Source organism: Henckelia pumila, chromosome 3, assembly GCF_033568475.1.
Source record: "Henckelia pumila isolate YLH828 chromosome 3, ASM3356847v2, whole genome shotgun sequence".
Classification (NCBI taxonomy): domain Eukaryota; kingdom Viridiplantae; phylum Streptophyta; class Magnoliopsida; order Lamiales; family Gesneriaceae; genus Henckelia; species Henckelia pumila.
Window position 1 is genome coordinate 38,917,895 of NC_133122.1, and position 72,089 is coordinate 38,989,983.

General features: G+C 37.9%; 5 protein-coding genes across 10 annotated transcripts; 2 read left to right on the plus strand and 3 right to left on the minus strand.

Moving 5' to 3' along the window:
• The first annotated feature begins 14,278 nt into the window (after positions 1-14,278).
• Positions 14,279-17,982, plus strand: LOC140890526 (carboxyl-terminal-processing peptidase 3, chloroplastic). Of its 2 annotated transcripts, none has more exons than XM_073298375.1 (11): positions 14,279-14,733; positions 14,913-14,997; positions 15,273-15,403; positions 15,514-15,679; positions 15,965-16,053; positions 16,136-16,168; positions 16,278-16,397; positions 16,586-16,672; positions 16,767-16,916; positions 17,057-17,164; positions 17,534-17,982. In XM_073298375.1, exons 1-11 carry the CDS (start codon positions 14,395-14,397, stop codon positions 17,780-17,782), a joined length of 1,557 nt encoding a protein of 518 aa, XP_073154476.1. In that variant the 5' UTR covers positions 14,279-14,394; the 3' UTR covers positions 17,783-17,982. The 2 variants fall into 2 exon arrangements, with proteins under 2 accessions (XP_073154476.1, XP_073154477.1); XM_073298376.1 differs by having other exon boundaries at positions 14,916-14,997.
• Positions 17,983-19,453: 1,471 nt separating this feature from the next.
• LOC140886732 (zinc finger A20 and AN1 domain-containing stress-associated protein 8-like) lies at positions 19,454-22,459 on the plus strand. Of its 4 annotated transcripts, none has more exons than XR_012151639.1 (2): positions 19,454-19,585; positions 20,469-20,536. XR_012151639.1 is itself a non-coding variant. In XM_073293493.1 (2 exons), the coding sequence occupies exon 2, from the start codon at positions 21,670-21,672 to the stop codon at positions 22,189-22,191; it is 522 nt and encodes a 173-aa protein (XP_073149594.1). In that variant the 5' UTR covers positions 19,468-19,585; positions 21,659-21,669; the 3' UTR covers positions 22,192-22,459. The 4 variants fall into 4 exon arrangements, 3 of the variants coding, with proteins under 3 accessions (XP_073149594.1, XP_073149593.1, XP_073149595.1); XM_073293493.1 differs by lacking the exon at positions 20,469-20,536 and adding an exon at positions 21,659-22,459 and having other exon boundaries at positions 19,468-19,585; XM_073293492.1 differs by lacking the exons at positions 19,454-19,585; positions 20,469-20,536 and adding exons at positions 19,593-20,088; positions 21,659-22,459.
• A 122-nt stretch (positions 22,460-22,581) lies between these two features.
• LOC140886731 (putative disease resistance protein At4g19050) lies at positions 22,582-31,880 on the minus strand. Of its 2 annotated transcripts, none has more exons than XM_073293490.1 (10): positions 31,823-31,880; positions 31,212-31,527; positions 30,924-31,043; positions 30,669-30,797; positions 30,412-30,510; positions 30,156-30,287; positions 29,804-30,061; positions 27,364-27,618; positions 22,911-26,848; positions 22,582-22,710 (listed from the first exon to the last, which is right to left on the minus strand). In XM_073293490.1, exons 2-9 carry the CDS (start codon positions 31,523-31,525, stop codon positions 22,960-22,962), a joined length of 5,196 nt encoding a protein of 1,731 aa, XP_073149591.1. In that variant the 5' UTR covers positions 31,526-31,527; positions 31,823-31,880; the 3' UTR covers positions 22,582-22,710; positions 22,911-22,959. The 2 variants fall into 2 exon arrangements, with proteins under 2 accessions (XP_073149591.1, XP_073149592.1); XM_073293491.1 differs by having other exon boundaries at positions 31,212-31,530; positions 31,823-31,878.
• Positions 31,881-33,226: 1,346 nt separating this feature from the next.
• Positions 33,227-36,230, minus strand: LOC140891785 (uncharacterized). The gene is made up of 3 exons (XM_073300429.1): positions 35,603-36,230; positions 34,311-34,642; positions 33,227-33,820 (listed from the first exon to the last, which is right to left on the minus strand). The coding sequence occupies exons 1-3, from the start codon at positions 36,199-36,201 to the stop codon at positions 33,333-33,335; spliced, it is 1,419 nt and encodes a 472-aa protein (XP_073156530.1). The 5' UTR covers positions 36,202-36,230; the 3' UTR covers positions 33,227-33,332.
• A 2,098-nt stretch (positions 36,231-38,328) lies between these two features.
• On the minus strand, positions 38,329-39,003 carry LOC140888513 (uncharacterized). The gene has a single exon (XM_073296203.1). It carries the CDS (start codon positions 39,001-39,003, stop codon positions 38,329-38,331), a length of 675 nt encoding a protein of 224 aa, XP_073152304.1.
• Between the last annotated feature and the right edge of the window lie 33,086 nt (positions 39,004-72,089).

Here is a 72,089-nt window from a genome sequence, read left to right on the forward strand (position 1 = left end):
CCATATATAAAATCTTATTTTACATACAAAATCATATTTTATCTTTTTATCAAATAAAATCATATTTTACATATAAAATCCAATTTTATACATAAAATCATATTTTACTCAATATTTCCATAAGATCATATCTTATCATCAATTGTAAAAAAAAATTAATTTCATAAAATCTGATTTAACGGATAAAATCTATAAATTTTCCAAAAATTCAAATTTATCCAAAAATCAATTTTAAAATTTTCGGACTCGAACAATTCGATCCGATGCCTCGTGGACCAATCAAAAACAATTTTCGATCGGACCAAAAATAGAATTTTAACATATTAAAATTTTAATTTAAAATTAAAAATTAAATTTTCCCGGGCCGCCCGGGACGATCCCGGGTGGCCCGCGCCCCAAAAGGGGCTCGGGCCGGGCAGCCTGTCGCTGCCCCTTGGGCAGCGACCAGCGCTGCCCGTGTTTTTGCCCGTCAAAAATTTTAATTTTTTTTTATTTTGTTTCAAAAACCGAGGCTTAAAATTTTTTTGTACAATTGATTAATTTAATCGCTTGATCTGAGCAACCTGGCTCTGATACCACTGTTGGAGAACGGTGATCAGATCAATTGGAATTGATACCCGGTGCAGCGGAAGTTTAAAAATTTTATATGGAACAATTCCATATCATGGGTATCAAAATTTTACGATTAAATTGTGCGTGTAAAAATTAAATAACAATTAAATTTTTACCTCCAATCTCGAAACGAGATTATGGACACCAACAGATTACTCTGCTCTTGTTGTATATCCCAGGAACTGATGGACGAACAATTCTTCAATCAGGTCCACGAACAGAAGTTTAATCCTTCTGATAGATTGCACTAGAAAATCTATCAGAAGTTTCTACGAAGAGAATTAACGAATTTGATCCGTTAAACCAGACTGCAAATTCAAAATTCACAGACTGGAATTTTTGGAGCAGAGAGAGGAGAAAGGGGGGCGGCCACTTTTTAAAAAACACAGCTAGGGTTTTCGAAAATTGTGACCTCTGTTGTGTAATTTCTGTACTGCAATAACTTATTTATAATGTGGGCTGCTAACAGCTTAGGGCTCATTAGTCATAAGTTCAAGCCTGACAAGCAAAGCCCGCATGTTCAGAAATTAATATAAAATTCATCGTGACTCAGATTGATAAACCAATTTCACCAATGTGCACAGAAACCATTTCTGCATCTTTTAAAGTCAAGATAAATTTTCTGAATCCGAATTCAGTGGTTTCCAAAAATGCTCATCCCTATGTCATTTTAGGAAATTTTACTCCTCTACTCTGATATAAGAAGTCCCACTTCTTTATTCACTAAATTTAACTCTTTAAATTTAATTATCTCAACGGGGATTAAAAATCCATTACTTGTGTGACCCTCAATGGTTCAGGGATACAGCTAGCTGTGGGCTCACAACTCCTTGTGACTCGAAACAACAATTTCCGACTTGCCCATCGAATCATGGTAAGAGCGCCTAGCAACATCGCCCCATGATTCCCTAGGAATCACCGATAGTGCCTGCAAGAACCAATAGATTTTGGTTAGCGTACAGTACGGTCTCTTCATCCAAATATCCCGATCGAATCAACAACCATTGGTAAATCGAGAGTCGTTCGAGATTCGATAACTATGCAATACATCTTGAAGATCAAATAGTGAAATCGCATGTGCTACTAAGAAACCATTTCTTAAAACACATCATGTACTCTGGCCAGAGATTCGTCACACTAATATCTCCTCAGATTGCATAGGATATCCACACTAGCAAGTATGTGGTGAATCCTTGACAACAAAGCATCGACTCCTATATGTGTCGTAACTGTATCCAATCCCGACACCTGATGACCCCAATGGAGTCGGTAAACGAGTCAAAGTACAGTACTAGCATATAGAGTCTCAATGATGTTTCAAGTAGTAAGGACTAATGGTGTACAACCAAAACCGCGGACTTTATCCACTCGATAAGTGATAACCACTTGGAAAGTCCGAATAGGGTAGTTCGATCATTCATCGTATGAATATCCATTTGCATGCTTTGAACATCTCTATGTTCCATACCAATGAAACGTGGTACTCGGCATCGCAAATGCTAGTCTCAATCTCGAGCGATCCTTATCCTTATTAACGGACGACTCAATCGACTAGGAACTGTTTAGAATATACAGTGACTATAAGATGTGTTTCATGATAGCCATCCCCATGTGCTACCACATCTTACATACACTATAGTATATTCAAGGTCTTCATCTAAACATCTTATAGTATGTCACAACATAATAATATGATAAAAGATAAAGTAAACGCCATTATAAAAGTGTAAATTATATTAAACAAAAGATTGTTTATACAAAGAGTCATCAAATTCCTTAGCCACAAGTTGGCTCACCGGGCACCCACTCTTTCAATTAGGAGGACGAGGAATATAAAAACTATTATTTTAATCAATTGATATATGTAATTGTAATCTGGTCGATAGCAAAATCATCAACGACCGATTATTATATTGAGTCGACCAATTGGACCTTCGATCGACTGGATTCCTGTTTTATTTAATATGTATAATTATAATTAAATTTGTACAACTTTTCAAAAAAAATAATAATAATTACATTTGTACCCGTTAATTTGGCATTGGAAATGACCTTGAGGATAGCATAATCAATTTTAATTTATTCCTGGATATCCCCAACAGGCAACAACACCTTGAGGATGTTTCAGTTTCTACTGCCATTCCGAGCAAAGTTTTTGGGTACCATGTCTTTCACGAACCATGATCATGCAAAGAGAGTTCTCTATCAATCTGAGTGAAAGATATAATATAGTTCTCTCTCAATCTCAGTGACAGATAACTCTATTTGCATTACCGATAAACTTTGCTCCGACTGGCAACAAAAAGCTGAAAATTCCGAGGCTTCTGGCATAATCTGCTTCGTGGGTGATCACCTTAAAGAACCATGATCAATCTTAAGGATAGCATAATCAAGTTTAAGTTATTCTTTGATATCCCCAACAGGCAGCAACACCTTGAGAATGTTCCATATTTTTCCTGCCATTCCGAGCAAAGTTTTTGGGTACCATGTCTTTCACGAACCATGATCATGCAAAGAGAGTTTCTGTCAATCTGAGTGAAAGATAGAATATAGGTCTCTCTCAATCTGAGTGACAGATAACTCTATTTGCATTACCGCTAAACTTTGCTCGGAATGGCAAGAGAAAGTTGAAAATTCCGAGGCTTCTGGCATAATCTGCTTCATGGGTGATCACCTTAAAGAACTTGCTCCGTCCATATTTGCTCATATTGTAAACTTAACCTTCGATTTGTTTGTTTCAAAATGATCACAGATGTTGTGCTTTTATAATCAGAAATAAGAAGTCAGGGTAGGTTAAGTGTGAAGAGTTTGGAAACCCGAACAGTCGCGTGACCATTCGATGGATTTGCATAGACATAAAGCACTGTTTATAGACAAACATAGGGGCGGTGAATGTGAATGTTGTAGATTAAGATTTTCTTTCTTTTTTTCGTCATAATTCACAATAAAAATCTAACAGAACAAATACAAAAAAATAATTTATATAATAATAATAATAGATTGTTGATATGAGATTTAATATAAGTAAAATATAAAACGTATTTTAGATCATAATAAATTATTAAACATTGAATACGAATATAATTAGTAGGTCGATAGCTAAATCCGCGACGATCGGTTAATATATGGAGTCGACCGACGTTATTCACATTCGACCGAGGGCATTCTTTATTATTTAATTATTCTCCGTTCGGTAGCAAAATCATCGACGACCACTTATTATGTGAAGTAAACCTTCATTCACAATCGACGACTGTTTATAATTAAATATAATATTTTTAACTAAGACTGTTGACAATTAGGTTGTATTGTTATTATTATCTTCATTACAGTTTCAAGAATTATCAACGCATGTGTAACGAAAAACTAATTAACGAAACATAATTTTATATAATAAAATGAAATTTTTACAACCTTAATTCTTGAAGTAGTGAATGTTTCCATTCAGCAACCCAAGAGTGCAAGTTAGAGTTAGGGTGATCATAGGCGATTTTCATAAAATTGTAAGAGTAAAAAATTTTCCTAACATGTTTAGACTCTTTCATTAACATTAAACGGCGAACATTTTAATCTTTGAAAATGTCCATGGAATTCGAAATGCGGAGCTTCCTCTTAAATTTTTCCTCTATGCGATCAAGTCTTCTGGCGTCTGACATTCGCCGAGGAGGTATTGGCGCTTGTCTGTATATCCTCAGCTCCTCAATCTTCGACCACGTAGACATTGTCTTCTCATAGACAAAGTCTTCGTACATCCTCTTCACATGTTGTATGTAGTGATTGACGTTGGAACCTTCGCCTGCCATTGGAAAGTGAATGCGAGAGAGGAGAAGAAAATAAAGAGAAGAGTGCAATAGTTTGAGCAGAACGTAATATTACGTAAACACGTAAATGCACTATTTATAGACAAACATTGAAAGTTGCAAATGTGTATTCATCCTTATCGTGAGTAGCCGATGCGATGGGACGTTTTGAATGCATGTTCTCAATTAATACGCTATTATTGGTTGGCGTCTCTTCGGTGAACTAATCGTAAACGTAATTTCGTAAGTACTGTTTACACGCGATTATTATTATTATTATTATCATCATTATTATCTTTATGAAAACAAATGAATTAAACCCTACTGATGGAAGCCAGTTACACACAGGTAAGGTCCGTAAGGACTCTTCTTGTATTACCAACATAAACAACATAGTGGAAAATAGATACTATTTAACATTACAATGCAAGAAAAACAAAACAAATTACTAATGAAAACACGAAATAATACGATATCGGAATGAGAAAAAAATTCTATCAGTACTGATGGAACCCATAATACGTATTTTGAAAATAGATACTATTCTGGGGAGATGTCAAGGAAGAAAGACAGACGATGAGAGTTCAGAGCCTCTCAGAGTGCGTGTACCGGCCTTTTTAACGAATTTCGCCTATAAACATTATATATGTATAATAATATCATAATAACATTAAGATAATAAAGGGAACCTAGTAACCAGCAGACAAAAGAAAAAAATAAAAAATGAACAACGGGACAAAAATAAATATAATTGCGGTTTTTAAATGCTTCGATTTGCGTGTCGTCTTCGGGTTGCACAAAAAGCATGCGCATGCGCATGCGTGCTGAGCCCTTGATATGCGTGTCTTCTTTGGAGTAATATTATTTGGCTGTCGACTGTTAAAAACTTGATATTTGACGTGATCGATTGATATTTATGAGAAGGCCACGTGACAATCCTGTGAATATTTGTACTTTACTTTGCTATATAATCTCGAATACCGCGAAAGTAAAATAGCGATAAAGAATCGAATCCAGATTCAGTAGAGTGTCTTTTTGGGGATGCGCGCTTGAAATTTGCTAAACCCCAAATAATGCTAAACCCTAAACCCTAAATTGAAAACCCTAAACCCTAAATTCCATGATTATGAAATTTGTTCCATGGATATTGTATCATATTATTTCAAAGGTCATGATTGTGATTATTCGAATTTATAAACATGATTACCTTCCTATCATAATGTAAGATTTTGATTAGTGCGACATTTGGTAGAGAAAAAAGTATCGTTCTCACCATTGGATTAAGACTGGAATAATCATGTGCGACCAGAACCTATTCAATATAATGTGATACAACATGATTTGACCAATAATAAACACAGAGAATGGCCATGCTATCGTATCGACCGCTGTCCGACCGAATATAATGATCGATCGACCGAATATATTTCTTTGTCGATCGATTTACGTTGAGCTTGAAAAGGTTCTGTTTTGACTTCTATTTCCCCAACATTTGTATAGGCTTAACCATAGTCCTCTGACCTCTCATAAGTCATAACTAACAAGCATCATCGGCCTCAAAAATAAAATATCATATACAATTTAATCTGAGATTACGATACAATTCAATAATCAGAGATATGCTAAAATTTTTCTAAAAACTTGACATAAAATATATATATTTATTTGTCCTGCTTGAGAGAAAGCATATATGTTTTTCTTTTTTTTAATTTTTATGAAAAACCATCATATAAAAACAAATTTTGTTATTCAACTAAACCAATTGGGTAATGATTATGAATAACGTTATTGCTTACGATTATGATTAAGATTACAGTATTATGTAATATGTATATGTTATTAACTAGTCGACGTTTATGTAATAGGCGACTGATCATTATTTGGCTGTCGACTGTTAAAAACTTGATATTTGACGTGATCGATTGATATTTATGAGAAGGCCACGTGACAATCCTGTGAATATTTGTACTTTAATTTGCTATATAACCTCGAATACCGCGAAAGTAAAATAGCGATAAAGAATCGAATCCAGATTCAGTAGCGTGTCTTTTTGGGGATGCGCGCTTGAAATTGTCAGGTTTCTCCGGACCCGCAATAAGAAACCCTAAACCCCAAATAATGCTAAACCCTAAACCCTAAACCCTAAATTGAAAACCCTAAACCCTAAATTCCATGATTATGAAATTTTTTCCATGGATATTGTATCATATTATTTCAAAGGTCATGATTGTGATTATTCGAATTTATAAACATGATTACCTTCCTATCATAATGTAAGATTTTGATTAGTGCGACATTTGGTAGAGAAGAAAGTATCGTTCTCACCATTGGATTAAGACTGGAATAATCATTTGCGACCAGAACCTATTCAATATAATGTGATACAACATGATTTGATCAATAATAAACACAGAGGATGTCCATGCTATCGTATCGACCTCTGTCCGACCGAATATAATGATCGATCGACCGAATATATTTCTTTGTCGACCGATTTACGTTGAGCTATAAATTTAATTTTTCGGGCTATATATTTATTTCATAATTCGACCCATTTCTAAATACTTCAAATTTTTCTTATCATTTTATAAATTTTCAAACCTTCCCAAGTCATATATTATCTTTCGAGGATCGCGATGTCCTCATTTTCTCAAAGGGGAATGATATTCTGTCAATGTGGACTACGAGAAAATTTGAGGGTTTCTTGGACCAGTGATAATCAAGGTCGGAGGTTCCATGGATGCAAAAATTGAAGGGTGAAAGTCCTGTTTTAATTTTTTTCACTTTTACGGGATTATCTTTATTTCTTATAATTTATTGCTCATTATATTGTTCTAATCTTTTTTGGTCCTATACCCTCCCTTACCGTGGCAGAGTGGTGGATGTAATTTCTTGGCATGGGAAGATCCGCCGATGTGTCGTAGGGCGATGACTATAATTCCCGAGTTGAAATGGAAACTGGCCGTGCTCGAAGATTACAAGAAAAAAGCTGAAAAAGATAACCGAAAGTCCTTGCTTGCTGGTTCATGGTTGATTTTCATTTTGTTTACTTTGTGTTATTGGATTGGAATGTTATATTGAATGCTTGATTATCTCGAAGCTGAATAAAAATGTTATTTTTATAATAATTACAATTTAATTGTAAGGATAAGTACATTGTCAAACATCGATATGCTATTGTCTATTTACTAAATACAATTAATCGAAAACATAGATTACATGACAAGGGAAAATAATAATTCAAAATATATATATGGAAAATGAAACATTAATTGAAGAACTCCATAAGTCTAAATCACCTTCCAAATCACCTTCTCGTTCATTCCCCCGGAGAGAAGGGTGCTTTACAAAAATATTGAGGAGAACAACCAATCACTTTCTCGTTGTAACATGTTGAACCAATCACTTTCTCGTTGTAACATGTTGAACCAATCACTTTCTCGTTGTAAAATGTTGGATTCACATTAGGACACCTCTTGTATTCTTCTCATAATAATGGTCACTAACAACTACCAATAAATACATTTATTTCGGAATTTTATTCGACTAATAATTAATAATAATTATCGGACGCAACTTCATGGCTATTTATATAGCAAAAAAAAAATATGGGATTGGGACCCCAAAAGACTTGACTGTTCGACCATGCTACTCTCAAGACTAATTTCACGGGAATCGGAATCTATCTGTCTTCTTCGGATACATATTCCAAGAAAAAGGAATTTGATTCATTCTCACCGTGACCCGATATGTGGGAATAATTCAATGCATTCGGCGATTATAAGGGGCTATAATTATCATTTATTACTAGCATAACGCATGTATATAAAATAATAATAATAATAATAATAATAATAATAATAATTATTATTATTAATTATTATTATTATTATTATTATTATTATTATTATTATTATTTGAGAAATATATGATAATAAGTTAATAACATATGTAGACTATTTCAAAATTAATTATTTATAATTTTAATGTGTAGGGACAATTTTGGAACAAAAGCTAAAGTGCTCAACCGTATGGTTATGATTATTCACTCACCCCCCCCCCCCCCCAATCTTCTTCTTCTTCTATAAATAAAGATAAAAGGCGTTTAATTTTTCATATTCATATTCACCATTATTAAAAAAAATTTCATCTCTTCATCTCCTTCTTCGTCTTCTACCTACTATTCTACTCTTCTCCTCTCTCGAATATAAAATTACAATAATTAATATTTTATCACTATGATTGTTGTTGATCAACTTATTATGTTGGACATTCCACACCCCGTATAGATTTCTGCCGATGATACCCAACCTGGGTTACAAGTTCCATCCAACTACAATAATACGAGTGGAGTCCTAATTGCAGTCCTACGTATCCTCTGAATTACCTAATAATACAAGAGGAGTCCTAACGCTGCCTGCTACCGCCATGTTCACTTCAAGATGGCAGCTGCATTAGGTTTTTATTCCAAATCGCCTATCTCATCCTGCATGATTTCATGATTTCATGAATCAATGTAAGGCTTTCGAAGATTTAGGCATCAATGGTTTATTTTTGATCGTCGAATAAACCGTTTGAAGGCCGAGATAGGTGGTGAAGAAGAAGTACTGGGATTTGAGTTAAGAAGAATTGTTGCTGCTCCTTGGTAATATCATTTATTTAGGCAATCAGTTTTTTTACACCTAAACCCTAAACCCTAACGTTTGAAAACAACAAAACAGATTTTCGTAATAATTTTCATTTATGTTTATGTGGAATTTTAGCTAGCAATATTTTTTATTAACAAACTTGTACCATTTTAAATTTTTTTTTATACCAACCGACTCTCCTGGATGAATTAGGCTTCGTTAAAACTCTACACTCAAAGCGGTCGAGTTGTTTATATTAACAGTCAACACCATACATTAATCGGTCGACACGTATTTCGCGCACACACTACAAAAGTTAAATACGAATAAAATGCAAATAATAATAAATACGAAAAACCCTAACGTTTGAAAACAACAAAACAGATTTCCGTAATAATTTTCATTTATGTTTGTGGAATTTTAGCTAGCAATAATTTTTATTAACAAACTTGTACCATTTTTTATTTTTTTATTACCAACCGACTCTCCTGGATGAATTAGGCTTCGTTAAAACTCTACACTCAAAGCGGTCGAGTTGTTTATATTAACAGTCGACACCATACATTAATCGGTCGACACGTATTTCGCGCACAAACTACAAAAGTTAAATACGAATAAAATGCAAATAATAATAAATACGAAAAACCCTAACGTTTAAAAACAACAAAACATATTTCCGTAATAATTTTCATTTATGTTTATGTGGAATTTTAGCTAGCAATATTTTTTATTAACAAACTTGTACCATTCTATATTTTTTTTATACCAACCGACTCTCCTGTATGAATTAGGCTTCGTTAGTAACGAATAACGATCGATTGAAAAGAGAAATAAAACTCTACACAAACCGATCGAGTTGGTAATATTAACAGTCGACACCATATATTAATCGGTCGTTGCATGCTGAATGAGTGACAACTAAAAATCAACATCTTCTGCCATACTCCCCAACTGAAGGTATTCTTTTTACTTTTTTCCGTCCACGTTGGGGAATGACTAGAGGCGGCAGCACCAATATTTCCTCCTGCACTGTCCATTCACCTGGTACTGGATAGACAGGGTCCGTATATGCTTCTAACCAATAACGTGTGGTGTAATAATCTGTACAAAATTCATAAACAGAAATATTTGCTTTGTAGGCAGCAGCAATGGCATGTGAACATGGAATCCTGTCAATGTCGAATTTACGGCATGTGCAAGATTTACTCTGTAAATCAATTAACTCGTTGCTTGTGCTACCGTACACGCAATACTTCCCCTCAGTTGCTTCAATTACTTCATATTTTCTAAAAACGATGAAATTCTCATGAACGATCGACTCTATCGCTGGTGTGAGATGTGTAGTTGATGCAACCGCTTCTTGACGATATTTACTTCTCCAGGTTGATGTGATTCTTTGCAGTGCTTCCAATAATGAAATTATTGGAAGCTCCCTCTCCTCACGCAACCTACCATTTATTGATTCCACTCCATTCGTGGTCATGATGGAGTAATGGTTCTCGGTTTGTTTTGCTCTAGACCACCTTTTGGGAGAAGTGTTATCCTCCAAATATTTAGCAACCTCTGGAAATCTCTCTCTCAATTCTGTATACAAGGAATCAAAATCACTTTCCTTGTATGCTTTTGCCACCCGAATGAATAGCTCGGCAGCTCCCTTTTTTTTATTGCTCTTGCCTTTGATGTTTTGTGACATGTGCCACATACAAAACACATGATGTGCACGATTGTATAAAGATGCAACTGCATTTATGATGCCCTGGTGTCTATCTGATATTATCACCAATTCGTCATCGTCCTCTACTATGATTTTCAATCTGCTTAGAAACCAAAACCATGACTCAGAGCTTTTCTTGTCGACAACACCCCATGCAATGGGAAATTGGTGGTGATTTCCGTCCTGTGCGGTTGCTACAAGTAGCACACCGTCATACTTTCCTTTCAAGAATGTACCATCAATGCAGACAACTTTTCTCATGAATTTGTATCCCGTAATACATGCACCATATTTCAAGAACATGTATTTAAATCTTTTTTCTTCATCGACTTCTAAATCCATGAAACTAACAACATTTACTTTCTCAACCATTTTAAAAAATGATGGCAACTTCCTAAAATTCTCAACAGAATCGCCCATCATGGTGTTAAGGGCCAGTTCTTTACCTCTACGTGCCTTGAAGTATGATACTTGAACTCCCTGATTATGCATCATTGTGATTATTGATTTCGGCACAGGTGTAGTCCTTTGACCACCGAAATTTTCTAGCAACACAGCTGACACTAACCCAGAAGTAGCCTGTCGATTTTTTATAGTCATGCGCATCAAGTCACATGTGTGAATGTTACAATATGTTCGAACGTTAAAACATGTTGAGTGTGGATCTTTCTTTGCACCTCGAATCCTCCAAGTACAACTATCAGCAGCACATCGAACATCATACACAGACTTGTTAGATTTCACTATTTTGAACTCAAAAGATGACTTTATTGCAAGTCGGGACAATTCAATTTGAAATTCTGCCTTATTGAAAATACCTGCCCAATTGAAATGTTGGATCCATCACGGAATGAGTAGGTACCATTGCCACATGACTCAGCTCTATCTACCAACGGAATTCTCTTACGGATCCGATGTCCATTTAGATACCCTTCCGGCTCGGACTCAGACCGTCTTAATTGCTGCTGGTGTAATGAAGGTTCTCCTAAAATTAAAGGATCTTCAAGTTGTTCGAATGGACAAGACACGTTGAAATTCTCAGTTGTTTCCTTATCATTCTCGTTAGGAATGACAAAAAATCCATCAAAGTATTTGTCATTATGATTCAACCCCCCCACAGGACAAGACACGTTGACATTCTCAGTTGTTTCCTTATCATTCTCGTTAGGAATGACAAAATCTCCACCAAAGTATTCATCATTATGATTCAACCCTGCCACAGGACAAGACATGTTGGCATTCTCAGTTGTTTCCTTATCATTCTCGTTAGGAATGACAAAATCTCCATCGAAGTATTCGTTATTACGATTCAACCCTCCAACATTTACATCCAACGATCTGTCACGATCCTCGTCTTCACCATCAAGACCCCGCATTTCATTGCATGATCTACCACAATCAGCGACTTTACAATTGCCACATGTATCATCTCCATCTAACAACAAATTCCTCCCAATACGATTGATCCCCCCAACAGTTTCATCCATCGATCTGTCACAAACATCAAATGATTGTTCAAAATTAGCGATGTTATTAAATGTCATGCTATCATTACTGAGGTGCTGAGTGCTTTCAAATGCATGCACCTCGTAGTCCAGTCCAACGTTCACTTCCTCTTCTTCCACCATAACATTCAGCACAGGTCTCTTGTCTGGGGCACCAAAGTAAAGGTACGCACGCAGAGTTCTATCATCCTTAATATAAAAGGGAGGAGGATGGCAATTAGGAACAATCGGCAAATAGCTGAATTTGGTTCTGTTAATATCACATGCCAAATCCAAAATTTTAACAACCTCATTCTTAAAGGATTCGAAATTGCATGTCTCATCGTCCACTGTGATTAAATCCCATTTACAACTTTCATATGAAGACCATTTGAAAACATCGTGCTCATCCCGTATCCACTTTCCATTACATTGAAGGACAATATTACTGATTGTCATAACCTATAAAAATAATTAGATTAAGCAACTTTCAAAAAGAAAAAATAAATACACATGCGTTTTAAGAAATTTTATTTGAATTACGAAGACAACATTGTCATGTCCAAAAGGTCGCCATGCTTTACATATCAACCGAGATTTCATAATAATGGTCGAAATAATATTATGCCAACGGTGGAAACTACTCAAAGTCTTGTAGTGCAGTCTATACGCTTGAAAGAGCAGTCGAAATGATTCAAAAATCAGTCGATATTGGAGGGTATAAATCGTACTAATTATATGCAAACGGTCAGGTTGACTAAACCATTGCATTCTACAACAGCCGGCACTACAACAAGTCGGTCGATCATTACAATAAGTCGGTGGAGATTCATGAAATAGCAGTCGAGATTACGGTCGGTATGACTTTACAAAATGCATTCTTCCTTGGTCGACGTTACAAAGAGACAGTCGAGCAATAGCCTATGTCGGTCGACCAATTGTAAACCACTCAAATTTCTTCCCCGATCCAACAACAATATAGTTACTACTAGAGTCGATACAAATATTTATTAAACATTTAGCATTAAAGACATTATTGTAAAACATATACACTGAAAAATAAAAGATAAATGTCATTTAACATAACAAAAATAAAAGAAAGGGGGCAGATTTGGAGCATTAATGATATTGCTTACTTTTTGTTTCCTCTTGGAAAATACGAGGGATAAAAAAAGGGAAAGAGTTTGTTTGGTACAGGTGTGGGACTTTAAAGCAGAGTGGTCCAGTTGGAAGGAAGTTTCTGAGAATATTTTGGTCGGAGAAAGGGGGGTCCCGGTAGAAAAGGAGCTGCGTTTGCACAGCAGGGGAATACGCACAAAAAAACAAAAAAAAAACAGGCCCCACGAATATATGGTCGAGATAAAGGATTACCTAACCATTAACTAATCTGAGCTGGCACCACTTAAGAAATTAAGACGCATATTTAAGGGCCAAATAAAACAGTACATTAAATGAGTTCCTTTGACTTAAAAAAAAACACGCGAGTCCCTTTGACTTAAAAAAAAATAAGACCGAGCCTATATATTTAAATGCCCCACCTTTCTGGGCTTACATATGTGTAAATAGTGACAAACGAGTATCCAACAAAAAACATTAAATAATTAAAAAAAAAAGACAATCCCTCTACGTTACGTAGTTTCAATCTTAAATTTTTACTCAATTATGCCCATTTTTTTAAATCTTTGAAGAAGGTCAAGTGCAACACACTACGATAAAAATAATATTTTTAGTATAAAAAATAATATTTTTTTCATCAATTTTATTAAATAAAATATTTTTTTAATTAAAAAATTGATCATCCTGAAAAAAAAAACTAAAAAATTGATCATGATATTATTTAATAATAAATTTTTAGAAATATGAAATACTCATGTGTACAATAATATTTTAAAATTTTATTGTTTATAATTTTCATCAATTTTGGCCACATATATTTCAAGCCACAAATTATGCATTTCTTGATTCCGTGAACTGTTTCCACGAAGATACTCTGTTAGTAGTACACGCAACAGGCTTAGCCACCGCAAGGCTGAAAGATTCATGTGGATCCCACTCCAGAAACTACAACACAATATAAAGATGCCACCTCTCTTGTATATTCTAATGCCTCTTAATCGTTGATTCTCAAATAGCAGGAAGAAAATTAGTTTCTTCCCATGAATATGGAAGTTCTTCGCTCAAATCTTGATCCTAGCCCGTCTGTTTTCTCTCCATTTTGTGAATTCCACAAAAAACCCACCTCCAAAGCTCTATTTTCTTGGAAACAGGGGAACTGCAGGACCCATAAAAGTAGAATCAAGATTGTTCATTGTTTGGAACAGGAAAATTCTAGTGCAAAATCCAAGAATATACGTGTTTTAGGTTTGAACGAAGACTTGGTTAGAAGAGTAGGGGGAGGTGTTCTTGGATTTGCTGCTGCAGCCTCCTTGTGCTGTGATTCGCCTTCTTTTGCTGAGTCCCTGACTGTTGCTTTTCCTGTTTCTCACACGCGTGAGGTGATCGAGTTCTTGAATTTTTTGCATCTTTTTAATAACACTTTAATTCTTGTGATTTTATTTTATTTTTTTATGTCGTGGGAACCCGGGCTAATGCAATGACGTGTCAACCCGTGGCCACTACCCTTTTTTGTGATAGTTTTACTCTCTTGTGGGAGACTTGATTGAGGTTGTTATAGCAGGTGAATACAGTCCAAAGAACGCTGGTGGAGACTTGGGGATTGATCAGGGAGACCTTCATTGATCCTACTTTCAATCATCAAGGTGACAATAGCAAGGTTTTTATTTTGTTTTGTTTGTACATATTGGAAACATTGTTAGAGGAGACAACGAGGTTGAATTTTTTTTGCATTCTTGAATCAAGAATTGACTCCATGGTTTGATGCAACCATTTGAAAAGGGATTTTAAGTAGTCAAGAAACGTTTTTAATTCCGTCGTTTGAATGTTTCAATATTCTATCGAGTCTGGAAGCAACTGATTTAGAAGAATCCTTGTTAGTTCCATTTCAAATTATAAAAGATCATATATATATATACAGATTGGGACTTGAAACTGCAACAAACAATGGTTGAAATGTATCCACTGAGATCAGAAGAAGCGGCATATGGCAAGATCAAGGGAATGCTTTCAACTCTTGGAGATCCTTTTACGCGTATTGTCAGTCCTAAGGTAATAAACCCGAAAGTCCCCAAAAATCATGCTCGGAAGTCGGAACTCTCTTGGTTTTCATATAATTCTGTGAAGGATTTGTTCTAATCACTGCTGGTTATTAAATGTAGGAATATCAAAGTTTTAGAATTGGAAGCGATGGAAATTTACAAGGTGTTGGTTTATTTATCAACTCTGAACCGACGACCGGGCATCTGGTTGTGTTATCATGCATAGAGAATAGCCCAGCAGCACGTGCTGGAATACATGAAGGAGATGAATTAGTTGAGATAAATGGTACCTTTTTCAAGGATTAACTCTCAGTTCTCTCAAAAGTAGGACTTTCGAGACGGTCTCGCGGATTTTTATCCGTGAGACTGATCAACTCTACCCATTTTACAATAAAAAGTAATACTTTTGGTATAAAAAGTAATACTTTTTCATGGGTGACCCAAATAGAGGACCCGTCTCACTAAATTGGGCCATGAGACTGTCTCAAAAGAGTGTCTTGCCTTTCTTTCAAACTATCAGATGAAGTATCAATGCTCTGAAAGTCTCTTCATTGTCTTTGAGGGACTTCAGGTGAACGACTCGATGGAGTGGCTAGTGAAACAGCGGCTCAAAAACTCAGAGGCCGTGTTGGAACAACTGTTACCGTAAAACTTAACAGTGTGAGCATTTTTTTTTTCTTTTTCTTGATTCAGATTATCAACATCATGGTACATATTCCTTAATTATTGTACCATTTATCAGGTTAATGACACGGGGAGTGCTTGTGTCAAGGAGGTATACAACCAAATCCTATCCTTGTGTGCTTTGAATTCACTCCTAGATGCAATAAATCTTACACAAGATGTAGATTTTCGCTCAATACAATATGATGATTTTTACTTAGATAAAATTGCCCCGCGAAGTTATCAAGCTTTCACCTATCTCTAGTGCCATCCTCTCCCACTTAACACCTGATGGGCATCTGTCAAAGACGGGATATGTGAAGCTGTCAACTTTCTCTCAGGTAGTTGCTGAAATAAAATCTGTTTTTTTCGAGTGAAATGCCAAATATAGAGTATAAAATCTGTTTTAGTGGTGAATATGAAGAACCAAGAAAGTAGTTGTCTCCTCTCCCCACCAGTGGTTTTCATGATGAGCATGGAGAGGGTAAAGGCTGTTCAAAAGAATAAACACAATGTTCAAATATAACAGACTGCTGCAGCAGAGATGGAAGACACAGTACATGAGATGGAGAAGCAAGGCGTGCAATCCTACATTTTGGATCTACGAAACAATCCAGTGAGTTCTTGGGTACCCTTTTTCATCTGAATCCAATTTATTTGGCTAAGAATGCTGATTGGGTTGTTGATTCATTCTCCTTGAAATTTTGTAGGGTGGTTTGGTAAAAGCGGGACTAGATGTTGCTCAAATTTGGCTCGACGGAACGGAGACTTTGGTGAACACTATTGATAGGGAGGGAAACATGTTGCCTATCAACATGATCAATGGTCATGCTTTAACACGAGATCCTCTTGTTGTACTAGTGAGTTCTCCCTTCTAGCTGTTGCAGATATTACCCAGAACACATCGTTTCTTTGACTGTGTGTTGCATCTAAGTGGAAAGTCGGTGTTTTTTTCTCGGGAAGTAGAAAGTAACCAAACCCGGTCTTCTCTTAAAAACAGGTGAATGAAGAGAGTGCAAGTGCAAGTGAGATTCTCGCAGGGGCCCTTCACGACAATGGCAGAGCACTTCTTGTTGGGCATAGAACTTTTGGCAAAGGAAAAATTCAGGTTAAGCTTCGCTTACCATTTTCAGACGACATGAGGCCTACCTGCAAGCTAGGAAAATCACTGTTAAAAATGGGCCAAAAAATAGACAGAAGATCTTGATATCTCTGAAAGTACAATATGCCACAAGATATGTTTTATGTTCAAGCTATATAACTTGTTTTGTCTGGTTCCTGATATCCACATTTTGCAAAAACTAAGGAAATATTTGGTTTTGTTTCTGAAAATTCTTTTCTTACCTTCAGAAACAAAAACCAACCTGCCTCTGCATTATCATTCTCTCGTCCGAAATTTCATCTTCACTTTACTATCTTACCAATCACTTTCTTAAACAAGGCTTTGAAACTAATTAAACTGGAATCTTTGATGCAGAGTGTAACGCAGCTACACGATGGATCAGCCCTTTTCATCACGGTGGCCAAGTATCTATCTCCTGCGCTCCACGACATTGATCAGGTTGGCATTGCACCAGACGTACAATGCTCAACTGATATCCTCAATTCACCCAGAGACTATTTCAATCGTAAAAACTCTGCCAAATCCTTGGAAAGTGATTCTTGTGTACTGTTAGCCGAGCATCAGCTTGATGATATCCAACTATTACAAGGCTCAGCTTCTTGATTCATTCATTCGATGAATCACTCAGCATTCAAATTATTGTTGCTCAGCTTGATTATTGTTATCATTATCATTAGCATTGTATATTGTGGATGAAGAAATTTAAAGCTTACCACCAAGAAGCTTAATTATGTATGATAAATTGTGTATGTACAATGGTGATCTTAGAATTTAATGTGAATTTATGATTATGGTTCCAATTTTTTGTTTGAAATCCGAAAGAAATAACAGTTTCTGTCCATATCTTGGCTTTGTCTATGCTAGTGCCTATGATGATCTCAAATGCCAAAACAAATTGATCGTTGGATCCTCATTTGGGCAGTGTCCGTCCGAATGGGACAAATTAAAGTATATGAATATATAAAAGAAAATATTGATGGTGCAGTGACTTTTACACTAAATAAATATGTGAAAAATACTATTTAATATTAATGTACAAATCATACATAAGTACAAAATATGTTGTGTAATTAAAACAAATAATTTCTGTTAATCTAATGAATGACAAAAGGAGAGGCTACTAAACTTCACAAATTTTTCACAACACTTTAATTTTCATTTGCGATTTCGTGACGACTTAAAATATCGGTGAATTATTTTGTTTTGTTTTGTTTTGTTTTTTAGTTGAAGGAAGATTGTTATGATATAATTAAATTCGAAACCTTATCTCAATTTGAAACATTAATATTAGATTGACTAATAGTCGTATCGTTGTTTGTAAACTAATATTATGAAATGTTTTCCTATTATTTTATCACTATAATTGCCATAATCACTTTATATTTACATATTAATTGCGTATGCAAGATTGTCATGTACACTATTATAGTTCTAATTATAAAAAATTATTTCTGATATTTTACAGCTCTAAACGCAATAGTTTGAATACACAAAAATGATTTTGATTTTTGAAGTCACATCTATCAAATTAAGCTTATATAGCAAATTAATTCGATAGGTGGGTTCCTTATTGTAGGTAGTTGGGCTATGAACAAGAAGCTTCCTCCTATATCTAAAACCTTGGTTATATTTCCTTTTGATACCTATTTTATTTTAGTTTTTATATCTACCAACTATTATTAGTATTATTATTATTATTTATTTTTTTGTTATGCCTATCTCATTATTGCACATCTACTTTTATGTTTTAATATTATATTTTACATTATCATTATAATATTTAAATGAATACGCTTTATATATTACAATTTGGACATACTTTATATAAAAAAATTAACATTATTGGGATTATTATGCTAATTTGTTTATAATTTTTATGTGTTACCAATTTAATATTTTCCCAATTATTCCGATTATCATAAATAATTTATTTAATTAAATTCAATCTTTTTCTGAACACAAAAACTCTTGTGAGACGGTACATATCTCTTAATTGAGTTACCCATAAAAAAATATTATTTTTATGATAAATATAAATAGGATTAACATGTCTATGAGTCCATTTCATAAATACAGATATATGAGACTATCTCACAAAAACATATTCACTCTTAAACATATTAAACATAGAAAACTCTCAAGCAAACATATTTTTTAATAAATAAAAATAATAGAAATGAAAAAGGAACAATAATATTTACTTCCAAACGAAGCCAAATTGTTCATATTAATTATTTTATTATATATATATATTCAAAAAATGAATCTCTTCTACGAATTTCAAAGAGATACAAAGAAAGATTGGTCATTGATTAAAAAGTTAAAACTCTTCTCTGTATTGTTCTCTCTCTTCCTTCTTTTTCTTTCTACTCCTCTCAAACCGTTCCAATTATCCCTTAATCTGAGGTACTCTCGAGGTTTTTGGGCTTTTTAATCTGTTGTTTTTGGCAAAAATTTGACTTCGTTTTTGTGATCTGCTCATGGGTTTTGTTCATTCAGTAAAAAGATTGAATCTTCTGCTCGTATTCCTTTTCTTGTTGGTCGGGATATAGTCTAAAATTGTTGGGTTGATTTTGAGAAGTCAAGATCGGGATGAAGCTTCGTCGTTTGTTAAATTTTGGAGATGAAAATTTTCTCTGCGTGTCTGCTGGCTTTTGCTTTCTTTCTTATTTCGTGTGGATTGACTGTTATTTGTTTTGTGCGCTTACTTTTATTTTATTGCATTAATAATCATGCTGCTTATGGAAGTCTTACGATCTTTATGACTGTCAAATCTTTTTCACCTATGGAATTACTCTTTGGGTTTCGAACTAAATGATTTTGAGAAAGGTGCAAATCTAGGATTTTTATGAGGCCATGGATTTCTGGTAATTTTTTAAAAAGGGAAATGGGGTCAATTTTGCCTGTAGGTAAGTTATGGGATTTGTTATCTAGCGTTTGGGCTGTAGGGACTTCGAGAAAAAATGGAAGCTTGGTTATTTTTGAAGTTATTGCAAATATACATCTGTGATTCTTTTACCAATCCTTTGGATTCCTTCTCTTGTTAGTCTTTTTTTCGGAATTTTGACCGTTCTTTGCTGTCCATTTTCAGCAAGTCGAAGAAGATGGGTTAATAATTGGTCGTGTTTTATCCTTCTTTTACTTGCAATTTAATGGTTATCAAACATTTTGGCTCTAAAAAAGCGCATTACTTTGTGATTATTTATTATTATTCACGTGATGGATAATTAAGTATCATGTTTATTTCATCAACAATTTAGTCATTTACTTTATGTCTTGAAATTTTCAGTTTTGCAATAGTTGAATGATTTGAACAATTTGTGCAAATTATCATAAATTTTGAACTGGTAAACGATTCAGTATCGCATCCTATTTTATTGACTTTACATTATCTGCTGATATAAGTAAGTAGTCCTTGTCTTGTCTTGGTAGTTTAACGTGCGTCTGGATTTGTCCCAGATTATAGTTCTTGATTTGTAACGATGCAAGAACGGTAGATGGATTAAGTTCTAGCTTTGTCTGCGGACCTTATCATTTCTCTTCATTTAACTTTCTTAAGCACTTAAAGTCTGATTTGTTATTGGGTCAATAACTTTACTCTTTTTCAGACAGTTTTTTGCTCTTTTGTAAACCCTTATCTTCTTTTATAGTTTCGGATTGCTCAACTAGAGTGGCTACTTTATTGAATTGTGTGTTGATGGAAGATATGTGCTCAATGCATGTGGTCTCAACAATCATGCAGCACAACTATGCAGTTGCTCCATCAGAAAGTGTCTTTTGCGTATCTGAATTGGTTCTGCTTCTTTTTTCCTTTCTTTTGAAGCAAGAACGCTTTAAAAAGTTTTTGTATAGAAACTCTTTTGTTGAGCTGAATGATTTTGTATCCAAGCTCACTTGATTTTGTATCCAAACTCTTAAGTTCTAGCTTTGTCTGCGGACCTTATCATTTCACTTCATTTAACTTTCTTAAGCACTTAAAGTTTGATTTGTTTCTATAGAGTTTGGGTCAATAACTTTACTCTTTTTCAGACAGTTTTTTGCTCTTTTGTAAACCCTTATCTTCTTTTATAGTTTCGGATTGCTCAACTAGAGTGGCTACTTTATTGAATTGTGTGTTGATGGAAGATATGTGCTCAATGCATGTGGTCTCAACAATCATGCAACACAACTATGCAGTTGCTCCATCAGAAAGTGTCTTTTGCGTATCTTAATTGGTTCTGTTTCTTTTTTCCTTTCTTTTGAAGCAAGAACGCTTTAAAAAGTTTTTGTATAGAAACTCTTTTGTTGAGCTGAATGATTTTGTATCTAAGCTCACTTGATTTGGGAATTAAATTTGGATCAGAATGTTGTAGATTAATGCAATCGTGTTTCATCTCTCACGTGAGAATTTTTCTTGGGGAAATGCTATTGCCCTTTACTTCTGATGCATTTCTTGAATAGCCTTATGCACATTGAGTGTGTGTTATGTCGAAATATCAGGACTTACAGGAATGGAGTCTTCTAAAGAAACTGGTTGCCAAGTTCCCGAAGGCCCGATTCTTTGCATTAACAACTGTGGCTTCTTCGGAAGTGCAGCTACCATGAATATGTGCTCCAAGTGCCATAAAGATATGGTATTGCAACAACAGCAGGCGAGTCTTGCAGCCTCATCGATTGAGAACTTAGTTAATGCTAGTTCAAGTAGTGCCAACGAGAAAGAACCAGTTCTTGCTGATATGGTGAACACGGAAGCTGGAGCAGTAGAATTGAAAGCTTCTTTTTCAGAGTCATCCTCCGAGTTGATGTCAGGCAAGAGTTCAGATATGAAGGCAGTAGAAGGGCCCAAACGATGCACTTCTTGCCGCAAGCGTGTGGGTTTAACGGGATTCAGTTGTAAGTGTGGGCACCTATTCTGTTCGGTTCACCGGTACTCTGACAAACACGACTGCCAATTTGATTACCGGACTGCTGCTCAGGATGCTATAGCGAAAGCGAATCCACTTGTGAAAGGTGAAAAGCTTGAGAAGATCTAGAAGTTTATGAAATGAAGTAAGCTGCTTTCTCGTTATATGTTATCTGTGCGTTCTCATATAAGTTGATCAGTTGTCTTAATAGGACTCTGGTGGTGTTGTGGGGGCGAGTTACCGCAAGAAAATGGGTGGTATCATTGTGATTTCATTGGGATATATTGAGTCCAGTGTCGCTGCCAATTGGGTAGTGATTAGTTTGGTTTGCTACAGTGTGTAAGTTATTTGCTGGATGAATGACATTATTGTTGTGAAATTTGCAACTTGCTCTTCATGTATTGTGCATTTTTTTCGCACCTGGACAGGTTCAGACCCATCCCTGTATATGGTCTGGTGGGTCTGTATCCTATTCGTGCTATACAGAAGACTTGATGACTTGGTAATGGGTGTGTTCTGTTTCGACTAAAAAAAAAACTAAACATATTTATGATTCTTAAATGTAGTTCCACACTCACATTTGACGCCTACATCAATCCACAGCTATAATCTCCGCTCTCCTTGGGCAACCAAAGCTACCATCATCTCCTGAACAGGGAAATATTCATAGGTGATGCACCATGTTTTTTTAAACGTAAAATCAATGCATTCAAGAAGGGGTCATCGTAGCTTATCACGTATATACAAACGTTAGGCACTTTGCAACATCTAAAGAACATGAACAAATTAAAGAAACACAATGGTTCAGGAAAATTAAAGCACACATCAAAAAATGGCTCACTGCTGACCTGGAAATGTAGCTGGAATTGAGAGAATGTTTATCATCTGTCAACTATTTCATGGATTTCTGGGCGCTGATGATTTGGGAATCTGAGATTCAAGCAGGTTTGTGCAACCCAGTGTGATGATATTTTCCCCTCGTACGTCGGATGGTAAATGGCCAACCCGGAGTATAGTTTTTATGTTTTCACAAAATTTGACATGAAGTTGAAGTCTTTCATGGTTTGTCGGAAAAGAAGTGTCTGAATCAAAAATATATTCCAGCAAGGGGCAGTGTGCCACAGTCAAAGTGAGAAGAAATTGCATTCCGCATGAAATTTCTTTCAACGCTGGCAGCGCCCACAGATGCAGTGATTCGAGATTTGGCAATTGAGCCGACTTGTCGTCCAATAGTTTCACCAATTTCTTACAATATTTGACATGAAGGATCTTTAGGCCATTGAGTTGTTTGCATGAGAAGCAAAGACTTGAGAGCTCCGGACAATACTCCAGGTATAACGACGTGAGGGCGCTGAAGCCGATGCCACGTGAGGTTTCCTTGCATATGCTCTTCAGTTTCGCTGCTTCAGAAACCCATAGAATCTCGATATTTTCGGTGGGGACATCAGCGGAGTCTTTTGGTACTTCATCAGTCACATACTCCATTTCGTTGCACCTTTCGATCCAACAAACCTTCATCTTCTTCAAGTGATCAGCACCTAAACAAGATAAAAACCGGATACATGAGTTCTCGATCAGCACCATCATTTCAGCATGTTCCAGCAACGGTTCAAGAAACTTTGGGAAATCCCGAAATCCTCGAATTTCCAAGCAATGTTCTTGGGCTTCTGGGGAGACGTTTCTAAGTAAGATTTTTTTCAAATCAAACTCGTTTTGGAGCAAATCTTTGTTGTTTATCGACTGTTGAGCTGCCTCTTCCATAGGGTAAACAATGAACTGGAATGTTTCGATGTTACCCTTTAACAGATCTGGATAAAGCTTCAAGAGTTGAAGGAAATGAGCATCAGTCACAGGTTCCGAGTTGTGAGAAGCCAGCCTATTCAAAATGCTCCAGTGGTCACACTGATCCATCATTTCTTGTGTGAGTTTTGTCTTGTCATCAAAATTGATCTTAGTTTCTCCACTTGTTTGCTGATCGACCTCAGTTTCTCCAATTGCTTGCTCGTGCGGTGCCGGCTCTAGATTCTTTAAAATCTTTTCGTGATCAAATTTCTTATAACTTGAAGGTCTAGGGCCCTGTACAATTGAAGGGCGAGCACGATCTTTAAAATCTGGTTCTTTCAGAGTAGTTTTGGAAATATCCAGATCTTCAAGCACGGTAAGATCTTCGAGACCTGGAATGTTGGTTAGTTTTGTGCAACCCCTCAGATTCAGCTTTTGAAGTTTTTTAAGCTTTGACAGGGATGGCAACTCTTTAAGAGGAGTTTCGGATAGGTCAAGACAATGGAGACGATCCATTTTGTCGAAAGCTTGATTCTCGATCTCCGAAAAAGCCTTGCAACCGGAAAGATCAAGAACTTCAAGGTTTATCAAGGATCCCAAACCTTCCAACTTCTCCAGTTTTGGACATTGTGACGCCAACAAGTGTCGAAGATTGACAAGACTAGAAAGGGAATGAAGATGCACAACACCGGTTTTCGAGAGGTTGAGCCTTGTGAGATTTTTCAAACTTTTTATAAATTCCGGTTTGACATCATCCAGAAGGGCTGAACCTGAGAGGTCAAGGTCTCGAACTTCGTTAAGAGTTTCAATGGGTGGTAGTTGTTTCAGGTTGGAGCAGTTGCTTAAATGGAGATAGCGGGGTGTGCCAATGGTGGAGGGTAACCTTCTGATTGCAGTTCCTGAAACATTAAGAGCGAAAAGGTTTTCAAGTTTTTGTAGTCCTGGATCCAGGAGTTGTTCAACCTTTTTGGAACCTGAGATGTCAAAAACGCGGAGTGTTTTAACTGAACCAATCTTGCGCACTCTGATTAAATCGGGACATTGGCGAAGTGACAGGTATTGGAGCTTTGTAAGAGAATGGACTACGGGAAATTTTGCGATCTTGGATTGGGAAAGATTGATCGTTTGAAGTTGTCCGTTTTCTGAAAAGCTTTTGTCTTTGAAGGCCTCAAGGGATGTGGCACCAGAAAGGTCGAGCAACTGGAGTTTTTTAAATTTTTTTAAAGAATCCATTCTTTTTAAGCAAGAACAATCCCTGAGGATGAGAATTTCTATTGATGTCAGACTGTAGAAAGATGGCGGCAAAAATTCCATCTTGAGGGATGACATGTTGAGGCTTTTAAGGTTTCCCATGATGTCGAAAAGATTTTCAGGAATTTCCTTCAAGGAACTAGGACCAGATATTTCAAGAACTATTAGTTCGGAAAGTGCTTCTGAAATGGAACTAAGATCAGAAGAAATAGGTTGGGTACGAGGGGCCGGTAGAGACAGCGATTTCTGGAGATTAGGAGCTTCCTTTCGGGGTTCTCCGGTAGGTATTGGAATGCGAGACAGCGATTTCTGGAGATTAGGAGCTTCCTTTCTGGGTTCTCCAGTAGGTGTTGGAATGCCAGACGCAAAGACTTCGTCAAACCTCGTGAAGAATTCACAGCCTCTAAGCACCAGAAAACGAAGAAGACTCTGCCTGCTTGATATACGCAGTGGAAACGGCTTATGAGTGGGATCGAAGATGGCAAGAATTTCAAGATCCCCTATGGAATCAAATAAATTTTCTGATACTTCACCAGTACGGTCACCATCGAGCAGCAATGTTGACATTTTCTCCACCTCCTCCTCTTTCTTTTTCTCCTTGATCTCCTTGTCACTCGGGAATGTTCTTATCATTCCATGTCCCAGCACAGTATTCCCTAGCTTGTTGTCAAATGTAGTTGCTAATCCAAGACGATTCTTTTGATATAAATCAAAGTAATCTTGAGTACTGAACTCGAATTTCTTCCCATTCGACTTAACGTAGCCAGCTTTGAGCGGTTTGAGGAGGCCGCAGTCTAATAGCTCCATCAAGACACGATGTCCCTCCTCGTAAGCATCTTCGATACAAGAAAAATGGCCTAGATGCCCTTCAAGTATCCAATAGCTTATCAACTCATTGTAATGCACGGCACCACGCTCATTTAGGAAGTGTTTTGCAGGAGTCTCGGAGCTATAGCAGTCGACTAAAACAACTTTTGGAACCACCTCAGTGCTGATGAATAGCTTCTCGATGTTGCGATAGCCATAGTAGTCATGGGCTACATCCTCCAAAACCACCTCCTTCACACCCTGCAGCTTCTCCTCGTGGCTGTTGGCAAAATAGTTCAAGGTTTTTGCTATGATGAGAATTTCAGCAGGTAGCCCTTTACTCCCCTGGATATAAAATCTTGCTAAATCTTTCACTTTTGAGAAATTACCAGCACCCATAAAATTGATCAGAAATGATTCCGACTGATCATTAGTCCAACGCCTCACCTCTATTCCGATCGCCTCTCGTTTGTATTCTTGTTTGAAGGCGCTAGTAGTGATTAGAACCTTGTAATTATCATTCAGGTTCAAAAGTGTGAGCAGTTTTGATCCTTGTGATAATTCCTCACTGCCATTCACACCATCGAATATCAAAAGAACCCTCTTGTTTTTCATTGCTTCACAAATCCTTTCCTCGAGGCTTTTGGACTTTTTCTTGCCCTCCTTCAACACCTCCTTGACTTTCTCGGGTTCCATGTCATCCGACGCCGAAAGCAGAGACAGTTGATGCGCTATAATCTTGGTGAGATTCAGACCTTTGAGATTCACCCAAAGTGCAATATCAAAGTTCCCTTTCCTTGTTGTCCGGTCAGCTATCTTTGTTGCCATCCATGTCTTCCCCACGCCACTTTCACCGTAGAGGACAACTTTTCTCGTTTTCTCTCTTGTTAAAACTCCATATATTTTATCCAACAATGGGGTTTTCTCCTTCAGATACCTGGCATAACTGCAGAAGCAAATATTCAACAAACAATGACCAAGTTCACAGCAAAATCATGAATTTTGAGAAGGGATATATCAAGAAATAATTATATGCATTTTCTTCCCTATATCTTTCTTTCGATTTTAGTCAAAAAATAGATCAAAAAACACATGATACAACCTGTTGCATTACGTGTAAATGTGATTTATATTGTCAAAATTGAGTTTTGATCTCCATATCTTTCTTTCAATTTTAGTCATTCTCCATCAGAAGTTCTGATGTAGTTAGCGCCATGTTGGAAAATGACTGAAATTGCAAGAAAAACGAGATTCGAAATGAAACTTGACAGCATAGAAGATCAAAATCACAAAATGACTAGTACACATGATTTTAAAAAAAAATGTGATTTTCCTAAAACATGTCATCAGCAAGAAATAAGCACAAGCTCTTCTATAATGTCTCTCATCGTCTCGATCTTATGTAGATGCATACTTGAAAGTTAAAAAAATAATTATAATTGATAGGTATCAGCTTCTTACTCTATGATCTCAACGAATCCTTCATATTTGATCTGTTCATGATCAGTGGAATTGGCCTTGACGTAGTTTATGGTCCGATGGAGCTCCTCAAAGTCGAGATTTTCATCGAGATTTAGCATGACAACGTTAATAATAGTGGCAGAAGCAAAATCATCCAGTGGGTTGTGAAGAACCGTGAAAGCTTTCTGGTTTGCATCACCATCTTTTTCAAAAATTGCCTTGGACAGAAACTCGGCCGACTTTTTCCAAATGTTTCTGTTCAAACATTTTGAGCATGTAAATCTTTATAACTTCATTCTGATAAATATACTTGCATTCAGATTCTTATATTAAATATGGATCTCTACACAAGGATCGAGCATGCATATTCTTGTCTCCTTGTCTCTGTTTTCCAACATCTCTTCATTCGTCCAGAGGTTTTTTTTAATCAGATAAAATACTTGTCATGTACGTTGAGATCACTTAGAAAACATAATACATATAGAAAAATATGAAATTTTTAAAAAATATTCCATCCACACGCTATACATTATGACACTGTTCGAGGATAAAATAAATAATATTTGGATAAGTAATATAATGTAACAGAAAATAAATAGAAAATGATAGTTATTTTAGTATTTTTATTGGATTTTATTGATTGAATTTTATATTAAAAATATAAATTACCATTTTGTCCTTTTGAAAATAAATAAAATATGAATAATATTATTTATAAGGGTAATATAGTAATTTAAATTCAATGATTTGATTGATGTAAGATAAATGATTAATGATTTGATTGATTTAAAATAAATAATTAATAGATGGATAAATAATATGACGAAAAAAACGCGAGATTGAATAAGATAAGTTGTAGAAGTACTAATTATACTTGTACCAAACGATAGTTATAAAACGGGTTTTTTTTCACTGTTTACTGTTCAATAAATTAATTTTTTCATGTTTGAGGTAAAATAGATAGATTTTTGTTTTTACCATATCACGCCAAATACGGAGAAAGCGTGACTTAAAAATATTATTTTTTTAACCCTTGAATCTGCATGTCTCGGTTAGGTAACCAAGGAAGACTAGTTAAAACTGGCAAAGTCACGGAAGGCGCAGTTAATAATGTTCAAAATTCTTTTTTTTTTTTTTTTTTTTTTTTTTTGTGTTCTCTTCCTATATCATTGTTTACCTTCCAATAATTTTTTGACATCAATGGCCATTTAGATAGAGATATAATGACAATTAATTATTAGATTAATATGTATCAACCTATAATGTTCATAACTAATTAATAAAAAAAGTATATGAAAGAAGTTGTACATGTAACATTAAGTTAAACTATCTACATCTTGTTATTTTCTTGGTCTATATGGAAGATATAAAGATTTTATTTTTAATTGTTTGTCATTAATGTTATAACCAGTGTTCTAAATGGCGGTCGAGACGGCCGCCTAGACGGTAGGCGGCCCTCGACCGCCACGCCTTGGCATGAGGTGGCCTTTTCAGGCGGCCCAAGCTGTCCGGCGGGGGAGGTGGCGGTGGCGGGCGCTCGGGCGAGTGAGGCAGATGAGGCGGCTAAGGCGGTCAACACATTTTTTAATTCAGTCAAAGGTCAAGAGTAACTATGATTATAACTAATTGATTGAGATAATTAAACACCAACTTAGAGCATCAAAGTAAAAATAAATAAACTATTGAATTATTTAATTAAATGACCTTTATTTGACCATAGATTTAAAATCTAATATGAATAAATTGATAATTTTTTTTTCAATTGCAAACTAACTTTGTCATTTTGTTTTATACTATTCTATAGAAATAATGTAAGAAAATATTAGGAATATAAATGTAAAAACAAAATATCAGATAGAGAGATATAAAGAAAAATTGTATGAAATAATAATAATAATAATAATAATAATAATAATAATTATAGAAACATCAACTCAATCAAAATTTGTAAAAATTTAAAACTAAATCGAGAATTCCAAAACATCTTATACCAAACCGAGAAATGAGTTTTTTTCTCGTTAGTTTTAATCATTAAATTGTTGTAACTGGGAAGAATAACCCGGGACAAAATTTTGAAACAAGGGAAGTTTTAGGGCTAATTGCATCCACACCCCCTGTGAAAAGTCTAAAAAGCATAAAACCCTTTAAGAAATATTAATAGGCTAATGCATCCCTCAGTTTTTAAAAATGTAGCACATTTCACCCCTATGTTATACAAACTCGGGCACATTTATACCCTCTCATAGGGGTTTTTATGCTAATTTTTTTTTTTAAAACATAGAGTCTAACATGCTATTAATTTTACACAGGGGGTTTTATGCCTTTTAGACTTTTCACATGGGGTGTGGATGCAATTATCTGATGGAAGTTTTACTGTACTTGAAATTTTATTTGAAACTCGTGTTCTTTTTTGCTATTTTCTGCCAAGAAACTACATTACCTTATGATCTGGATGAATTCCTCAAAGTCAATCTTTGTATCGTATGCATTATTGTCCTTGAAATCCTTGATGTTCTCCATGATCTCCGCCTCTTCTAGATAACCGCCCAAATAAGGTATGAGATGCGGAAGCAAAGCAACACACACATTACCACTCAGTCTCTCAGCAAGCACAATGGCTGGAGCCATCTTCACAACCTCCTTCCAACCAACTACTTCTTCCTCCATCATCCAATCATCCACCCCTTTCCAAATCTCTCTGTTTTGTTACACACCAAAAAATCGATATCAAAATCGCCATAATGAAACCTTCATCCAGGAATGAACAATGGTTTGGGTTGTAGGATTCGTACTTAAGCCTGCTGATGAACTCGCCACGGATATCCCCAAGATTTTCCATATCACTACTCTTGTTCGAAATGAACTCATCCATCTCCTTTTCTACTCGACTCGTCGTCGAATCAACCACCCTTTTCCAAAGGTACCTGTTTTGTTGTTTTTAAGTGGGACATACCAAATTGATGTAAATGTGTAAATTGTATGAAATCTTTATCATGGGCAATAATATATTTGTTATTACCATAGGAATATTGAACAATTGATTCTTACTTCAGGATTTTGATTTCAATCTTGTTTGGAATGGACTCATCATCAATCTCCTTTTTCACTTGTTGGATCTTCAAATCAGTCACCTTTTTCCATATGTCTCTGTTTTGTGATTTTAAGTGGGACATTAGCAGCAAGAGTGAGGTGACTAAAACCCAAAAAGTATCATTATCTAAACTACATATTCTCATATAAAATATTCATCCAAGGCAACATATAGACATAGGAATGAACAATAGTTTTGGCTGTTTGATTCTTACCTCATGTTGTCGATGAGCTTCAGAGGGATAATCCCATCAGTTTCCTGTCCAGCGTCGTCCGAGATGAACTCATCAATCCCTTTTTCCACTTCATGGATAATCGAATCCGCCTCCCTTTTCCAAGTGTCTCTGTTTTTGTGATTTTAAGTGGGACATACATACCAAATCGATATCAAAGATCAACATTTTCTCATCCGGTCAATGTATAGATATAGCCTTAGGAACGAATAATAGTTTGAGTTGTCGGATTCTTACTTGACGCTGTTGCTGAACTCCCTGCAGATATTCTCCAGTTTATCCTTGTTTGAAATGAACTCATCAAGCACATCTTCTACTTGTTTGATCATCGAATCAGCCATGTCTTTCCAAATGTTTCTGTTTTGTGATTTTTAAATGGGACATACGAAATGGAGATCAAGGTCAACATATTGTATGTCATGTATTGTATGTCACGCCCTTTACGAAAATGATTAACCCAACTCATTTTAAATCTTTCATTTTTCGCACGTGGGACAGGGGTATCACAATGTAAAAGATTATTACTTGATGATTTTGATGAAGCCCTGGCAGTCTATGTTCTCAGCACTTTCCACTTGAGCCTTGGTTAAAAGATTCGCAATATCGTTCTTGATAGCTTCTACATCCATACCAAGAATCGGCATCGCAAGCTGAATCACATTTACAGAAACATGAGCCTTACTCGTGCCCATGCTGCTGCTTAGGATCACATCGAATGCTTTACGCAGCGCCTCGTCCGAACCCACTGTGTCCATGGCCGCCATTAAGTGCTGCTTGTCAATAATAATTCCTGGAGGATCCGCCATTGTTGGAGGTGGAGTCTTTTCGGAAGTGCCCATCACTGCTTTTCAAAATCCAATTTTACATTTACAGCAAACATAAGTTGGCCGTGCTTTCACATGTTGACTTACGTGCGCGATATGAAAATTATTATACTTGGGGTAAATTTAATTTTGATCGTAGTGTGATTGTGTGAATTAGGAAAATCATACATTACTTCATCTATTCCGTTAAATAGATTTGAGCCTACAAGTTGGTATTTTTTTTTTCCGGGAAAAAAGTAATTAAAACTCGTAACGAACGATTTCACGTAATAATAAAAATAACAAAGAACTTATAAACGAGGAGTAAAGAACCTGGAAACCAGAAATCTCTCTTCTATTTCTCCTTGATTAATTTCAGGCAAAAATCGAGATGTAAAACGCACACTTGAAGCTATGTCCCAATGGTGTTATATATATAGTTTCATTTTCTGGTTGTCATGCTAAAAAATATTGTTCCAGTTCAATTCAAACAAGCAAAGAATAAACATTACGTGCTTTTAACTTTGATTTCTTTAGTAACTTCATAATGATTGGTGATTCTTTGGAGTGGTTTTTTCACTCTTTCATATCTATTTGTTTCTCAAAGAATTTTGTTTTATAGTTTTCTATATGATACATGCATGAGATATTTTAAGAACATATTAAGGGAGTGTTTGCAAAATATTATGTTTTTGTAGAAGTGATTAAATTTATAGATTATAAAGAAGTTAATAAAAATCAAAAGTTGGTAGTGTTTGGAAATAAATGTGAAAATCTAAAAATCAAAATTGGGTAATGTTTGACAAATAAGTGATTAGAGTGATTTTAACATTGACTTTTTTATTAGAATCACTTTTGGAGAATCATAATCACCATATGACTAGATTTTGAATTTTAATTAAGTTAAAGCATAAGCTAACACATAATTTGAGTTTAAAAAACACACAAAAATGATTTTTTTAAGCAAAAATCTAACAATCACTTTTTTTAGTGATTGCAAACACTTCCTAAATCATTTGGAAAATTATTTTATTGGTGTACTAATTTGTTCAATTTTGGGTTTCAATATATTAAGCTTTAAAATTTTAGCCTTTGTCATATTAACTTTTAATTTTCGTATATTTTGGTCAAGTTGATGTCGCACAAGAGAAGTCGCATCTTTTGATATCATGTCGATATTTTCACTTTTATTCGTACATTGATTTTTCTAAAAATTTATCGCGCCCCGATCTTATGAAATGGATGAAAATACCTTACAGAAGGATCTCGACGTTTCAAGGGGTAAACAATGTGATATGTTCAACAAGTACACAGAGAGTGGAGGAACTAGTTCACTTGAATGGTAGCCTCTTGGGTTTGAGCTTCGTGATCACGTAAAGTAACAGTGTGAATCACATTTGCACACCATGTAGCTTCTTGTTCAAGGGGAGACAAAAGTTCGAAAGTACTAACTTTAGTCTATGCATAATCAACATAGTATTCGTTCCCTTTCCATTCCTTTACGTTTTTCGAGTACGTTTTTCGAGTAGTGAAGGTTACTCGACAAGATCCTGAGATAGTGTTTGGAAAAGTTTCTAAAAAACACTTACAAATTTTTACTTCACGAAATTTTACCTAACCAACTGGATTAATTGGTTCACTATTATTATTTGCAAACAATTTGTTGCGATTTATATTTAGCCATGACGTAGAGGTGTAAATGAATGGAATCGAGTTAAACATTGTTTATATTTAGCCTTGAAATCACACTCATTTATTATGGAGAAAAAGCATATGTTAAAGAAACATATGTCGTCCATTCTTTTTCACCAAAGTTACAGGAAGTCTAAACATTATGGTCCTCTCACTGTTTGTATAACCCAGAGTAGAAATTCCTCAAAGAAATGTTATTCACAGTCGAAGGTCGAAAATCGAGTGGATTGTTCCACTTGGCCGTATTCTCCCCAGCCCATCTCATGTTCAAATTCCGTACCTCCAAACCATCGATGTGTTCCATCATGAACCCTGCAGTGCTGTGATTTACAAGCCCTTTACAACCCGGTCTGTAGTCCACCATCCCACCCGAATAGTTCGTCCATCTTTTGTAGTCCAGGTTGACGTTGATAAACTTCAAATTGCTGAGAATTCCACCTTTTGATCCTGATAAGAAGATGCCGTTTTCCGATGTTGCTGTTATGTTTATGAATTGCAGATTAGAGATGAAACCAGCTTTCGATTTGTCATCTCGTGGACAGGTGGTGACATATATTGGCTCCGCTCTACCCCACCATGAAGGATCATAGTATCTTGTGCTGATCTTGATGTTTGAGAAAATAACGTCACTAACATTCCCTGCAAGATTGAGTAAGATTTTGATTATAGAGGTAGCTTGGTTGAAATCGTCCAAGACTTTTTAGAGGGTGGTGATCGGCTAAGTTTAATGGAAATATCCACTAAAATTTTATGACCTGTATCGTGTTTTACGGGCTCATAACAGTGAAGATGTTATCTTTAAAACAAGTCTCTACTTGTAGCTTTACGAGATGGTTTTGTTGATTAATTAAGGCTATAGCAACAAGTGTACCAATTAATTATAGGACGTAGCAATTCAAATCTTTTAAACAGTTGGCATCGTACAGGAGTTGCGGTTTTGGAGACAATTGTTGCTGCTCAACAAACGCAAACACGAAATTCTTTGGTAATCAAACAAAGGACCTTCCAACATTTTTGAGTAGGAAGTAATTTTAACCAAACGCTCCCATGAACAATATAGTTCAAGACATGCTAATGAAACAAGAGGCTTAAAGTATGATAATAACAAAAGCAAGCCAGAATTCCATACCTCCATCACGTATTTGTAATCCAAGCCCCCTGTGGGATTCTACTATGGTTATATTATCAAACAACAATCCTTTGAACTCATACGAGCTAGCACTCCCAAGTTTGATGGCTGAGGACTTCGTTTTAATCCAGCAGTTGGTTGCAGTAAGATTATAGACGGGGGAGGTATATGTCTTGGGACATATAGCATCATCTCCGGTATCTATTTTGCATCTTGTGATGAACGTGTTGTTTGAATCCTCGATATCTATCCCATCGTTGTTGGGTGTGTTGAAGTCTCCATAGATAGAAATATCATGAATCGATGTGTTTTGGCACCGGACAATATGCAAGCTGCGTAATCACATAATATTATCATACAAAACATTATAGGGGAAAATCAATAAAGAAACAATATATTAACAAGAAGTGAAGGAATACTCGACTTAGACACAGTATCACAATGAGCTTATTTTCTTCCTACCATCTTATAACCACCTTTGTATAAAAACTTACACCACCAGTAGATTCACCAGAATAAACTTTCTTCTAAAGTCACTCTTCTAGCTGTACATTCTCATTTGACATTTACAAGCCCTTTGTGAAATAAATAAATGTATTACACAAAGCCATTACATATACAACGCTACGATCTTATATCGCACAAGCAGCTGTGAAATAATCAACAAGCTTGAGGTTTCAGATAACTAGCATTCTAGTCTTTTGAGCTTGCACTCCTCCTTTTTAGTTCATGAACTAAGATAGTAAGATTGATGCTTTTTTGGCAACCAGGAAACAGAAACATAACAAAGGATGTCATCGAGTTACCCTCGGTAATGTATTGTTGAAATTAGAATTCTCCGAGAAAGACGACACTGTTTAGAGTGAGTCAGCCTGGACTGTGGCTCTCAAGGGATGAGAAATTTTAGGATCCCACATCCAATTGTGTGGAATATTAAGTAATCTCCTAACCCATACTCCGGCCATTTGAATAACCAATCTACTCAGGGGCTTATGATTCGACACAAGGATACTAGCGAGGCCAGCATGAGACTACAATCTGAAACCAACTCAGGGTCGAGGGCCGTATTAGAATTCATTTAAACAATCACAAAATTCTTGGTTCTTGAACCAATACCATCACACCGCATCGGCAAAGAAACTGAGCCGAAAACGAAATTCGAATAAGCAAAATGCTAAAACTAGTAGACACCGTAGCAAAATCAAGTGAACACACAAATACCCACCATAAAAATGGCACCTTTATAATAAAGAAATTAACCATTTAAACAAGAAAGTAAAAGGGTTGCGTACCACCAATAAGCCGGCTCGTTCAATGTCACATTCCAAATCCTCGCATTCTTGCAACCAATGAACCCCACCAACCTGGGCCTGCACTCGTCATCGAAGCAAGCCCCGGTCTGATTCCAGCTCACCATCACGTTCTTCCTCTCATCGAATCTCGTCACGAACTTCAAACCCTGGCCGTTGATCTCCCCGCCTCCAGTGATCCCCACGTCCGCCGCATCCACCGCCACCACCACGTACCATCTGTCCTGCTTCTCAGGATAGTCACTCAGCTTGGTGCCGCCGAGGATGGTCGCATTTTCCGATATGTACAAAGTGACGCCGGATTTCAGGAACAGGGTGGCGGTCAGGTACTTCCCGGGAGGGAAGTTGACGTAGCAGGGACGGCGGTGACGGAGGAAGGCGGAGGAGCAGGCGTTGATGGTGGATTGGATTGGGACGGTGTCGTAGGCGACGCCGGTGCCGGTGGCGCCGTAGTCTTTCACGCTGAGGTTGAGTGGTGGCAGGATGGAGAGCGGCGACGTGGCGGAGTGGGATTGGAGGAGATGGCTGAGAGTACAATAAAGAAAGATTTGGAAGTGGAAAATGGATAGAATTGATTTCATGGCTGCCTGCCTAATTTTGATAAATTTTTAGAAACTTTGGTTCATATGAAAAAATACGATTCTGTTCTTTAAATGATGGATAAATTAATGAATTTCAAATCATTGATTGGATTCACACTATGATAAGTTGATTCATTGGATATTTATTTATTTCAACGTAAAAACTCACAGTGAATCGATTTAAACGAGTTAATTTTGTTAAACGTATCTTCTATTTTATCGAATATAGTATGTCAAAAATATTACTTTTAATTGTACATGTGGGTTGGATCATCCAGTTTCACGAATAAATTGACATTTATTTTAAAATTAATAAAAATCCGTGAGAACGTTATGGAGACCTAGTCATATTTCAAACTATATTAATTTTTAAATTGATTATTCAAGAACACAATTTGGATAGTTTGCCCAAAAATAGGTTTAGTCAAAGTTTACTAACGATTTATTCGTTTAGGCATTTAAGACATTGTCCTAATAGAACCATATAGCACGAGTCATATTGATTTTTCATATTGTACAAACATGATATAATAGCAACATATTCAACAATTTGAGAAAGTTGATGTGATACAGTTATAACTTGATCGCATGATAATGTCAGCGAATTAATATTTTATTTAATTTGCTAATTTTTTTATTTATTAAAACAAATTGTAAATTTAAATTATTCATAATTGATAAAAAAAAAAAAACAATTACTCATTATTAAATCACATGATGATATTTTAAAACTTATGCGTAATTTTAGAAAACATAATATAATTAAATTTAAAAACACGCATAATTTAAAAATACACGTAATTAAAAATGACTTGATTTAAAAATACATGTAATTAAAAATGATATGCTGGTAATTTTTTGTATTTTTAAAAAAGAAATTTAGACAAATTTTTTTTATTTTTTAAAAATTAAATTATATTTTATTTTTAATAATATCTAAGACGGCCAAATTGATCTGACCATTCATAATTTTATTGCATGCGGAAACTTATGTGGATGTCTTCAGCCCTTGGAGGGGGCGAGGATGATTTGGACCAGTGCAGTTGGGTTTTCTCACTCAATTTCGTCGACTCTAGTGTTTTACTTTGTTTTATGATTATTATATTTTTAGTTGGATGGCTCATGGTTTGATTAGATATGGATAAATTTGTTAATTTTGGAATCGCTAAGAAACTATATCAAATTATATTATACTTTATGTAATTGTGTAATTCTTTGTCAAATACGTGGTCAACTTTTGGTGCCGGTCTAGGTTTTAGAGATGTTGATGCCTTGTCTGAATTACTATTATTTTTCCTCGAGAGACCAGACCGCATGGTAGAATCAATAAATTATGAAACTGGTGATACAAAATGAGATCATATAATCAGTGGTGGATCTAGGATTTCGGCTTTTGAAAGGTTGCTTACGAAATATAGATTAGAGATTAAAAGATAAAAATTACACTACTTTTAACAAATATATTTTTAGCTAAAAGAGATTCGACGTTCTATAAAGTTTTTAAAATCTTCAATGATATAATCTATACAAATCTTTTTGGCAATGTTTCTTTCAATAAATATCATCATTATATTCGAAAAAAAATCATCATTCATTTTGTTCTAAAGCTTAATTTTGACGATATTCATAGCTGATATACTGAAAGAATAAGCACAAACAATATCATCCTAAAAACAAGGTCGTATATAGCTATTTTTTTAGTTTTTAACAACTATTGATACAAATAAATAAAATCTAGGCACTTTGATCAAAACAATATTACAAATTCTAGATTCTAAAATATCAAAATTTAGCAATTGATATGATTTTAATTAAGTTGAACAATATTTTAAAAAAATAATAATTATTAAGTAGAACAATGAAAATATAGATGAAGATGATATTTGTTTTGCTCCTAGCTATTTTATTTCAATCCAACAAGAAAATTATGATTAATTAATAGTTTGCATGAATCCCAACAAAATCTAGACAAACATATCTTTCATTCGTTATTCGCATCTTGCTTCTAATTTCTAAAATTTGATTACAAAACCCGTGAGACTCATATTTTGATTTGGAGGGTGGGAAATATTAAAAAAAAAAATCTTAGGAGTACATAATATTTGACACAGCACAAAGCTTAATTTTCTAGTTTATGTAAGGTGAGATTAGGCTTTCCGTGTATGTGGTTGCCGGTGCCACGACATCCAATGTATATCCAAGTTGGTGACTGTCGGGTTGGCTAGAGTCACACACGCTAATGGTTGAACCGTAGTGGATCAGAACCTTTCCGGGAGATAGAAACATTGGCACTAAAGGGCAACAGAAATCTGCCTGACCATGAGGGAAGAAGGGGATATGCGCTTCTTTTGTCCAATCCTTTTTCTTCAGTAACCATATCTCCAGGTGGGAGGAGATTCCACTGAGGAGGCATATAGAAAGCATCCCAGATATAACAGTCAGAACATATTTGCTATGGTAGAAGTTTTGAAGAGCTGATGGCAATGGCACAACCATATAAGTAGTATCTGCAGAAAATTGATGAAAAACTACATTGACCACATTCTGCTTGTCTCTTTGGTGGTTTGTACCATTAGCCAACAAATATCTCCATTCCACTTCAATGCAATCGTCGTCCCAGTTGTCCAAGTTCATATAGTTAGTGCCAGAATTTGGCAATGTTCTAAATTGCCCTGTTGCAGGGTTCCACAGAACGAGATCCGTAACACTGATTGACAGACATAGCAAGCCATTACACGAACCCACAATAGAGATATGTTTATGGGGCCTGTCGGACAGGCCAAGTGTAGCAGCTTGCACCATCAATTTTCATTGAGTGGTGGGTAAATGGTAACAACAGAGCCCTCGACTGCAGATTCAAGAGATTCAACAGAGCAACTGTACATTTCGATGGGAGATGAATCGGAACCAAAGAGGAGAGTCTCTCATGATTGTCGGTAGAATTCTTGAGATGAGAGTTTGCAAAATTATGACTGGAAATTAACAAATTCCATCCTTTTGAAACCCTTTTAAATCGACAGAGTGTTTTGACAGGAAGAGACATCAATATCGTCTCGATAATTTCATCGGGGAGTTTTGAGTTGGGTAATAGCTTCGAAGTTGTAGCCATGGGTTCCAAAAATTGGGGTATATAAATAGGACTATGATATGGAGGGAAAATGGGGGATATGAACCCCGTCTTGTTTTTATTTGAGCAAATAGACCTCAGAATGAAAAAGACAATTTTACCCTTAAGTAAAAATCTTAAGTTGAATAAAAAAAAATCCAAAATGAGATACAAACCATTTTAACCCTCCTCGACTCGGTAATTCTCGACTGATGTAATTAATTGGCTTACTGCAATTTCCATTTTCCCCAATTTTCCCTCTGTCCGCTTTTCAATTTTTAATGGAACCGTCGGAACGGAACCCTATTGAACCGCCGTTGAAGCCCTTCTTCGTCGTCGTCGTAGCTCCTTTACTCCCCGTAACCTCTTTCGTTCTCGACAAGCAGCATTGCAGCAATGGCAGAGGAAAACGTTAGTAAGTCATCGAGAAACATAGGTTTTTCTATTTTCATATGTTTGTCCATTCCTAGGGAAACAATAGTACAGTTGATGATGTCGATTTTTTCCTCCGGGTTTGGTCTGGTAGAGCGGATCTCCAAATCTTCACAAAACTGGGTCGGGTCGGGTAGCACGTGCTCTGCACAGACAAAAGCTAAGTTAGGGGGCGCCGAGGGTGTTTCGGCGTGACCCCTCCGATGCCTAAGTCAGTGCTCAAAAGTGAAAGAGCTTGACTAAAAATAAGAACAAAAGAATATGCGTGCGTGAATGTGTGAACAAGAAGTAAATAGAAGAGATGAATGAATAAACCATGAATCATACCTGTATTTATAGAGGCTTGGAGGGGTAAGTTACCTTGTCAAGGTAGAACATGTGTTAGAGTAGGACTCTAATTGATGAGTCTGAAATCATATCAAATCTTGGATTCATAAGATATTGTCCTTATCTATTGCAGATCTTCATGTCTCCGAGAGTACTGGAAGGTTCTAGATATTGGGCCCTTCCTGGGCTTGGGTCGGGCTCCAACCATACCAGTTCGGGCTCAAGCCCATGAATTTATAATCATGAGCCCATTCCCTAACAGGGCCATCCCAGACTGAGCTTCTCATAAGATAAGACTAGATGGACCTCAAAGTATATTTCCAAAAATATGGATTATTGGGCTCGGGTTGTATTAGACTCGTATATTTTTTAGGGGCATCAATAGTACCTCCCCCTACTGGTCTAAAAGAAGTATGAAGTTTAGACCATGTGGTCTGGTCAGATCCCGAGCCCATGTAAGAACTCTTGTATTAACCAAGTACAAGTAACATTTCCCAATCGGATGGGCTTTTGATGGAGGCCACGAGTGGCGTGGTAGATACCGAGCTGGTTGGGCTTTGAATTTGACCAAGAAGTGCGTGGTAGGAGTCGAGCTTGGTCAAGATTTTGAGATAACCACGAGTGGCATTGGTTTACATATTACCGAGCTAGTCGGGCTTTTGAGATAACCACGAGTGGCGTTGGTTTACATATTGCTGAGCTAGTCGGGCTTTTGAGATAACCACAAATGGCGTGGGTTTACATATTGCCGAGCTAGTCGGGCTTTTGAGATAACCACGAGTGGCATGGGTTTACATATTGCCGAGCTGGTCGGGCTTTTGAGATAACCACGAGTGGCGTGGGTTTACATATTGCCGAGCTGGTCGGGCTTTTGAGATAACCACGAGTGGCGTGGTGCGTGCCGAGCTGGTCGGGCTTGGATTCTAACCACGAATGGCGTGGTGTGTGCCAAATTGATCGGGCTTGGATTCTGACCACGAATGGCGTGGTGTGTGCCGAATTGATCGGGCTTGGATTCTGACCACGAATGGCGTGGTGTGTGCCGAATTGATCGGGCTTGGATTCTGACCACGAATGGCGTGGTGTGTGCCGAATTGATCGGGCTTGGATTCTGACCACGAATGGCGTGATGTGTGCCGAATTGATCGGGCTTGGATTCTGACCACGAATGGCGTGGTGTGTGCCGAATTGATCGGGCTTGGATTCTGACCACGAATGGCGTGGTGTGTGCCGAATTGATCGGGCTTGGATTCTGACCACGAATGGCGTGGTGTGTGCCGAATTGATCGGGCTTTTGTAGTTTGCCAAGTTGTGTTGGGCTTATAAAGTGTCAAGTCGTAGATTATGCCTTAGTGCTAGATTGCATGCCCAATGTGATATAATTGGGTCTTATTGCGAGATTGCATGCCCGTTTTCTGTAAAATAACTCAAACAAAAATACCAAGCAATAGAATTATAATATAATATTGGGTTAATTAAACACATGACTCCACATATAAAAAAATATATATATTATGAGATATCTCAAAATTTGTCACAATAAGAATAGTTTGCTAAAAATAACTGAATAGACTTGACTAGGTTGTTCCAAGGTGTCATGCTAAGATTCTTGATGGTGAGAATGGACTGAGCTAAGTCCAAACATGGTGTATGTATCCAACTATACCATGCACTGAGTTATGCACCAAAAAACAAAACCGGGGCAGAAAGAAACTGAAGAAATAATAATTTGAAGGCATGCCAAATCATCAAAATATCTTGAGTTGAGGATAAATAATAAAATCCTTAACTCACAAAATTCAGCATGACCAGTATCATGTATAATTCTTTTGGGCCTAAAATGCCCGACACGCTTGGTAGGGCTCGGGTGGTTCCTGGATTTGGGCTATTACAGTCACAGACATGTCCACGCGAGAGAATTTGCCATATCGGGTTGTTCTGATTAGACTTACCCAATTAAATAAGTGTGTTTCTAAACATTACTTTCTTTGTCATTGACCCAAAAAGAAGTCATCATAAATCAATTACTGCCCGAGATTCTTTTTTGTTTTTGCTCAAGTTAACAAAAACATAAATTATAAATTCAAAGTTTCCTTTTGAAATCCACACGACATTCTGGCCATGTATCAAACTTGTGTATCAAAATATTATTAAATATCGAGCACATGAAGAAAAAGGCAAGATTAGGCAGTGATGCGAACATCATAAAATGAATGCCCCGGGGGGCGGTGTCATCCCGGAAAGAAATGGTTTTTTATATATATAGCATGGGCTTAGAAAATTTTTGAGAGTGAGTGTGTGCTAGATAGTGATCGATGTCTCGGCCAGGCGTAGGAGCCTGGTATTTATATATGCTGACCTGACTCTTTTATGATTATCCAGTATGGCCTAACTGACAACTTTTATTGTGATAGGATGGTTATCACGTGTGATTAGACACCCCATAATACTAGGAGAAAACCATACCCTGACAGCGTGATTCAGAATGATTTGATTTGCAGTAAAAGTCTGCCACACGTAAAAGAGGTATGGGCTCTATTTTATATAAAATAGCCTTGGGCCCCCTGATTTCTGGATACTTATCCTTGCATCTGTGGGCCCCTGAGGGAGCTTTTGGGTCCCCGGTTTACAAGTCGATCCCGGGCCCATCACCCGGGAGAGAGTCCCCTGAGGGAGCTTCTGGGTTCCCGGTTTACAAGACAATCCCGGGCCCGTCACCCGGGAGGGAGTCCTCTAGGGGAGCTCCCGGGTTCCCGGTTTACAAGGCAATCCCGGGCCCGTCACCCGGGATGATGCTGGGTTCCCATCTTGCAAGATGACCCCGGACCCATCGTCTGAGCATACCAGGATAACACTACACCCCCGGCAACTAGTCGGGCTAGAACTTGTTTCGCTGTCCCGAGAGATTAGTATGGCCCTTCCCCGGTGGTCTTGTGCAACACACTGAGCTCCACGTCAACCCTAGATGCTTTGTAGTACGCGTTGTCAGAGACCTTGTCAGAGGTTTTGTCAGAGGCCGTTTTAGCTTTCCAAGCACGCTTTGCACATCTCCTCCGTTTAATTCAAAACGGACGGCTAAGATTGCCCAAACCTTTTATTAATACTCAAATACTCTTGTTTTCGCTTCTCCTCCTCATTGCCTCCTCTTTCTCGCGCGATTGCCTCCGATCATCTGCCCTTTACTCCAAATTCCATCATTCGTCTTCCGCACGCTCTCACTCGCCTCGTAACTACGTAAGTATCCTTTCTTCCTTCATGTCTACTGGTACGTCTTCTACCTCCGGGGCAAATGCCAAAGGCTCTCCCAGAGACGAAGAGCCTAGCGGTGACTCGAGCGATGCTCGTTCCGCCTCGGCTCTTCCTTCCCGTCCTCGCTTTTTTAGAAAAACTTCCCGCACCAAACACCCCGTGGCCTCGTCCTCCCACGCAAGGGGAAAAGGAAAAAAGAAAGTGCGTAACCCCCTCCCCCTTGCCTCTATTCCGCCAACCCTAGGATGGTTCACCCATCTTCCCAGCACCTTATCGCAGGGGGCGGCGAAGGAATTGCGTAACTCGGGAGAAATCCCCCTATCCTATACCTTGTTCCGCCCCTTATCAGGGAGCACGCCCGATACCCCCCCGTCGGGTTGTTATACATTTTTTCGGGATCAAGTCCGTAGCGGTCTTCGCTTTCCTATTCCTCCCTTCTATCTGGCGGTTGCCGATTTTTTCCGAGTTCCGATTAATCAATTTCATCCGAACTCCTTCCGCATTATGGCATCCACCTACATTCTTTTTAAAATGCACAACTTAGCCATCACCCCCCTCATTTTTCACTATTTTTTCTCCTGCCGTTTCAACGAGGGGGCCATTTCTTTGGCCGCCCGGCAGAATGCTCGCTTTCTGTCCGATATCCCTTCTTCCCTGAAGGGCTGGAGAGAGAGATACTTCTTTATCCGCCCTCCGGTCCCCTTTTCTTTTAGGACCGGATTCTTGTCCAGCCTTCCCCCTCAACCTGAGCTTCCTGAAAACTATAGGGTTGAGGAGCCCTATGTTCGCAGCCTGGCTTTAGTGGGCAGCAAAAACTTCTCTTCCCCTGTCCTTTTCACGCTGAGAATATGATAGCTTACGGGTTGAGTACCCGGGTGGAAGATCCCCTTAACCAGGTGATCGACGCTTATGGTGCTCCGGGAGCTCAACCTGGTAAGTTATGGTTCTCTTCCTGTCGTTTGTTTTGATTTGTTTATTGCATCCTATCCCTGATATATTGATTTATTATGGCAGATTCGTCGGAAGTGATGAGAGAGGAATTTGCCCGGCGAGCCAGAGAAAGGCAGGTTGCCAAGGAGAGAACTAAGGCCTTAGCGGAAAGGCGGAAAAAAGCCAGGGAAGAGGAACAGAGTCGTTCTGTCCCTTCCAGCCCTCCCCGCTTGTCGGCCACTGTATCAGTGCCCCCGCCCCTGGCTTCTCTCCCCCCTGCTTCTCTCTCACTCCTCCCTGATGGAGCTTTGGTGGATACTGTACCAGCCTCCTCACATACCTCCTCTCAACCTAACCCATCTCTATCGGTTGAGGATTTGGAGGATGAAGTTCCGCTTTCCCGGCGAAAGAGGAAGGTCTTTTGGGAACCTGACATGATCATTCTGAGTGATCCGGAAGACACCACTGCTCCTGTCTCTTCTTCTCCAACTCTCCAGGCAAATCCCGACAAGTCTCCCGCCTCGAACTGGGACCTCCCCTCAGCTAGCATGGAGCACCTGGGGTGCACTTGGGGGAACCGAGTGAATTCCTCTACCTGGAACTCTCGATTTCCCCTGTTCCTGTCAGGGACCACCTCTTCGAAGGCTGCAGCAGTCCAAAGTCTGCTTTCGCCCGAGGAGAGAACATCTTTGTCAGTGCGGGGTGCTACCTCCAAGTTCTCCGAAGGCTTATCCCATGCCTATACGGTGAGTACAGGTTTCAATGTCTAATTCCTTTCCTTGCATCCTTTGCCTTATCCCATTTTTGTCCCGCAGGGTCTATGCATGCTGGCCAATGCTCTGGAGGAAACAAACTCCGTCCTCCACCGGGAAAGAGAGAAAACTCATTCTTTCGAGGAGCGCATGGCCCAGCTTCGCCTTAATGCCGCACAACTGCAGGGGATGCATGACGCAGAGGTTGGTGCTCTGCGCTCGGCCCTGGAGAGCTCCCGGGCGGAAACTTCCCAGGCCCATGATGAACGGCAAAGAAAACTGGCTGCCGCCCAAGAGATTCATCTGAAGGCGTCCCAGGCTTTTCAAGACCAACTGAGGGAAGCCCGAGAGGAGACTAGCAAGGCTTTGGCCTTAACGGAGGTTGCCCGGCGAGAGACGGAGATGCATCAGGCTGCGATTGAAAAAATGCAAGCAGGGCTGGTTGCCGCTTGGACAGAGGCAAGCTTGTCTCGCCTACTAGCCGAGGATGCCGACTTCTCTTTGAAGAAGCAGCTGATGACCGAGTCTCAGTGGAAGCAAGCTTTTCTGTCCTCAAAGGATTTCAAGAAGATGGTGATAGACCAATCCTTTGACTTCTTTGCTCAGGGCTTCGACCTATGCTCTGTGCAATACGAAGAGGCCGGGTTAAGTCAAGAGGGAGTCCCGGACATCCACCGAGCTATTGCATCCCTGCCCTTTTCTTCTGCGACCGGGGAAGAGACGCCTCCTGAAGGGAAGTAGAGCTAATGCCCGAGGCGTGTCCACATTTCTTGGGTTTTTTCTTGGTTTCTTTGTAAAAAACATTGGGCGATGAATATTATGTTCATTTGATTTTTCTTCGGCTTTCTGTCCGCTTGCATATTTTGATTTTCCTGCTTGAATAGCATATCGTGTGGATCATCTAGATTTTTATGGCTTTGTGAATTACCACGGTCTTTTGCATACGTGGGCTTCGGCGGTTTAGAAGATGACCCCGGCTTTACCATCTTAGCATACCAGGATAACATTACACCAGGGTAGTGGAACGCCTGGGTTTATGGTGCCAGGGTAGTGGATCACCTGGGCTTTAAGATGCCATGGATTTGCCATGGGCTTTAAGTACCAGGGTAATGGAACGCCTGGGTTTATGGTGCCAGGGTAGTGGATCACCTGGGCTTTGAGATGCCATGGGTTTGCCATGGGCTTTAAGTACCAGGGTAATGGAACGCCTGGGTTTATGGTGCCAGGGTAGTGGATCACCTGGGCTTTGAGATGCCATGGGTTTGCCATGGGCTTTAAGTACCAGGGTAATGGAACGTCTGGGTTTATGGTGCCAGGGTAGTGGATCACCTGGGCTTTGAGATGCCATGGGTTTGCCATGGGCTTTAAGTACCAGGGTAATGGAACGCCTGGGTTTATGGTGCCAGGGTAGTGGATCACCTGGGCTTTGAGATGCCATGGGTTTGCCATGGGCTTTAAGTACCAGGGTAATGGAACGCCTGGGTTTATGGTGCCAGGGTAGTGGATCACCTGGGCTTTGAGATGCCATGGGTTTGCCATGGGCTTTAAGTATACTTAAACAAAACACACGTTTATTCACATAGCAGCATGAAATTCATTTTACAAGAAGTTTGCTTTATTCAAGAGTAATACAACTTGAGATGCAACGTGTTCCAGGGCCGCTTCAAGGTCTTACCTTGACTGTCTTCCAAGTACCAAGCCCCCCTTCCCACCTTCCGAGTAATCTTGTAAAGGCCTTCCCACTTTGCTTCTAACTTCTTTACATCCCCTGCAGGGTTAACCTTCTTCAATACAAGGTCTCCTATCTGGAATTCTCGAGGCTTGACTCCCTTGTTGAAGGCTTTCATCACTCTTCCCCTGTAAGCCTCCATCCTTATGGCCGCCCTTCCTCGCTTCTCCTCTATCAAGTCCAACTCCTGCGCTCGGCTACCGATTCCTTCCCCTTGATAAGCTTGTATTCGGGGAGAAGATTGCCCAATCTCCACTGGTAATACTGCTTCGGACCCATACACCAGGCCGAAAGGTGTTTCTCCAGTAGTTGTTTTTGGCGTGGTACGATAAGCCCACAACACCCCCGCAATTTCCTCCACCCAATTTTTACCCATGCCATAGAGCCTAGCTTGCAAAGACCGCACTATCGTTCGATTGGTTACCTCCGTCTGTCCATTACTCTGAGGATAAGCCACCGAGCTAAAGGCCTGCTGTATCTTCATCTCTGCACACCAATCCTTCATCTTCCGTCCCTGAAACTGCCTTCCATTATCAGAAACTAATTTCCGAGGAACACCAAACCGGCAAACAATATTCTTCCAAATGAAGTTTAACACAATCTCTTCTGTGATTCTTGCCAGGGGCTCTGCCTCTACCCACTTAGAGAAATAATCTACCGCCACTATAAGGAACTTCTTCTGCCTGGACCCTAGAGGAAAAGGTCCCACAATATCCAAGCCCCACTGGTCGAATGGGCAGGATGCCCATACGGCTTGCAACTCCGCTGCCGGTTTATGAGAAAAATTTCCAAATCTTTGGCACCCTTCGCAAGCATTGACTATTTGACGGGCATCCTGTTGTAGAGTAGGCCACCAATACCCGGCTAATAGAGTACGCCGGGCTAGGCTCCATATTCCTCCGTGATCCCCACAGCATCCTTCATGTATTTCTTGGAGCACATATTTCACCTCCTTTTCCTCCAGGCATCTTAGTAGTGGGCCCTGAAAGGATCTTCGATACAGACTCCCATTCAAAAGGGTGAAACGGGGTATCTGTCTTCTGACCTTTTGGGCTACTGCCCCATCTGAGGGAAGAGTCCCTGTCTGTAAATAGTTAATGAAAGGGGTCATCCAAGATTCCTCCCTTCCTTCCGGCTTCTCGTCCTCTATTGCCAGCACCGACCCGACTTGTTGTATCACTTCCCGGCTGTCGCCACTGCTCCAGGAAGTGGCCATTTTGGCCAGCGTATCTGCCTCAGTATTATGTTCCCGGGGAATCTGCTCTATGCTCCAACTGGAGAAAGCACCTCCCTGCCTCTTGACCAGTTCCATGTACTCTCGCAACCTTTCTTCCTTAACACTGAATATTCCCTGTAATTGCTGCACTACCAGCTGGGAATCCGAGTAAATAATCACATGCTCCGCTCGTGCCTCTCGAGCCAACTTTAAACCTGTTGCGACTGCCTCGTACTCCGCCTCATTATTAGACTTGAAAGTGTGCAACCTCATGGCTATCCGGGTTTTTTCCTGCGTGGGAGAGATCAGAACCACACCCACCCCACTTCCTTCCGAGCTGCTAGCCCCGTCCACGAACACCCTCCACACCTCCTCCTGGCCGAACGTGAGAATCTCTGTCAAGAAGTCGGACAGAGCCTGTGCTTTGATGGCAACCCGGGGCTGATATTCGATGTCATACTCCCCTAGCTCCACTGCCCACTTGACCAGTCTGCCCGAAGTATCCGGGTGAGTCATCACCCGCCCCAGCAAACTGTTAGTCAAGACCGTGATTGGATGGGACAGGAAGTATGGTCTAAGCTTCCGGGCTGTAAGGATGAGCGCAAGAGCCATCTTTTATATGTCACCATACCTAATTTCTGGTCCTTTCAAGGCATGACTTACATAATAGACAGGTTTCTGGTCCCTGGCTTCCTCTCTGATCAGTACGGAACTTACAGCATGCTCGGTTGTAGAGAGATATACCCACAACCTTTCTCCAGGTTTTGGTTTGACCAGGATCGGCAGATTAGCCAGATGTTCCTTCAATTCCTGAAAAGCTTTCTCGCATTCCTGAGTCCATCCGAATTTCTGGGCCTTCCTCAACACCTGGAAGAAAGGATAACTCCTATGAGCCGAGCGGGCAATGAATCGGGACAGGGCGGTGATTCTTCCTGTCAACCGCTGTACCTCCCGGATAGAAGTTGGTGAGGGCATTTCTTTCAATATTTTCACCTTTTCAGGATTTACTTCTATCCCTCTCTCCGTTACCACAAAACCCAAAAACTTCCCACTCTTGACTCCGAAAACACACTTGGCCGGGTTAAGTTTTACCCCGTACTTTCGAAGAGTGTTGAAGGTTTCTTCTAAGTCGGGAATGAAATCCCGCCCAGCTCGGGACTTTACCAGGATATCATCTACATATACCTCCACATTCCTGCCGAGCTGGCCTTGAAAGACCTTGTCCATCATCCTTTGATAGGTGGCCCCTGCATTTTTTAACCCAAACGGCATAACCACATAACAAAAAGTCCCTCCGGAAGTGATAAAACTAACCTTGTCTTGATCTTCCTGTGCCAGGGGGATTTGGTGGTATCCCTGGTACGCGTCCATAAAGCTAAGCAACTCAAAGCCTGATGTAGAGTCCACCAGCTGATCAACCCGAGGGAGGGGGTAACAATCTTTAGGGCAAGCTTCGTTCAGGTTTCGGAAATCAATGCACATCCTCCACTTCCCGGTAGTTTTGGGTACCAGTACCACGTTGGACAGCCAAGTGGGGAACTGTACCTCCCGGATATGACCTGCCTCTTTCAACTCCCGAACCTGGTCAGCGATGACTTTGTCCTTATCCGCCCCAAAATGCCGCTTCTTTTGTTTGATAACCCGAGCTCCCGGGAGGATATTAAGTTTGTGTTCGGCCACCTGAGGTGGGATTCCAGTTAGCTCCTGGGAAGACCAGGCGAATACATCTGTGTTCTTGGCCAGGCATGCTTTTAATTGATTCATAAGGCCGACCTCCAAATCCCTAGCCACCTTGACAACTTTTTCTGGTTGTTCTGGTAATAATTGCACTACCTCATGCTCCTCCTTAACCTCCCCTATTGTGCATACCTCCTTCTTGCCAGGATCATCCCCTCCTTGTTCACCACGAGCTTTTTTATTGTCCACTCGTACCGTATCAGCATAACATCTTCGAGAGGAGGGTTGGTCTCCTTTTACTTCCCCTACCTGGTTTCCCACCGGGAATTTAATCTTTTGATGATATGCAAAAGCCACAGCCATGAAGGCGTTCAAAGCCGGTCTCCCCAAGATGACATTATAGGAAGATGGAGCTTCTACTATTGAAAAGAGAGTCATGATAGTTCTTCTCAATTCACCGGCTCCCAGGGTAATGGGCAACCAAACCTCTCCCCGAGGCTGTACTGTGTGCCCCGCGAACCCGTAGAGAGAGGTTTTCACCAAATTGACCTCACATCCCAGCAGGTCCATTTGTTCAAAGGCTTCTTGGAAAATGACATTTACCGAGCTTCCAGAATCAACGAAAACCCGCCTTATGTCATAGTTGGCCACCCTGGCTTGGATGAGCAAGGCATCATTATGAGGGGTGACCACGTCCTTCAAATCCTCTGGTCCGAAGGAAATGACCGGGCAAGCGGTTACTTTCCGGGTCTCTAAACCCAATACTTCTCTCCTACTCCAAGATTTCCGGGCTCTATTCGAATCCCCGTCAGTGGACCCCCCTCATATCATGTTGATGACTCCTCGGGAGGGTCCGTCTCGTGTCCTATCCTCCAATCCCTGAGGTGGAACCCCCCGGGCTTTTTCTGAGATAGCCTCATCAGGCCTGTGCGTCGCAAATCCTGGTGCCCTATAAGGTCCTCGCTGTCTTTTATCCATCCGCCTTTCCTCTCCTGACACCGGCCTTTTTGCATCCGGAGCGCGCCTTCTGCACTCGCTGGTATCATGAGTGTTGACCTCGTGAATGGAGCAATATTTTCCCGCTCCTTTTTGGGGGGTCTGCCGAACTCCCTCCTCGCACACATGGACCCCTCGATCTCTAGCTATTTTTGGCGGGGCATGAGTCATCAACCTCCCCAGATAATCAGTTTTCCCTCCTCCCGGGTTATTCCTACTTCCTCTCTCTCTGTTCCCCTCTCGCTTGTCTTTATCCCTCTTTTGCTTCTGGGCCTCCTCCATGTTAATGTACTTTTCAGCCCGGGCTAGGAGGTCTTCAAAGTGTCGAGGGGTTTTCTTCACTAGCGACCGGAAGAATTCCCCCTCCCTGAGACCTTGGGTAAAGGCTGTGATCCGGGTTTCCGGTGCGCACGCTGGAATCTCTAAAGTTATTTTGTTGAACTTCTTGATATATGCCCTTAGGGATTCCTCTCCCATCTGCTTTACCTCAAAAAGATTGAGGGTAGTCTTTCTGTACCGTTTACTGCTGCTGAAATGCTGCAGAAAGATTTCCCGAAACTTTTTAAAGACATCAATGCTTCCGTCCTCCAAGTTTTCAAACCACCGTTGGGCAGAATCTTCCAATGTGGTTAAGAAGACTTTACATTTGATTTGATCATTATAACAATGTAACATGGCCACATTTTCGAACCGGGCCATGTGCTCCTCTGGATCACCACTACCATCGTACCCTTTGATCTTGGCTGATTTGAATTGTAATGGCAAGGGCTCTTTAATAATCTCCGGCGAGAAAGGGCATCCCGAGCTTTTGACTCGCGAAGATTCCCGCGAGTCAGTGTTTTCCAATTTTAAAATTTTTTGTTTCAGCAGTTCCAACTCCCCCACCATGGTGACATGGGCAGACTCAGCGTGTGATTCTGCCTCCTGTTCTGCCTGTATGCCCTCTCGTCCTCCTCCTCTCTTTTCCTTCTCTTTTCCTTCTTCCCGCACCTTGTCTACTGTTTTTTCCTGCTCCTTCCCCAATTCCCCCTGGTTCCTCTCCTGCTCCTGCTCCTGTTGCTTCTCCGGATCGCCTTCCCCCTTCTCCCGTTGTAGAGCTAGGATCCTTTGTAATGCTGCCTCTACCATGGCATTCACTTGCTCCCGCAGATTTGCCATCGCTCGTTGGGAGCTCTCGGGATCCTCGACAATCGTCATATCCACGTCTTAAATCTCAATTTCCCACAGACGGCGCCAATGATGCGAACATCATAAAATGAATGCCCCGGGGGGCGGTGTCATCCCGGGAAGAAATGGTTTTTTATATATATAGCGTGGGCTTAGAAAATTTTTGAGAGTGAGTGTGTGCTAGATAGTGATCGATGTCTCGGCCAGGCGTAGGAGCCTGGTATTTATACATGCTGACCTGACTCTTTTATGATTATCCAGTATGGCCTAACTGACAACTTTTATTGTGATAGGATGGTTATCACGTGTGATTAGACACCCCATAATACTAGGAGAAAACCATACCCTGACAGCGTGATTCAGAATGATTTGATTTGCAGTAAAAGTCTGCCACACGTAAAAGAGGTATGGGCTCTATTTTATATAAAATAGCCTTGGGCCCCCTGATTTCTGGATACTTATCCTTGCATCTGTGGGCCCCTGAGGGAGCTTTTGGGTCCCCGGTTTACAAGTCGATCCCGGGCCCATCACCCGGGAGAGAGTCCCCTGAGGGAGCTCCTGGATTCCCGGTTTACAAGACAATCCCGGGCCCGTCACCCGGGAGGGAGTCCTCTAGGGGAGCTCCCGGGTTCCCGGTTTACAAGGCAATCCCGGGCCCGTCACCCGGGATGATGCTGGGTTCCCATCTTGCAAGATGACCCCGGACCCATCGTCTGAGCATACCAGGATAACAGGCAGAGATCAAAATTATATCACCATATTTCTTGGAATGGTAGCGGCGACGTGCATCGCGACTTGATGGATGTACGTTATGACAGCCTAGGTGATGATGCAAGGAACAGAGACGCTGCTCCGAGATTAAGGTCGAGATGCCCTGCCGAGCTAAAGTGCCCAATAATAAAAGGACACGAGACAATTCTAGGAAAAACATCTAGAAATTGAGATGAAGTGCTTCCTAAGCCTGGCGTTAGGACGCTGCAAGAACATGAAACCACGGTAGAAGAAATCCACAGTTGTAATAATAATTTGAATGCATGATACAACAAGATTTTAATTAGAAAATATCCATATTTAAGCAATACTAAAATGCAGATCTCAGAAATCCCAGTACAATATGAAAATTAAGTTTTAAATGTTAAAATAGATATAACCCAGGAACCGACCTAAATTCAAATGTTTTCTTTTTTGGAGTCTAACAAAGCCTGACAAACCATAATCTCATCAAAGCTTTATTGAACTATGGAAAATAGAATTCCCACCATGTCTTGTGACAAGATATACCAACAAAAACATTAAGAATCAATCTATAAAGTTCGAGCCAGAAACCCCAAAAGAAATATGTAAAGTTACTCAAGTATCAAAGCCAACATTTTTTTCTTAAATCCCACGAGGACTTCCCATGCATTTTACACTTTACTATTTCACAATTTTATGAAACCAAACATGGAAATTATCTATCTTAGTTAGCAGGTCCATGCATGAGGCGATATTTACACTTTATTTACCAACACAAAGTGAAGGTAATACTTTGCAAAGTCAAAGTAATATATTTGAAAACTATTCCCAGCACCAAGAGGACAGGTTATTGCCATAGAAATAATCATGCAAACCACACGTATGATCTTCCCAATGCAAACAATAAGAGTGACATCAATAACACGACAAAGACTTATCTCTCATAGGCAAGCTGTTAATAAAGATAAAAAGGAGCTTTGAAAGAGCAAATTATATTGCTAATCGAATCCCAAAACCCACAAACATCTATAATGCTAGAATACAGCTTACTTAAAGAGTTCATCCTACATTTTAAAGCCACATTTCCCGCAAAACAAAGCATACGGTGATGCTAATCAAGGAACCATATATTAAGAAGTTAAATTACAAGGTGAGGAGTAAATGTGGCATTGAGAGATATTAAAAAGAAAGTTTTAAATCTTCCCTGTTTCGATATCCAAGGATGAAGGTAGTGGTGGGATTTTTTTCAACAAGCTCGATGAATTTCTAAGGTTGAGAAACGGGGAAGCTTCAAGTTGCGATCCTCAAGAACATCTATCAAAATTCCCTTTAACTGGCTTCATTTACAGAGATGTAGGGGCCCGTATGTCATATATCTCGGGGCGATAGGCAGGGATTCGAAATTATTGTTCGGCCAGAAAATAGCAAGACTCGTGTACAACACATGAAATTTTCGAAAATCATGTCAAAAACCATGTTTATCATATATCAGACTGTATAGCCAATCTTAAGATGAGGAGTCGTAATGAGGACATCGACGCAGCAAAGTGGCCTTAGCAGAGATAGCCGGCAAAGGCCCAGGAAACAATTCTCATTCCCTCGGACCATTCATCAAACATATATAATGCGGCCTACGTGAAGACCGAAGGAACCCAACAGGGAATTGATACAAACCCCTGTTTTGAATTAGATAGAGCAGATACGAGAGTCAACATCGAGAAGCATAGGTATCCGGCGATGGACTATCATCGACTCATCAAGAGAGATACAGATGGTTTGACGAGTGTGAAGTGTAGAAAGGAGTGCAAGGCTCGATGGTGGTGTCCTCCGTGGAGTAGCCCTTGATGAGGAACATGATCAATAGATGATGGCCCAGAGAGCAGTGACTTGTGGCTTTTGGTGAGAGGGGGAACTTACAACTGAGCGAGTTTGACATGGACGGTGTGTTTGATCTTGGTGTCGGTTGACCGACGGTGGAACCATTGGGGTTTGCGACCAAGATAAACACCATAGCAGGTGATCACTGATTAAAAGTCTTGGGCGGAAGTTTTTCTACTGATTCTGGATATGGTGGAACTGTTGGAGTCATATGGGTCTCGAGAAAAAAACAGCGCTTATGCGAGCTGATAACTAGCTCGATGAGAGAACGTAACGGGTCTGAAAACGAAACGATGCCAGCAAATCCATAGAACCGAAGGGGTGTGGTTGTGTTTGTAGCGACAACCCATTAAAAGGTTGCGGGGTGTGTAGGGTGTAGTAGCACTTGGAAGTAATAATAGAGAACGTAGGATATGTTGTGAAAAAGTAAAAATTTACGGTAAAAAGTAAAAACTCAAAAACTCAAAATTCTACACTTTATAAAATTTTTCTCTCTTCACAATTGTGTTTTTCTACACAAATGGAGAGATCTATTTATAGATCTCAATTGGAGATTAGTCAAAAATTAATACATCATTAATTACATCATCACACACTAATTTTCAATATTTTACAACTCAATTTTCAACTTTCAACCTTCAACATTCAACAATAAATAATAATATATATTTATATATATTTTCAACACTCCCCCTTGTGATGATGATCATGATAGAATGACTATCTCCATTACGTGTTGTATACTGCCTCGTTAAAAACCTTACTAGGAAAAACCCATTGGGACAAAAACCATAGTAAGGAAAAAAGAGTGCAGCCACGTAAACTCCCCTGATGTCAACATGAATGATTCTTCACATATTTCGTAGATTGCGCATCCCAATATTATAAATGTGTTTTCTGAATATCGCCGTGGGAAGTGCCTTTGTGAAGAGATCGGATGAGTTCTCACTTGATTGAATGTAACAGATATCAATATCTTTATTCTTCTCCAGCTCTTGAGTGTATGCAAAGAATTTAGGAGGAATATGTTTAGTTCTGTCACTTTTGATGTATCCTTCTTTCATTTGGGCAACACATGCGGCATTATCTTCATACAGTGTGATTGGATTCTTGTCCACTGATAATCCGCAAAAAGTTTGGATATGCCGAGTCATTGATTTAAGCCAGACACATTCACGGCTTGCTTCATGTAGTGCAATAATCTCGGCATGATTTGATGAAGTTGTAACAAGTGTTTGTTTCTGTGATCGCCAAGAGATTGCAGTGCCTCCACGAGTAAATACATATCCGGTTTGGGAACGTGCCTTATGTGGATCAGATAAGTATCCAGCATCAGCATAACCAATTATTCTCTGATTTGTATCTTTGGATACAAAAGTCCCAAATCCGTCGTTCCTCGTAAATAACGGAATATATGTTTAATTCCGTTCCAGTGCCTCTTCGTTGGACATGAACTGAATCTTGCCAATAAATTTACTGCAAAAGATATGTCTGGTCTAGTGCAATTTGCAAGATACATAAGGGCACCAATGGCACTTAGATATGGTACTTCAGGACCAAGAACAACTTCATCATCTTCACATGGACGAAATGGATCCTTTTCTATATTCAATGATCTGACAACCATTGGAGTACTTAAAGGATTTGATTGATCCATATTGAAACGTTTAAGGACCTTCTCTGTATAATTAGACTGGTGAACAAAAATTCCACATTCTTTTTGTTCAATTTGTAAACCAAGACAATACTTGGTTTTTCCAAGGTCTTTCATTTCAAATTCTTCCTTCAAGTATAACATCACTTCTTGAATTTCTTTATTCGTTCCAATGATGTTTAAATCATCAACATATACAGCAATAATCACGCATCCCGATGTTGTTTTCTTGATGAAAACACAAGGGCATATTGGATCATTTACATATCCCTTTTTCATCAAGTGTTCACTTAGCCGATTATACCACATTCGGCCGGATTGCTTTAACCCATACAATGATCTTTGTAATTTCACAGAATAAAATTCTCTGGGTTCTGAACTTTGTGCTTCTAGCATCTTAAATCCTTCAGGGATTTTCATGTATATATCACTATCAAGTGATCCGTATAAATAAGCTGTAACAACATCCATTAGACGCATGTCCAAGTTTTCAGACACTACTAAACTGATCAAATACCGAAACGTAATTGCATCCATAACAGGAGAATATGTTTCTTCATAATCATTCCAGGTCTTTGAGAAAAACCTTGTGCAACAAGTCGAGCTTTATATCTCACTATTTCATTTTTCTCATTTCTCTTTCGAATAAAAACCCATTTGTACCCAACAGGTTTAACACCTTTAGGTGTAAGGACTATAGGTCCAAAAACACTACGTTTATTTAGCGAATTTAATTCAACCTGGATGGCATCTTTCCATTTTGACCAATCCTTTCGAGTTTTGCATTCACCAAAAGATTTTGGTTCATTATCTTCATTTACGATGTCACATGCCACATTGTACGAAAATATCTCATCAATATCTTGTACATTCTTTCGGTTCCATATTTTTCCAGTATTAATATAATTGATAGAGATTTCATGATTCTCGTCAGTTTGTGGTTCTGACAAAATATTTTCATCATCGTGTGTTTCTTCTGGAACACCATTTTCTATTTTCTGATCATCATTTTTCTCTATGTATTTTCTTTTCCGAGGATTTTTATCCTTTGAACCGATTGGCCTTCCACGCTTCAGGCGTTTTATGACATCATGAATGTCTTCATTTTGTTTCTTTGGAATTTCAACTCGAGCAGGGGCATTTACAGCAGGTATATATGATTTTGTTACCCCTTTTGTGTCTGCAAATGCATCTGGCATTTGATTTGTTATTCTTTGCAAATGCACAATTTGCTGTACATCTTTATCACATTATTTAGTTCTAGGATCCAAATGTAATAATGATGGTACATACCATGTGATTTCTTTTTCGATGTGTTTCTTTTCTCCCCCTAACATTGGGAAGTTATTTTCATCAAAATGACAATCAGCAAACCGTGCTGTAAACACATCGCCTGTCTGAGCCTCAAGATATCTAATGATTGATGGACTATCATAGCCGATATAAATACCATTCTTTCTTTGAGGTCCCATTTTTGTTCTTTGAGGTGGTGCAATAGGCACATACACCATACATCCAAAAATTCTCAAATGAGAAATATCTGATTCTTTGCCAAATACAAGCTGCAATGGGGAGTGTTTATGATATGCACTTGGCCTGATGCGAATCAATGCAGCAGCATGTAAAATTGCATGTCCCCATATAGAAATAGGGAGTTTCGTTCTCATAATCATTGGTCTAGCAATCAACTGCAGACGTTTAATCAATGATTCAGCTAATCCATTTTGTGTATGAACATGAGCTACAGGATGTTCAACAGTAATTCCCATCGACATACAATAGTCGTTAAAAGTCTGGGAAGTAAATTCTCCAGCATTATCAAGTCTTATTTTCTTGATCGTATATTCGGGAAATTGATTCCGCAATTTTATTATTTGAGCCATCAATTTTGCAAATGCCACATTCCGAGTGGACAATAAACATACATGTGACCATCTGCTAGAGGCATCGATCAATACCATAAAGTATCGAAATGGTCCACATGGTGGATGAATTGGCCCACAAATATCACCTTGAATACGTTCAAGAAATATGGGTGATTCCTTTTGGATTTTAGCTGGTGATGGTCTTATAATAAGTTTCCCCAGAGAACATGCTTTACACTGAAACTTATTATTCTGAAAGATCTTCTGGTCTTTCAGTGGATGACCACTTGTATTTTCTATAATCCTTCGCATCATTATTGAACCAGGATGTCCCAATCGATCATGCCAATTTGTTAGTATTGAAGAATTTCCAATAACCATATTTGATTCGATTGGACTTATATGTGTATAATGCAATCCAGTAGGGAGCATTGATAATTTCTCAACTACATATTTCTTTCCTGATTTATATGTAGTAAGACACATATATTTCTCATTTCCTTCGGTTATTGTTTCCGTATCATAACCATGAGAATATATCATTAAAACTCAACAAATTTCTTTGTGATCGTGGTGAATATAAAGCACTATTTATCAAAAATTTTGTACCATTAGGTAACAAAAATTGTGCTTTGCCACATCCTTCAATCAAGTATACAGGACCTGATATTGTATTCACCATTGTTTTTGTTGGTTTTAATTCCAAGAAATATTTTTCATTTCTGAGGATAGTGTGCGTTGTACCACTATCTGGTATGCAAACTTCCAGTGCATTATTTCCATCTTTGATCATAGCATTTTCCATAATGATCTTCAAAAACAATATGCAATAAAATGAATTAAGAAAGATACATGCAAATTATAATATGTTACAATTTAATTGCAGAATAATACATGCAAAATATAATATGTTTTACAATATAAAAATTACATTGTTACATTCTTTTTCCACCAGTACATTTAATCAATATCTTCGAAATCATTCAAAAAGTAGGCAGCATCTAAATTCATTGAACCACTTGCATGGTCAATGTTTTCAGTAAAATTGGTCTCTTTTTCTTTCCCCTTTATTGAATCTTTATAGAGCTTACACAGATGCTCAGGGGCTCGACAAGTTCTTGACCAATGTCCTGGAGTGCCACATCTATAACAAACACTCTCAGTTCTTTTTGGATGATTTTTATTTTCACCCGTATTATCATGCTGCCTCTTTTGTGGGTGGTTCGTGACGTTCCTTTGAGATGAGTTATTGAAATAACTATCTCTTTTATTTTCAAATCCACGGCCTCGACCACGACCGCGATCATTTCTACGCCCACGTCCACGCCCACGTCCTCGTCCACGACCTCGACCAAAATCTTGTCTATATCTTTGATTTTGGTTTCATTTTTACTTACGACATTTGCTTCAGGAAATGCCGTTGAACCAGTAGGTCTGGACTGATGATTTCTCATGAGCAATTCATTATTCTTTTCCGCCACGAGTAAACATGCGATGAGTTCTGAGTATCTTGAAAATCCACGCACTCTATATTGCTGTTGTAGAGTTATATTTGATGCGTGGAATGTGGAAAATGTCTTTTCAAGCATTTCCATCTCAGTAATATTATGCCCACAAAATTTCAGCTGTGAGACAATTCGATACATCGCAGAATTATAATCACTCACCTTTTTAAAATCTTGGAATCTTAAAGTATTCCATTCATCTCGTGCGGTCGGAAGTATAACTTCCCGTATATGCTCAAAACGTTCTTTTAACCCTTTCCACAAAATCATTGGGTCTTTTTTGGTCAAATATTCACATTTCAACCCCTCATCAAGATGTCTGCGTAAAAATATCATCGCTTTTGCTTTATCTTGTGAGGATGATATGTTATTTTCTTTGATAGTTTCGTTAAGACCCAATGACTCGAGATGCATTTCTACATCGAGGGTCCATGGCATATAATTCTTTCCGGTTATATCAAGTGCAATGAATTCGAGTTTCGCCAAGTTCGACATGGTGGTACTAGAAAATAACAATGCATTTTATTAGTTAATTTCCATAAATATGACAATACAAAATAATGGAAGAACGTAAATTACAAGTGCGTATACAAATAGAGAAAAAATATGTGTTGGAAAATCGCTGGTGAGTAAAAGACTCGTGAGCATGATGATCATAGTCGTTATGAAAAATATCCTTATAAATGTCATCATCTCCATCTTCGAAAAAAACCGAGGATAAAATATTTTGAGAGAAAGAATGAATTTGGTGTGATTGAAAATGAGTTTGAGTGAACATATTTATAGGGCAAAAACTAGCCGTTTTGTTACCGTTTGTGACGTTGGGGGTAAAGAAAAAATTGAGTATGTGTTGAATAAAAATTCGTGATAATCATGTAATGCATATAATGATAATCATAATTAAATAATTATGTATATCATATCACATTATTATAAGGTCAGTGTCGTAGACAGCCTTTTATATAATGTTGTGAAATTATACCAATAGTTAGTATAAAGTCAGGTATAGTATATCATATCACATTATTATAAGATCGGTGTCGTAGACAGCCTTTTATATAATGTTGTGAAATTATACCAATATAGTTAGTATAAAGTCAGGTATAGTATATCATATCACATTATTATAAGATCGGTGTCGTAGACAGCCTTTTATATAATAACATGAAATTATATATTAATATAGTTAATATATATACATAATAAATATATATCACGTTATTGTTTAAAAACCTTAGAGGCTTTTATACTTGTCGTATCCCTTACCGGAGTGTGGGATGTCGTCTTAACATCCTCCCAGGATTTATAACAAGTTTTGAAAAAACTTATTTTTTTCATAACATGATATTATATATTAATATATACACAATAAAAATATATAAACAGTAAAATAAAAATTCTTACTTGTTGAATATTTTTGACTTCTTCTTGTATTTTGGAGCGTCGGAAAATATAGAGAACCTTCGAGCGATCGTGCTGATAACGTGTTGTGAAAAAGTAAAAATTTACGGTAAAAAGTAAAAACTCAAAAACTCAAAATTCTACACTTTATAAAATTTTTCTCTCTTCACAATTGTGTTTTTCTACACAAATGGAGAGACCTATTTATAGATCTCAATTGGAGATTAGTCAAAAATTAATACATCATTAATTACATCATCACACACTAATTTTCAATATTTTACAACTCAATTTTCAACTTTCAACCTTCAACATTCAACAATAAATAATAATATATATTTATATATATTTTCAACAGGATATATTTTTTTTCAGATCTGATTTTGCTTATTTTTGTTTTGATATTTGGGAATCTTTCATGAGAGAGGTTTTAGATGGGTGGTTTCACAACTTCAGAGTCTAGGGTGGAGGGTGATTGACAACTTTTTTTTTTTTTTCAATAAAGATTTTCTCCCCCTCCTTTCGCTCCATTCTCACATCCTAACTCTGGTTTTTTTTTTTTTCAATTTCCCACAGATGGCGCCAATTGATGATGTCGATTTTTTCCTCCGGGTTCGGCCTGGTAGAGCAGATCTCCAAATCTTCACAAAACTGGGTCGGGTCGGGTAGCACGTGCTCTGCACAGACAAAAGCTAAGTTAGGGGGCGCCGAAGGTGTTTTGGCGTGACCCCTTTGATGCCTAAGTCAGTGCTCAAAAGTGAAAGAGCTTGACTAAAAATAAGAACAAAAGAATATGCGTGCGTGAATGTATGAACAAGAAGTAAATAGAAGAGATGAATGAATAAACCATGAATCATACCTGTATTTATAGAGGCTTGGAGGGGTAAGTTACCTTGTCAAGGTAGAACATGTGTTAGAGTAGGACTCTAATTGATGAGTCTGAAATCATATCAAATCTTGGATTCATAAGATATTGTCCTTATCTATTGCAGATCTTCATGTCTCCGAGAGTACTGGAAGGTTCTAGATATTGGGCCCTTCTTGGGCTTGGGTCGGGCTCCAACCATACCAGTTCGGGCTCAAGCCCATGAATTTATAATCATGAGCTCATTCCCTAACAGGGTCATCCCAGACTGGGCTTCTCATAAAATAAGACTAGATGGACCTCAAAGTATATTTCCAAAAATAAGGATTATTGGGCTCGGGTCGGATTAGACTCGTATATTTTTTAGGGGCATCAACAGTCATAGTAGATTTCGACCATTTCCGAATGTTTTGTTTCATATCTCGACTTATGTTGTAATGAATCTCGAGTGTATTACGTAGCACGATGATAAGAATCTCTACTGCATTACGATGGACGAATCTCGACTATGTTCCGACCGATTTGATTCATATATCGACTGATGATGTTATGAATCTCGACTGTATTACTTAGCAGGAATTATCGAATCTCGACTATGTTCCGACCGATTTGCTTCATATATCGACTGATGATGTTATGAATCTCGACTGTATTACTTAGCAGGAATTATCGACCATGTCCCGACCAATATCTTTCTTGACTCGACTGTATCATATTTTAATCTCGACTGATTCATTTAACTTATTATTTTGATATTGACTTTTTTTGAACATTTATTTCTTCTGATTTAAGTCGTAAGTAGGTATTCATTGATTTAATACATTTTCAGGTTGTTTTTAAAAGGAAAGGGTTCAAAGTTGATTGTTTTTCTTGCAAACTGACTACATTGGGACGGTACGTAGATGTTTCTGAAAAGATAATGAAGTATCTTAATCCGGCCGAGATGGAAGTCATGATGAGCAGAACACAATTTGGTCACCTGATATGTAGTGCAAATCGTTATAAATTGTCTGGGAGTTTGTTATGGTATTTGATAAGTAGGCAGACATTAGACTCACCGAGAAATGAATTCTGGATGGTGATTCGAAAGAGGCCTATAAGATTTTCAAAACTAGAGTTTTGTTTGATCTCAGGACTTAACTGCTCCAAAGATATTTCTGAGATTCCAATGAATTTAGATTTTAAATCTAGACATTTTGGGGATATGGATGTGGTATTTGTGCGGAACTTGGAGGATAGGCTTGGTGTGTTGAGCAGCGAGGGCGGTGATGAGGTCAATCTTGAGAAGTTAAAACTAGCGTGCCTTTTTTTTGTCGCTGGTGTTCTGTTGACCAAGAGAACTTGGCAATCTATTACTGTGGGCACCGAGTGGCTTAGGTTAGTGGAAGACTTTGATGTTTTTAATAGATATCCTTGGGGGTCTTGCGCATATGATGTAGTCCTTGCTAGCTTGCGGTCGATGAATTTAAGTGAAAAATTGAAAGAAAGGCATGAAAAAAAAAAAAGAATTCGCTCACATACACCATTGCAGGTTTCATCAATCCATTACAAGTAAGAAGTCATCTTGATTTGTCATTTTTTGTAATAATATCATTTGAATCATATTTATATATTAAATAGAAATGTTATATAATTGCAGATCCTGTCCTATGAATGCATACCTGGTGTTGTGGACGGTTTTGCAACTCATTTAGATGAGGCTGGTCTACCACTTTCGCGTATGTGTCGTTGGAGCACGAAGGACTGGAGCAGCAAGAATGCTCCTAAGAAGGAAAAAATTAATTCATGCTTCAAATCCCTTGACAATGTAAGTAAAGTAATTGTTTTGTCTCTTAGATATATGGTATTCATTCATAAATCCATTACTCGCATTAAATTATGAGTATTATTTGTAGGCTGTCATTGTCGGCATCCTTGCTCCCACTGACGAGGAGCGTATGTCAGCACATTCAGCACTGGAATATTTGAAGACCCTTCTCCAGATCATGTGATTGATCAAATCGTTGATTTTATGGCCTAGGGGAAGAAGGTGTACTACTGCCAGCGTCCCCCTTCCCGTTTTGTTCATACACCGGATGTGAATATTCCTCCGGGGAACCCTCTGTCACACATCCATGATCGGTCACCTGATAACCAAAATGAGATGACAAACCCTCTGGTGTCCAATTGCCCTAATAATTCCACGATCCCGCCACCATCTCCAATCAATGCCAGTGGCTTGCAGCCGCCTAAGCCAAATGAAATTCAGATGTTAAGAGACATGATGCGTGCCATGCAGACATCCATTGATTTCATGGGGACGGTGATGCAAACTTCAATGAACGAGATGCGAGCCGAGTTTTCTGAGGTGCGAGGTGAGGTCGCTGAGATGCGTGGTGAGTTTGCTGATATGAGACAGAAGATGAAAGAGTTGGAAGATATATTGCGAGCCCATCTTGCTGTCTTTTCTAGTAGCACTCAGCAGCAGCCAAAACCTCACCAGTCACGTATGAATTTGTTTTGTTTGTGTCCAAATACCATACCATTCGTCTGAATCCTAACAATATGCTAAAATGACATGTTTATTTATTTTTCTATACAGAAGAAATGTCTTCCAATGAGGGAAGAGAGAAGGATCCTCAGTCACCACCTCACCATGAACCACGTACGTGTTTGTCATGTTAGAATCCCTTACTTTTTTGTACTCCGAACAACATTCTTAGATCAATTGCATCTTTCGATCCTTAATGTCAAATTCCTTACCCTTTTTGTGATCCTAACAACATACTAAAATCACTTGTGTTAATCTTTGACGATTAGTCATCACTCCGCCTAATGCGCAGCTTGGATCCAGGACAGATGAAGAAGCGGATGGTGATGCAGATCCGAAGTCACCCCCACATTCTGAGCCATGTATGTGTTCCGACGTATTAGAATCTCCAAGTTTTCTGTGATCCTAACAACATCCTAAAATCACTCTTGTAATATTTGATCACTAGTCGTCAGTCAGGCAAAAAATCATGAAGAAGTGGCTGCAGATTCTACACTGCAATTACGAAGAACACCACCTACCGGTATGGTTTAAGTCATGAAGTAAATATGGTTTGGGCCATTTATTTCATCTAGTTTACTTGTTTATTTATTTCTCTATACAGAAGGAATGTCTTCCAATGAGGGAAGAGAAAAGGATCCTCAGTCACCACCTCAGCATGAACCACGTACGTGTTCGTCATGTTAGAATCCCTTACTTTGTTGTACTCTGAACAACATTCTTAGATCAATTGCATCTTTCGATCCTCAAATCTCAAATTTCTTACCCTTTTTGTGATCCTAACAACATACTAAAATAACTTGTTTTAATCTTTGATGATTAGTCGTCACTCCGCCTAATGCGCAGCTTGGAACCCGGACAGATGAAGAAGTGGCTACATGTAGTACACTGCAATTTCGACGACCACCACCTACCGGTATGGTTCAAGTCCTTAATTAAATATGGTTTGGGCCATTTATTTCATCTAGTTGACTATTTTATTTATTCCAATGTGTTTAAGAATACTGTGTTGAGGATGAGCCGAAGATGATTGTATTCAGTCACCTGACACCCGAGCGCAGGAGGAAGGTGCTGAGATCATCTGCCGTTTCAACCCCCTTTCACGCGCCCATGTATGGCGCCAACACTGCACTTCAAGGTCAAGAGTTTGAGAAGCGGTACTTGCTTAGAGTCAGGCGTGATTGGCCCAAGGTTGAGATGGAGATAAGGAAATTTTGGGCCAAACAGAAACATGGAAAATATGATCGAAACTTTTTTCGTATTCTTATGACCCCTGGACAGTGGTTAGAATATGATGTGAGTGCCCCATGTCAACATATTTTGATTCAATTGTCATTACATGCATTTGTATTTTGTTTTATATATACCTTTAACATATTTTTATGATCCAGCATATGAAAGAGTGTATGCTTGGCCTCCTGAGCTTACAAAAGTTGTACCCCGAAATATTAGCTGAGAACGTTTCTTTGATGAACGTTAATTTCGCACAGTTGTTCCAAACAGAGTACTCAAGCATGGATAACCCAATTGACGTTGAGCAACTCACAAGCTACATTACTGGATGTGTAGAAGATTGGACCTCGTCCTCTTGGTGGTCTTCGAGTTTGGTTCTAGCTCCTATCCATCTACCCAACCATTGGGTTACGATGATGGTTTACGTCAAGGAACAACAAATTTACTTTCTGGATTCAGATATAAGTGCGACAACTCGGAGCAACTTCGACAAAGCTGTGAAGGGCGTGATTAGCTTGGTCCTGGAAACTCTTAGATCCCTGAATTTTGAAGGTGCTGAAAGGAGTTGGACGTGTGTTAGGTTGTGTGCATTTCCCCAGCAAAAAACAAGATCTTCCATTTACGTTACTTCTCATCAATGTTTTGTACTATAATGTTTAAGTAATATTTGATCTATAATGAAAGCTAATTATCTTCTTTAAGTGCAGTGGCGAGTGTGGTGTGTATGCTTTGAGGTCAATTGCTGAGATGAGCAATGGCGATCCATATCAACTGAATTATGATGTCATTGCCGATTTCAAAAAATTTTTGACCATAGCGATTTGGCTCAATGACTGGTCCCTTCCAGCTATTGATGAGATTTGATGTAAGCACAATTAATTTGTTCATGCGAACAATATAAAATTGGCATTGTACGCTATATTTATTTGTAGTAGAAATCAATTTTGTCAGTATGAATGAGTTTTAATCAATTGATATATGTAATTGTAATCTGGTTGGTAGCAAACTCATTAACGACCGATTATTATATGGAGTCGACCGACGTTATTCACACTCGACCGAAGGCATTCTTTATTCATTTACTATGTATAATTATAATTGTAAACTAATACAATGAGTACGAATATTATTAGGAGGACGAGGAATATAAAAACTATTATTTTAATCAATTGATATATGTAATTGTAATCTGGTCGATAGCAAACTCATTAACGACCGATTATTATATGGAGTCGACCGACGTTATTCACACTCGACCGAAGGCATTCTTTATTCATTTACTATGTATAATTATAATTGTAAACTAATACGATGAGTACGAATATTATTAGGAAGACGAGGAATATAAAAACTATTATTTTAATCAATTGATATATGTAATTGTAATCTGGTCGATAGCAAACTCATTAACGACCGATTATTATATGGAGTCGACCGACGTTATTCACACTCGACCGAAGGCATTCTTTATTCATTTACTATGTATAATTATAATTGTAAACTAATACGATGAGTACGAATATTATTAAGAGGACGAGGAATATAAAAACTATTATTTTAATCAATTGATATATGTAATTGTAATCTGGTCGATAGCAAACTCATTAACGACCGATTATTATATGGAGTCGACCGACGTTATTCACACTCGACCGAAGGCATTCTTTATTCATTTACTATGTATAATTACAATTGTAAACTAATACGATGAGTACGAATATTATTAGGAGGACGAGGAATATAAAAACTATTATTTTAATCAATTGATATATGTAATTGTAATCTGGTCGATAGCAAACTCATTAATGACCGATTATTATATGGAGTCGACCGATGTTATTCACACTCGACCGAAGGCATTCTTTATTCATTTACTATGTATAATTATAATTGTAAACTAATACGATGAGTACGAATATTATTAGGAGGACGAGAAATATAAAAACTATTATTTTAATCAATTGATATATGTAATTGTAATCTGGTCGATAGCAAACTCATTAACGACAGATTATTATATGGAGTCGACCGACGTTATTCACACTCGACCGAAGACATTCTTTATTCATTTACTATGTATAATTATAATTGTAAACTAATACGATGAGTACGAATATTATTAGGAGGACGAGGAATATTAAAACTATTATTTTAATCAATTGATATATGTAATTGTAATCTGGTCGATAGCAAACTCATTAACGACCGATTATTATATGGAGTCGACCGACGTTATTCAGACTCGACCAAAGGCATTCTTTTTTTATTTACTATGTATAATTATAATTGTAAACTAATACGATGAGTACGAATATTATTAGGAGGACGAGGAATATAAAAACTATTATTTTAATCAATTGATATATGTAATTGTAATCTGGTCGATAGCAAACTCATTAACGACCGATTATTATATGGAGTCGACCGACGTTATTCACACTCGACCGAAGTCATTCTTTATTCATTTACTATGTATAATTATAATTGTAAACTAATACGATGAGTACGAATATTATTAGGAGGACGAGGAATATAAAAACTATTATTTTAATCAATTGATATATGTAATTGTAATCTGGTCGATAGCAAACTCATTAACGACCGATTATTATATGGAGTCGACCGACGTTATTCACACTCGACCGAAGGCATTCTTTATTCATTTACTATGTATAATTATAATTGTAAACTAATACGATGAGTACGAATATTATTAGGAGGACGAGAAATATAAAAACTATTATTTTAATCAATTGATATATGTAATTGTAATCTGGTCGATAGCAAACTCATTAACGACCGATTATTATATGGAGTTGACCGACGTTATTCACACTTGACCGAAGGCATTCTTTATTCATTTACTATGTATAATTATAATTGTAAACTAATACGATGAGTACGAATATTATTAGGAGGACGAGGAATATAAAAACTATTATTTTAATCAATTGATATATGTAATTGTAATCTGGTCGATAGGAAAATCATCAACGACCGATTATTATATGGAATCGACCGACGTTATTCACACTCGACTGAAGGCATTCTTTATTTATTTACTATGTATAATTATAATTGTAAACTAATACGATGAGTACGAATATTATTAGGAGGACGAGGAATATAAAAACTATTATTTTAATCAATTGATATATGTAATTGTAATCTGGTCGATAGCAAAATCATCAACGACCGATTATTATATAGAGTCGACCGATTGGACCTTCGATCGACCGGATTCCTGTTTTATTTAATATGTATAATTATAATTAAATTTGTACAAATTTTCAAAAAAAAATAATAATTACTTTTGTACCCGTTAATTTGGCATTGGAAATGACCTTGAGGATAGCATAATCAATTTTAATTTATTCCTGGATATCCCCAACAGGCAATAACACCTTGAGGTTGTTTCAGTTTCTATTGCCATTCCGAGCAAAGTTTTTGGGTACCATGTCTTTCACGAACCATGATCATGCAAAGAGAGTTCTCTATCAATCTGAGTGAAAGATATAATATAGTTCTCTCTCAATCTCAGTGACAGATAACTCTATTTGCATTACCAATAAACTTTGCTCCGACTGGCACCAAAAAGCTGAAAATTCCGAGGCTTCTGGCATAATCTGCTTCGTGGGTGATCACCTTAAAGAACCATGATCAATCTTGAGGATAGCATAATCAAGTTTAAGGTATTCTTTGATATCCCCAACAGGCAGCAACACCTTGAGAATGTTCCATATTTTTCCTGCCATTCCGAGCAAAGTTTTTGGGTACCATGTCTTTCACGAACCATGATCATGCAAAGAGAGTTTCTGTCAATCTGAGTGAAAGATAGAATATAGGTCTCTCTCAATCTGAGTGACAGATAACTCTATTTGCATTACCGCTAAACTTTGCTCGGAATGGCAAGAGAAATTTGAAAATTTCGAGGCTTCTGGCATAATCTGCTTTATGGGTGATCACCTTAAAGAACTTGCTCCGTCCATATTTGCTCATATTGTAAACTTAACCTTCGATTTGTTTGTTTTAAAATGATCACAGATGTTGTGCTTTTATAATCAGAAATAAGAAGTCATGGTAGGTTAAGTGTGAAGAGTTTGGAAACCCGAACAGTCGCGTGACCATTCGATGGATTTGCATAGACATAAAGCACTGTTTATAGACAAACATAGGGGCGGTGAATGTGAATGTTGTAGATTAAGATTTTCTTTTTTTTTTCGTCATAATTCACAATAAAATTCTAACAGAACAAATACAAAAAAATAATTTATATAATAACAATAATAGATTGTTGATATGAGATTTAATATAAGTAAAATATAAAACGTATTTTAGATCATAATAAATTATTAAACATTGAATACGAATATAATTAGTAGGTCGATAGCTAAATCCGCGACGACCGGTTAATATATGGAGTCGACCGACGTTATTCACATTCGACCGAGGGCATTTTTTATTATTTAATTATTCTCCGTTCGGTAGCAAAATCATCGACGACCGCTTATTATGTGAAGTAAACCTTCATTCACAATCGACGACTGTTTATAATTAAATATAATATTTTTAACTAAGACTGTTGACAATTAGGTTGTATTGTTATTATTATCTTCATTACAGTTTCAAGAATTATCAACGCATGTGTAACGAAAAACTCATTAACGAAACATAATTTTATATAATAAAATGAAATTTTTACAACCTTAATTCTTGAAGTAGTGAATGTTTCCATTCAGCAACCCAAGAGTGCAAATCAGAGTTAGGGTGATCATAGGCGATTTTCATAAAATTGTAAGAGTAAAAAATTTTCCTAACATGTTTAGACTCTTTCATTAACATTAAACGGCGAACATTTTCATCTTTGAAAATGTCCATGGAATTCAAAATGCGGAGCTTCCTCTTAAATTTTTCCTCTATGCGATCAAGTCTTCTGGCGTCTGACATTCGCCGAGGAGGTATTGGCGCTTGTCTGTATATCCTCAACTCCTCAATCTTCGACCACATAGACATTGTCTTCTCATAGACAAAGTCTTCGTACATCCTCTTCACATGTTGTATGTAGTGGTTGACGTTGGAACCTTCGCCTGCCATTGGAAAGTGAATGTGAAAGAGGAGAAGAAAATAAAGAGAAGAGTGCAATAGTTTGAGCAGAACGTAATATTACGTAAACACGTAAATGCACTATTTATAGACAAACATTGAAAGTTGCAAATGTGTATTCATCCTTATCGTGACTAGCCGATGCGATGGGACGTTTTGAATGCATGTTCTCAATTAATACGCTATTATTGGTTGGCGTCTCTTCGGTGAACTAATCGTAAACGTAATTTCGTAAGTACTGTTTACACGCGATTATTATTATTATTATTATCATTATTATTATCTTTATGAAAACAAATGAATTAAACCCTACTGATGGAAGCCCAGTTACACACAGGTAAGGTCCGTAAGGACTCTTCTTGTATTACCAACATAAACAACATAGTGGAAAATAGATACTATTTAACATTACAATGCAAGAAAAACAAAACAAATTACTAATGGAAACACGAAATAATACGATATCGGAATGAGAAAAAAATTCTATCAGTAATGATGGAACCCATAATATGTATTTTGAAAATAGATACTATTCTGGGGAGATGTCAAGGAAGAAAGACAGACGATGAGAGTTCAGATCCTCTCAGAGTGCGTGTACCGGCCTTTTTAACGAAATTCCATGATTATGAAATTTGTTCCATGGATATTGTATCATATTATTTCAAAGGTCATGATTGTGATTATTCGAATTTATAAACATGATTACCTTCCTATCATAATGTAAGATTTTGATTAGTGCGACATTTGGTAGAGAAGAAAGTATCGTTCTCACCATTGGATTAAGACTGGAATAATCATGTGCGACCAGAACATATTCAATATAATGTGATACAACATGATTTGACCAATAATAAACACAGAGGATGGCCATGCTATCGTATCGACTGCTGTCCGACCGAATATAATGATCGATCGACTGAATATATTTCTTTGTCGATCGATTTACGTTGAGCTTGAAAAGGCTCTGTTTTGACTTCTATTTCCCCAACATTTGTATAGGCTTAACCATAGTCCTCTGACCTCTCATAAGTCATAACTAACAAGCATCATCGGCCTCAAAAATAAAATATCATATACAATTTAATCTGAGATTACGATACAATTCAATAATCAGAGATATGCTAAAATTTTTCTAAAAACTTGACAGAAAGTATATATATATTTATTTGTCCTGCTTGAGAGAAAGCATATATGTTTTTCTTTTTTTTAATTTTTATAGAAAACCATCATATAAAAACAAATTTTGTTATTCAACTAAACCAATTGGGTAATAATTATGATTAACGTTATTGCTTACGATTATGATTAAGATTACAGTATTATGTAATATGTATATGTTATTAAATAGTCAACGTCTATGTAATAGGCGACTGATCATTATTTGACTGTCGACTGTTAAAAACTTGATATTTGACGTGATCGATTGATATTTATGAGAAGGCCACGTGACAATCCTGTGAATATTTGTACTTTACTTTGCTATATAACCTCGAATACCGCGAAAGTAAAATAGCGTTAAAGAATCGAATCCAGATTCA

Bases quoted from the DNA above. Each gene is read 5' to 3' on its own strand.
- LOC140890526 (XM_073298375.1), top strand. From the start codon at position 14,395: ATGAATATGGAAGTTCTTCGCTCAAATCTTGATCCTAGCCCGTCTGTT. The intron at 16,169-16,277 runs GTATACAACCAA...ATTTTTACTTAG, and splicing joins GGAGTGCTTGTGTCAAGGAG to ATAAAATTGCCCCGCGAAGT. The intron at 16,917-17,056 runs GTGAGTTCTCCC...TCTTAAAAACAG, and splicing joins GAGATCCTCTTGTTGTACTA to GTGAATGAAGAGAGTGCAAG.
- LOC140886732 (XM_073293492.1), top strand. From the start codon at position 20,028: ATGAGGCCATGGATTTCTGGTAATTTTTTAAAAAGGGAAATGGGGTCA. The intron at 20,089-21,658 runs GTAAGTTATGGG...TCGAAATATCAG, and splicing joins GGGGTCAATTTTGCCTGTAG to GACTTACAGGAATGGAGTCT.
- LOC140886731 (XM_073293490.1), bottom strand. From the start codon at position 31,525: ATGGGCACTTCCGAAAAGACTCCACCTCCAACAATGGCGGATCCTCCA. The intron at 30,062-30,155 runs GTACGAATCCTA...GTAACAAAACAG, and splicing joins GAGTTCATCAGCAGGCTTAA to AGAGATTTGGAAAGGGGTGG. The intron at 26,849-27,363 runs GTAAGAAGCTGA...TTGCTTCTGCAG, and splicing joins GGATTCGTTGAGATCATAGA to TTATGCCAGGTATCTGAAGG.
- LOC140891785 (XM_073300429.1), bottom strand. From the start codon at position 36,201: ATGAAATCAATTCTATCCATTTTCCACTTCCAAATCTTTCTTTATTGT. The intron at 34,643-35,602 runs GTACGCAACCCT...GTGATTACGCAG, and splicing joins AACGAGCCGGCTTATTGGTG to CTTGCATATTGTCCGGTGCC. The intron at 33,821-34,310 runs GTATGGAATTCT...TCAATCTTGCAG, and splicing joins ATTACAAATACGTGATGGAG to GGAATGTTAGTGACGTTATT.
- LOC140888513 (XM_073296203.1), bottom strand. From the start codon at position 39,003: ATGGTGCAAGCTGCTACACTTGGCCTGTCCGACAGGCCCCATAAACAT.